Here is a 60948-nt window from a genome sequence, read left to right on the forward strand (position 1 = left end):
CAACCAGAACCATGGGGCATGATGGGGAATGTTGGAATACCAACAATTACAAGTGCTTCTGATGAAGAGAGATACAATTTGGACGCAAGAACATTGATGTTCATAGCTCATGGAGGGTTAGCAGGACAGAGACCATCCTATCCACAAAGGACGAATCAGGTAGGACCAAGACCAGCACTAGGACCCTGTTACAAGTGTGGAGGTGACCATCTGATGAATGTTTGCCCACATACGGAAATCATTAGAATAAACGCTTATTGCACTGAGTGTGGGGTTACTCACTTCATTGAGGATTTTTCAAAGAATCCAAACAAAGTGCAAAAGACGACATTGAATATGTTAGAAACTATTCCTACCAGCAGTGGGTCTGAAAATGAAACTCTGATACCAACGCAAGTTGTTACTAGAGCTCAAGCTAAGAAAACCACTAGAGAACCTGAGAATGGAAAGTTAGCGACTGAAGTGGTTAGTCAAGGACCGCGGAGTCAGAAAAACACATGGAAAGCTAGAAAAGCACGCATGAAGTTGAGAAAAGAACGTGAAGACGCTATTCTAGCTGAGGAACTAAAGCAAACTAAAGCTAGATTAGAAAAACTTGAGAGTCAAAACGGGAAACGAGAGATGAGCCCGGAAAGAACGAAACAAAAGAGTATCAAAGAAACAACGAGCTTAAGCTCAGGGGGATCAGTGCTAGTCGACAAAGTACACGAACCATTGGACGCACTGATGAGAGCTTACGAAGCTAGGTTAAAGAACAACCAACCACAAGAACAGAGGTGGATGACATACCCAAACGCGGAATTGGAAAAGCAGAGACTTGAAATGTGCCAGAGAATGATCGAGACTGCACAAGCCTTATTAGAACCACCAAAAGAAACAATGAATTGTGGGAAGGAAAACCCAATTCAGCAAGAGACTATCGTTTCACGGGTAGCTGAAAAGACTCCCAGTGCACAAAAGCCTGAAAATACACAAAAGGATGACCGCATAGTATTGAACACAACCAATCAGGAGATAGAGAGTTTTCATCCAGTCATACAGAGGATTTACGGAAAAGATGAGGATTACAATGAATTTTGGAAACAAGTGAGAGAGGCAAACTTTGCAAACGAGCTAAGTTGCCAAGCTAATCAGACAAATTGGAAAAAGGACATCAGGAATCCTCCCATAGTGGAATTTGAGGCAGGATCTCAAGTGGACTTGGATCTGCAATCTTACTGGGAAGATGGGGGCTCTGTTAGAACAATGGAGAGCAAACCTCATTCACTGAAAACCTTACCTTCATACTTAGGAGAGTATGAAGCAAAATCCGAGATTAGAGCACTTCCCTCACGAAAAATCTCATCAGAAAAAGTCATGGACTCGCAAGGATTGATAGAGATTTTGTCAACACCATTGACATGCACTATCACTCTAGCTAAGCTTTTGAGGCTAAGACCACATATGTGGACCACTGTAGGAAAATGCTTGGAGAAATTCGGGATAAAAGATCCAACATCGAGATTGCAAGAGAGCATAGAGGAGCTGAGCAAGCCACAAAAGAACGCTAAGCCTGTACCCTTAAACAAGGTCGGAGAGTATTGCAAAGGTGAAGAGGGGAATACAACCTTACCAGTTGAATTCCAAGGAGTGAAGACGATGGCAATACTAGACAGCGGAGCAAGGGTAGCCATTGCTACAAAAGAAATCTGGAAAAAATGGGGGAAACCAGCAATAAGGAAGACTAGGTTGAAACTCCAATTAGCAGATGGACACATGGAGAAACCTATGGGTTTATTAGAGAAAGTCGTAGTGACTTCTTGCGGCATTGAATACGAACATACTTTTGCTATTGTCAATTTTGGCAAGGAGAATAACTATGATATCATATTGGGAAGACCATTCATGAGACAATTGAAAATGGTCCAAGATTGGGGCTACGATCATATATACCTGAGAAATATGGAAACCACTACACGTGTGAACCTGAAAGACCATAGCTATAAAGATGTGAACCGAACACCGGTAGAGGAGTTTGATTCAGCTACTTTGGCGGGATCCGAATTTCCAGCTTGGTTAGGTAAACCCAAGGAGTTATGGATGTGTGGAGCTTCGAAATGTGAAAGTCTGAAACGAGAAGAATGTGTTTTAGAAAGGGCTATCGAAGACGAAACTTATGTAGGAGAACCCTTTCCAGAGGACACGTTTGAACCATTAGAATGGACACACATTCTAGCAACCCTAGATGTTTGTGCAATTCCGGATGGTCCCACAACACAATTTTGCGATAAGGACGGGTACGACGTGGTTCCGTATTTCATGTTGCGAACTGTACTCGAAAAAGAAACTGAAAAGAACGATACACTGGAAAAGGAAGATGAAGAAGAGGTGTTTCACGACATTCCCAATCATCCAGAGTGGGGAAATGAAGCAGATAACGAGTCAACGGACAATTCAAGCGGAAACGAAGAAACTATAACGGATGTCCGATTTTATGATTTTTCGAACCAAACTAAACAACGCCAGAAACACTGTAGAGCAAAGAAAAAAACAAAAGGGGTTAGAACCAATCCGATGACTAGAATAAGAGGAAAAAATCAATACCTAATGCTAGTAAAAGCTGAAGATTGTGTTAAGGATAAGATTTTTGGAAGAATGAGAGGCAGTGATCAAAAGAGCTTACGAAAAGACAAAAGAGGCTCAAGAAATCAAGTTCAAAAGAATAGAACGAAAACTGAAACAGAAAAATCAGAAAAGAACAAGCGCAACAGAGAATACACGGAGTCCAAGTTAGAACGTAGAAACAAGTACAAAGAGCTCAAAAAAACTCTGAAGGAAGTTTGGACGACAGAAATTGAGAGTGGAGAGGACGAAAACGTCAAAATCAAGGAAAACATGGATGTTCCCTCTCACTATAGGAAATTCACAATAGAGGATAGGAAGGTGATATTAACCCCACCTATTTGAGAGAGGAAGGAGAACGAATCTTATGACGGACCGGAGGATGCAAAAAAAGTTAATTTAGCAGCTCTAGGTGAGACGCCTAGACCGGTGTACATAGCCACAGATTTGTCTCCAACCGAGGAAGAGAGACTTTTGAGTCTTCTCAGAGAGTACAGGGATGTGTTTGCATGGTCTTATAAGGACTTAAAGGGAGTTGACCCATCGATATGCCAACACTCAATCCCACTGAAACAAGACGCAAAGCCTAGCAGACAGAGACCATACACATATAATGATACTTTTGCTAAGCGAATCAAGGAAGAGATAGATAAACTAATGGAAGCTGAATTCATATACGAGATTGAACACACTGATTGGGTATCTCCGATTGTGGTAGTACCTAAGAAGAACGAAAAACTCCTAGTGTGTGTCAACTTAAAGAAAGTGAATGCTGCAACAATCAGGGACAATTATCCCCTGCCGATGATTGATCATGTTCTAGAGCGTGTATCAGGGAAAACAGCATACTCCTTTCTTGATGGTTTTCCAGGATATAACCAGCTAGCCATAGCACTGGAAGATCAACATAAAACAACTTTTGCAACGGAGTGGGGAATTTATGCTTATCGGGTTATGCCTTTTGGTCTAACCAATGCTCCCGCAACCTTCCAGAGGCTGATGACGCATGCTTTCAAAGAATACTTAAGGTTGTTTCTCGAAATCTACATGGATGACTGATGTGTACATTCTCTACTGAGAGATGAGCATCTAGAACACCTAAGAAAAGTATTTGAGAAATGTAGGACATATCGCATTTGTCTCAATCCTGAGAAATGTGTGTTTATGGTCCGACAGGGCAGAATTCTGGGACATATTGTCTCACAAAACGGAATATCCACGGATTTAGAGAAGATAAAAGTTATAGTGGATATGCCTAGACCAACCAATGCTAAACAAGTACAGAGCTTTATGGGACATTGCGGATATTATAGACGATTCATTTACATATACGCTATAATAGGCCAACCACTTTACAGGCTAATAGTGAACTTTGAATGGACAGAGGAGTGTGAGGAATCATTCAAGAAATTGAAAGAGGCACTCATTACTGCTCCAGTCTTGAAATCACCAGATTGGGAGAAGATATTCCATGTGCACATAGATGCTTCGGCATATGCAATAGGATGTATTCTGGCTCAGCCAGAAGAAGGAAACATGGATTTTCCTATCTGTTACGCCAGTCGACAGCTCAACCATGCAGAGAAGAATTACACCACAACAGAGCGAGAAGGATTAGGAATGATCTATGCTGTGAAGAAATTTTGGCATTATCTTCTAGCCAACAAGTTTGTGTTTTTTACGGATCACCAAGCCTTGCTCTACCTAGTGAATAAACCATGCAATACTGGGAGAATAGTGAGATGGTTCATTATCTTACTGGAATTCGACTTCACGGTAGTAGTAAAGAAAGGAAAAACACATCTTAGAGCTGATCATCTTTCGCGATTGACGAATGGAGAAGACCCTATAGGAGTAGATGACGACATGCCAGACGCGTACTTGTTCAACATAGAAATGATACCTAAGTGGTCTCAAAATGTCGTTAACCTATTAACCTATGGAGGAGAGTTCGATAGAAGAGAATACAACCTGAAACATATTGCTATTCAGCAATCCAAGAATCTTCAATTGGTTGCAGGAAGGTTGTATCAATTGGGAAATGATCATGTTTTACGACTATGCATCAATCCTGAGGAATATAGTATATATCTGCGCGAAGCACATGTTCAGGAATGTGCATTTCATTGTTCAAGAAGGAACACATATAGGAATTTGTTACAATTGGGAGTCTATTGGCCAGGAATGAAAGAAAGCGTACATGAATATGTCACTGTATGTATTGTATGTTCATCAAAACCGCCAGCCGAGTATTCGACATTATATCAGATAATGATCGCTCCAGAATGGAGTCAGTATATTGTTGAATATCTCACAAATAGAACTTTCCCAGAAGGAACGTCAAAAGCTCGTCAGAAATCTGTAGAGACAGAAGCTAGAGATTACGCTTTAATAGGAGATCAACTCTATAAGAGAGGTAAAGACAACCAGCTTAGGATTTGCGCATCAGAGTCTGAGTATGTGATAATCCTGGAGCAAGCTCATGGAGGAGTAGGTGGAGGCCATTTCTCAGGTGATAAGACAGCAAAACTTGTCTTAGCCGCAGGAATATGGTGGCCAACATTACATATGGACGCTGAGGAATACGTTAAACGGTGTGATGACTGTCAGCGGACCAAAGTACCACTTAAAAGAGATGATATGCCGCTTAGACCAATGATGGGGGCAAGAGCTTTTGCAAAATGGGGGATTGATTATGTCGGACCCATTTCACCTCCTGCATATAAGACTCATGCACAATACATCATTGTGGCTACAGACTATCTAACAAAGTGGGTCGAAGCAAAGGCAACTCAAAAAGCAGATGCCAGGACCACGACACAATTTCTATATGAATACGTCTTTGTACGATATGGATTGCCAATAGAAATTGTGAGTGATCGAGGCACACATTTCATAAATGAAGTGATAGAGATCCTTCTAGATGAATTCATGGTAATCCATAGGAAATCAGCCCCGTATCATCCACAAGCAAACGGACAAGCTGAAGCAACAAACAAAACCATATGCACGGTCCTTACGAAGATTGTATCTGAGTCGAGAACTGACTGGGACCAGAAGTTGCATTCAACATTATGGGCATATAGGGTAGCATATAAAACATCAATAGGAACGACCCCATATAACATGGTTTTTGGGCTAAATGCTATCTTACCAATAGAATTCTTGATTTCAACATTAAGGGTGGCTAAGGATCTAGAGTGGACAGGGCACGAGCTTTCTGATAGAATAGATGACCTGGAAAAGCTAGACGAGCTTCGCCTAAAAGCAGTAGCTTCTATCTACGCTCAAAAAAGACGACAAAAGGAATTTTTTGATAAGCATGTGCGGACTAAAGAGTTTAAAGTTGGGGACTATGTCCTAGTTTACACTCTGAAACAGCATGCTAAGAAGCTTAAAAAGCGAGGGATGGGACCTCTGTGATTAAAGATCTATCACCAAGTGGAGCCGTCAAGCTTGCTACATTAGACGGAGAAGAAATGCCCAATTGGATTAGTGGATGCAGAGTGAAAAAGTATCTGTTGCCGCTAACACAAGACATGCTTCTCAAAATACATCAAGAAAAGCTGCGTGTCCAAAAAAAGAAAAAGATTGTAGAGGAAGTGCAAGCTGAGGCGAAGGAAAGAATGGAGAAAAGAAGACTACTGCGTCAGAAACAGCGCAATGAAGGAGCAATACGAATAAACGCAGTTAGTATAACAGAAATGGGGAATGACAAAGAAGAACCCATCATTGAATGCAAAGTAGGGACCAACCAAATTAAAGCCAGAGCACTATTAAATTCAGGAGCTCAAGCTAACCTACTTTCACTCAGTTTGTATAGACAATTGACAAATGACACGAAATTACAAACTGCCAAGCAAGAGTTAAAAAGTTACTCTAAGAATTCAATCAAAACTGTCGGATGCACAGTTTTACATATACAGATTAACCATTATGTGTATCCTCATATGTTTTACGTGGTTGAAGACCAAGCTACACAACATCCATTATTGCTAGGACAACCATGGCAAAAGCAATACAATGCAATGATTGACTGGAGTTCTAAATCAGTGCTTATCAAATACAAAGGTGAAAGTCAATCAGTTAAGTTCACCAAAGGAGCAGAGCCAACTCCAAAGGAAGAATCCACGGACAAGGGCAAACAACAAACAGAGAAAAAGAAGAAGCAATGGCAACCAAAAGTTTCTACACAACTGCATTGCTCGTCGACGAGGAACTCTCAACATTGGATAAGGAAGACAAGCAATAATATAACAGCTCAACCTTGGGATAAAACGGAGTCAACGTTGGTATGGAGACCAAAAAAGGCTGTGCCAGAAAACACAAACAGAGTCTTCAATACCAGACAACAGAGAGATCCCCGACAATCAAGGACAGTGAAACAGATCTGGATTCCAAAGAAGTTCATGATGGCACAAAGCTACATCAAGCAAATTTGGATCCCAAAGATTTGTAAACAAGAACTCCCTTCAGTACAAGCCACAGAAACTCATAGGTATTTCAAGCCAAGGAAATCAACACACAGAACAAAGCAGGTTTGGGTCGCAAAGAGTTTGTGGTAAGCACAAGCAAAGCGGAAGCAGATTTGGATTGTGAAAAAAGACAACAAGGTAACGAAGAATCCATCTACTGATTCTACTACCAAATTGCCAAAACCAACCCAAAACCCGACCACCAATCCATCAATCAAACAAAGAGCAGCTTTATTAGAAAGAATGTTGTATCGTCGCTCTACAATTACATTGGGAACTTATGACCAAAACAATTACAATGCTTCACCCACAGACACTTCATAGTCGTCCGGGAGGACTCAGACTAGGAGGGGGGGAGGTATACAGGAGCTACAAAGCAGCTACAAGCGGAAAAAACAAAGAAAAACAAAAATTATATTACAAGGGCAGTGTCTTACATGATTTTGTAATTTTTTATGTTTGATTGCGGATATTGATAATATTTATGCCCTTATATACCTTGTTTTGCAACAAGAAGAGATCAAATGATGAATTTGGGTCTCTAGATGTGTAAATATCACTAAATAAGAGTGTTTTTGCAGCTAAAAAGTGGAAAAAAGTGGTAATCCAAGTCCAGAAATCACAAAGAAGTGTATATTCATATACACAGGGTTACCAGCTATTTATCGTGTATGTTTGGATTTTTTTGGCTTCAATTTGCTATTTTCCTTTATTTTTTATGATTTTCTTAATAAAAATAAAAGAAAAATAAAAAAGCAGGTGAAATGAGATTGGAAAAAAGAAAAGATTAGACGGTGATGATCCTAATGACAAGGGCAACCCAGGATAAAAATTGGGTACAATTCTGAAAAAGTTGCGAAAAGCCCGAAATGACAGAATTTTGGCAAAGTGGACAGATTTCTCAGAAGCAGGTCAAATGGAGTCCAAATTGAGAAATTTCAAATCCTAAAGTGCATTTCACGATGAGATAGGAGCACATGTCAAATTTGGTAACAAGTGATCCGGGAAGCCCGAAGTTAAGTATTTTTCACTTCACTATCAAGCTCATTTCCACTATTACCTTCTTGGAGAGAGCAAAGAGCACACAGGAGCATCCGACCTTCTACCGCCTTCTACGACTGCTACGAGAGCTCAGAGGACACCAGACATGAGAGGTAGACTCGTTGCCATAAGCTTTTGATGCTTATCATTAACTTTTGTCGCGAAAACTCACCAAAACCAAGAAACAAGAGCAGACGGGGAATAGGGAGGAACGCTAGGTAGGGGCACAACCGCCTAACCAAACCTTGCAAGAACTTAGAGGTGGGTTACCCTAGTATAGGAGATGAGTTTCTAGCACTCAAAGCTCGAGAAAGAACGACTGGAAAAACCCTAGGTCAACAGAGCCTGCAAGAGGCAAACAGAAAAAAGTTGTCGGAACGACACAAAACTTCTCAGGAAGCTTAACAACATCGAGGGCAATGCAACCATGGAGTATCTCCGGGTTTGGATCACCAAAAGTAGGTCGGAACAACCGATTCGGCGGCGGACACACAAAGCGTCATTTTGGCATAACGGCTAAAATTGACGACCAAATGACATGAAACTTCACAAGCAGCTTCAAATATACATGGATGACTTATGTTTGCAAGCAAAACCCAAAAGAAAGCTGATTCACTTACAGATGGTGAAAAAGACGCTTTCGGACAACCAAATGGAGAAAGATGGAGAACGGGGAGCCAAAGTCAAGTTCAACCAAATAGGTGGCTTCACAACATATCCAATGAGCTGGAAATGCAACTCTCGAAAAGAAAAGTTGAAGAAATTCAACTCCAAGGCAAAAAGACGACTTCGGAGACTGAAATGCCTATAAGGGGGCTTTTTAGCTAAACTGATGACTTTTTAAGTTGAAAACTAGTTAGCAGGGCTTAGGGCACTAGCACAAAGCATTCTTTGCACAAAAAGACCAACATTTCAAGAAAAGACATCATACGCGTATGATGTCTCACAGCATGATTTTCACATCCATTTCAACATTTGAGTGCATAGCCTCATTCCACATGTTAATCACATCCTATGAACCAAGTATCATGAGAATTGGAGTTAGAAAACCCAAGGAAAACCAAAAAGACGCAAAGTAGGCCATAAAATTGATTTTTGGTCCTAATTTTGTCAAAATAACTCCAAACTCATTGAAACTTTGTAGGATTGTTGATTAACACATCTACAAGCTATCTGGAACCAAAAAGCACCATTTTGACACAAAAGACATCATACACGTATGATGTCTATTTGCACTTACAGAGCCAAAAATTCTCATTTGTCATCATACATCCATTATATATATCTAATACATGCTACATATGAAGTTTGGAACCATTTGGTCAAGTGGATCACCCCACTAGCCCAATTAAGAGAAAATCCTTCATACAAAGCCTATTTTTGTCCCAAATCCAACATATTCAAGTCCAAACCAAGATTTGAGTATAAACAATCCTTCACTAGCAGATGGAGAGTCCACAGAACCAATCCCATGAAAAATTCCCAGAGCCATTTTTAGTCCAAATTCTATCCAAACTTGATAAATCCACTGAATAAGCCTATCTAAAGCCAAAACCAAGCTTATAGAGAAAATTGGTCCAAAAATGCACTAAAAGACATCATACGCGTATGATGTCTCACCATGTGATTTTGGCACCTCAGGGCTTCAACCACCAAACAGAAGTGATCTACATGCCATTTGAAGGTGAACCACCAAGTTTTATCCAATTTGGATCATAAAATCCATTTCCCTTTCAAAATTTTGCCAAGAGCCTGAACTGGACTGAACTGGCCAAAACTTGTTGGAATTAGGGTTGCAGAGAAACACACACAGCTTGGAGAAGACGAAGGAAGCTCAAGGCACACAATAGAGAGTGTGTTACTTAGTGTGCAATGGAAAGATAGATAGCCCTAGAGTGATGGGCGTATATACAATGCACGGGGGAAAAAACCTCCTAAAGAGGGAAAAAATGCCCCGGCGGTCCTAGTGTGTTCACACACATCACTACCACATGTATATGGTAACAAATCCCCCCTGGAGTGATGCGGTGAACGAGAGCTGGCACATGAGTAAAGGGAAGTGCCATGCCCTGAGGACAGGATCAGTCCACAAAGGGGAGTAAGCCCAAAGCTTTGCGGAAAGCTTCAAGCTTCTCACGAGACAATGCCTTTGTGAAAAGATCTGCAAGGTTGTCCTGTGTTGGCACATAAGCCAAGCTGATCTCTCCTGCTGAGAGCCTCTCCCTGACATAGTGGTAATGCACCTCAATGTGCTTTGTGCGAGCATGAAAAACTGGGTTCCTCGCAACTGCCAATGCGCTCTGACTGTCAGTGTAGATAGTGTTGGCAGTGTCCTGTCCAACACCCAAGTCAGCCATAAGGCGTCTGAGCCATACACACTCAACTGTAGCTGTGAAGATTGCCCTGTACTCAGCCTCACAACCCGAAGTGGCCACAGTAGGTTGCTTCTTGCTCAACCATGATATACATGAACTGCCAAGCATGAAACAAAAACCACTTGTGGACACTCGCGTGTCAAAACAACCAGCCCAATCTGAGTCCGAAAAAGCATGTAAGTCTGGCGGCAATGATCCCCCCTTGGGATAAAACAAGCCAAGATGTAAAGTGCCACTAAGGTAGCGGAAAATCCTCTTGACAGCCTGCCAATGCTTAGACCCTGGGCTATGCATAAATCTGCTGACCTGCGAGACTGCAAACTGAATATCTGGCCTCGTGTTGCATACATAAATGAGGCAGCCAACAGCAGTTTGGTAAAGAGTGACATCAGCAGGATCGCCAGCATCATGTAGACTCAACTTCAAACCTGTTTCCATGGGAGTGGCAATAGGTTTGCAATCCTCAAGTCCAAACTTACATAGCAATGTCTCTATGTAACTTTTCTGACACAAGGCAATACCACCATCACACTGCTTAAACTGTATACCCAAGTAATGATGCAACAACCCCAAATCTTTCATCTTGAAAGTAGCATTCAAATCAGCCTTAAATTCAGCAATATGTCTCTCATTTGGTCCAGTGATCAGCAAATCATCAACATAAAGAACCACAATGAGAAATACATCATCCTCACGCTTTACATACAATGTGCTTTCTGTTGGACTGTTACGAAAGCCTCGTTTAACCAAATGAGTGTCAGCTTTCTCATACCAAGCACGAGGAGATTGCTTCAACCCATACAAAGCCTTCTTACATTTGCACACTTTGTCCTCTTGTCCTTTTATGACAAAACCGCGAGGCTGCGTTACATAAACTTCCTCAAATATGTCACCATTCAAGAAAGCAGTAACAATGTCTGATTGATGTACATCCCAACCAAAATGAGATGCCAATGCACATAGAAAACGCACAGTAGTCATACGACAAGTGGGAGCAAAAGTCTCTTCATAATCTATGCCTTTTTGTTGTGCATAACCCTTTGCAACAAGTCGAGCCTTATGGCGATCGATCTCACCATCCGGCTTGCGTTTCAACTTGTAAACCCACTTCGTACCAATGGCCTTTTTGCCAGGAGGCAAATCACATAAAGTCCATGTGTCATTCTCTATAAGTGCATCATATTCTGATTTCATGGCAGCAATCCAATTTTCTGAATTCTGTGCTTCATCAAAAGACAGAGGCTCCTCAACATCATGTAAACTAGACACAGCCAAAGCATAACAATCTGATGCATAAGATGCATGGCGAGAGCCTGAACGAGTACGACTAGATAAAGGTGCATCCAATTTACTGTCACGCAAAGTGTGCACCAGCCATTTTGGCATACCTCTAGCCTGCTCATTTTCAGCCCTTTCCTCATCAAGTACATCATGTACATCTGCATCAGTAATAGGCTGTTCTAAAACATTTTCAGAAATCCCCATAGGCTGTACATTTGCCTCATTGGAACTTACATTCGTATTTCCACCACTGAAAAGAGGCAACAAAGTGTCATAGATGTCCTGTGAGCTTACATTACTGTCTCTAGTACATGACAGCAAGGGTTGAACAGAATCTTCCACAAACACTACATCCCGTGAAACCAAAATACGTTTTGTTTGTGGATGATACAACCTGTAACCTTTGCTTTCAGCACTATAACCAACAAAAATACATTTGACAGCCTTATCATCCAATTTTCTGCGCTGCACTTGTGGCACCAAAGCATATGCCAAACAGCCAAAAACACGCATGTGCTCAATAGAAGGTTTTCTATCATGCCATGCTTCATATGGAGTAATAGACTGCAAAGCTTTCGTAGGACACCTGTTAAGTACATAAGTGGCACACATGATGGCCTCAAGCCAAAAAGAATGCGGCAAAGCTTGACTTTTGACCATACATCGTGCCATTTCCGTTAGTGACCTGTTTTTCCTCTCAGCAACACCATTTTGCTGAGGTGTATAAGGCACTGTACATTGGTGTTTTATCCCACGACTAGCCAGAAATGCATTAAATTCATGAGACATATACTCCCCCCCTCGATCGGAACGGAGGGTGCCCATAGTACATTTTGAGACATTTTCAGCCATAGCCAAAAATTGTTTGAAGCACATAAAAACTTCGGACTTCGCTTTAAGCGGAAATACCCACGCATGCCTGGAGTAATCATCAATGAAAGTCACGAAGTACAGGTAATTGCCCAAGGACGGAGTTTGCATGGGCCCACAAACGTCACTATGCACAAGCTGCAGCCTGCATGTGGCCCTAACTGAACCATCCTTTGGAAACTTAGAACGCTGCATTTTACCCAGAATACAGCCTTCACAAACATGTTTGATAGGTGCTTCAAGAGGCGGCAAAGAAGCAACCATATCAGATTTCTGCAAACGCAGCAAACTGGCAAAATTCAGATGACCAAAACGTGCATGCCAAAGTTTTGCATCTGAAATAGCCCTTGAATCTGCAACAGCATTTGCAAAATTTTGTCCACACTTGTCATACAAAGTGAGCTTATACAGCCCACGGCACAAAAGCCCAGATGCAACAATTTCATCACCAAAACTGAGATCATGAACTGTACATCTGTCATCCACAAATTTGACTACAAGTCCAAGTCTAGCAAGTGCGGATACAGACAAGAGATTCTTCTTGATCCCAGGTACATAAAGTGCATCAACAAGTGTGAAGGAACTGCCATTAGCAGCAGTGAGCACAATCTTTCCAACTCCCTGAACTGGATAAGAGGCGTTGTTGGCACAAGTGACTGAATTCCCATGAGGGACAGACTCGAGAGAGGTAAACAATTCACGATGTGAGGTAATGTGCTTTGTAGCACCACTGTCGAAATACCACACATGTGAATCTGCAGCAACTGACAAGCATGCATCATGGACAGCAGGATTGTAAGTGCACTCTGCGCTAAAAGCCCATTCTGCATCAACATCAGCATCACAATCTCCTTTCACAGAAGACTCAACAATGGCTGCATTTGTAGTGGAACCAGCATTTGCAGTGGAACCACCCTCTTTCTTCTTAGCCTCTTTGGCCTTCAACTTAGGACACGACTTGATCAAGTGATCATTGGCTTTACAATAATGGCAACGCATCTTCTTTTTGCCCTTATCACCAGAATTGCCAGACGAAGTGCTGCCAGTAGAAGCATTAGGAACAGAATTTTTGCCACTCGCAGCAGAACCATAAGAAGTGGCTGCATTACTGTTACCACCCTTTCTTTGAGAAGCAATAAAAGCCTGTTCAACTGCACGCTGCCTAGTCCTGTTTTTTCTAGAAAGTGACTCTTGCAACAGCAATGTGCATAATGCATCAAACTTGACAACTTCAGGATTTCCTTGGGTCATCAGTCTCCAAGTACTAGCAAAAGTCTGGTAGGAATCTGGTAAGGCATCAAGAACAGTCTGCACAAGGGAACTGTCAGAAATGACTTCACCTGCAGAAATGAGTTGCTCATTGATATCCTTGACACTAGCAAGGAAAGTGTCCATATCATCTTCCTCATGCATAATCTTTGACTCTAGCTCTTTACGCAGCAAAGCAATTTTAGCCTCATTGCGGCTTGCATAAAGACTTGCTAGAATATCCCAAGCCTGTTTTGCAGATTTTGCTGAACGGATGTGAGGAATAATGGTGCGCTTCACAGACAACGCAATCAATGCATGAGCCTGCGCATCCTTAACATCCCAACGAGCTTGTTCTGCTGTAGGCAAAACAACTCTAACAGCTGCAATCCTTGCAGCAAGACCTGCAACATCCTCAACATCGCCTACATCTTCAGAACCAGGACGTACATCAATGCCCTGCACAATGTTCCAGACACCTTTTGACACAAGAACATGTTGCATCATATAAGCCCACATAGGGTAGTTGTCCCCATCCAACCTGTCCTCAGCAGCAAACATCTTGAACACATCTGTGTTGTTGTTGTCAGCCATGGTAAATGCTGCACCTGATGTGAAAACTGCCCGAAAATAGGAGAAATGGAGCGGGAACAACTTGTGCTATATAGCACAAACCGTAGAAGACTATAAGGCACCTGTTATGCAGAAAACGGCACTGACAGAAAATCTGCACAAAATGACGAAATAGCCAGTGCAGTACTGCCCGTAATGGAAACAGAGGCCGAAATGAGCCCAAATCAAAATTCTGAGCAGACCAAGCTCTTAGATTTCTCCCAAAATATTTGTCGACCTGCGAACGCTCGCCAAAGCTCACTGAAATCGGAGAAAGTGAGCAGGCGTGTGCTGGAGCAGCTGGCGACTAAGCCCGGGAGGACGTGACCTGCTCTGATACCAATTGTTGGAATTAGGGTTGCAGAGAAACACACACAGCTTGGAGAAGACGAAGGAAGCTCAAGGCACACAATAGAGAGTGATTTACTTAGTGTGCAATGGAAAGATAGATAGCCCTAGAGTGATGGGCATATATACAATGCACGGGGGAAAAAACCTCCTAAAGAGGGAAAAAATGCCCCGGCGGTCCTAGTGTGTTCACACACATCACTACCACATGTATATGGTAACAAAACTTGACCAAATGGAATCCAAACTCAAATCCAAGCATATGATACTCATGTATACACTATCAGCTACAAGCATAACCAATATGAAGTCATTCTGACACAAAAGACATCATACGCGTATGATGTCTCAAGCATGTTTTTGAGCCCAGTTTGCATATTTTTTCACCTACATTGCATCCTTAGGCCATGAATAGCTCATGTTTCAATTTTCAAGTCATTTGAATAGTTAAAAGCTTCATTTCGGCTTTCAGTACTAAAAAGACGCTAACTTCTGTAATTGGAGTTACAGGATCCATGGATTCCGCTAAGTCATCGGCAACTAAGAGAAAAAGACCAACCATCAAGGATGCTCTTGCAGAAGCAGAACCTTTTGATATTCCAACAGAAACCCTCAAGCCAACCAAGACTTGGGTGGAAGAAGCAGTACTAGAAAAAGAGGGAATAAAGATCTACCAGGGGACTTTCAGAGATCCTCAAGGGCAACCGGTCGATGTACCTATGATCCCACGAGAATTAGTGGATTATAGCAGATCAGAGAACATCAGCAGATACCTGGAAAAGGCTGACTTACACAGGTTCTTCACCTCGAGACCATCAGGTGTAGACACAAGAAGAGTGTATGAGTTGGCAACATCCATTCAGAAGGATGGGAAAGCCACGTTGACAGCCATGGATGGAGAAACAGTTGAAGTACAGATCACTCCACAGCTCATTGCAGATGCATTGAAGTTGCACAACAAAGGGAGTTCTGTCAGAGAAAGAAGGGAGGCCATAGAGGTCTATGGATCAAAGAAACAAAATACAACCTACGGAGATATGGCAGATCAACGAGCGGCAACCCTTTGCCGATTATACAACCAGTTTTTCCATGTGTGCAGTAAAAGACCGCAGAAGTATACTACACCACCCCATGCCATTGCGACAACCATCACATGGGCACTGAAGAGCAACATGCCAAAAGAGGTGAATTATGCTCAATACATCCACGAGCAAGTAATCGCCATGCACAACCAGAAGCCAAAGTACATAGGAGGAGGAGAAATCCTAACAAGAATAGCTTATGAAGCTATTGGAGCTAGGGATCAAGGGCCACGGGTTCCCTCCCAGAATGAGTGGCTTAGAGAAGCCGATGAAGAGAAAGAACAGCAAGAAGTATCCAAGAGGGCGTCCACAAGAGCACGCCGAAAACTAGAAATAGTTTCAGAACCTGAAGAGGCTATGGACGACGAGCCGCTCAAGAAGAAAGCGAAGAAGAAGGTTGATCCCAAGCAAACCAAAAGTCAAAAAGCCGCAAGAATGGAAAGGCTGGTGGAGCAGTTTAGAGCGAAAAGAGCTCTAAAGGGGGACTTTGAAGAAATGTGGTTGCCAGACCCCACTAAAGTCGGAACCAGCTCTGCCAGGCCACATGTTGATCAATATGATCAATATATTAGAGCTTATGAGGAGTCGGAGGCCATACTGGAGCAGCAGCCTGTCGAGCCTTATACTGAAGAGGAAGTACAGCTTTTAAAAGCTGAGCTGAAAAAGGACGACAATGAGAAGAAGGAAGTAGATGAGTCTACTGAACTTCGAGAGAAAGACGGGCAAGCAAACAAAGGAAAAGCCAAGATGACTGAGGACAATCAGCCCTCCTTTACTGATGTACCAAGCCCGAAGAAGACGAAAATTATTGTAGAGGAGACCACAATAGAAATAGAAACAGAAGTTATGGAAAAGCCGGAGGCCGGGACCAAGGAAAAGGACATAGATCCAGTTCAGCAAAAGAAAGATGATTATGAGGATCTGGTAGCGATCGGATACAGTGAAGAAGAGGCCCTGGAGGCAGTTTATGGGATATCCCTACGAAAACAAGATGATCGGAAAGGGACGAAGGAAAAGACAAAGGGTACAATGGAGAGTGAAGAGAAAATGGACGAACAGAACATACTAGAAGAGCCGAAGCCATTGGAGGTGGTGGCAGAAAGAGCTGTCAAGTTGACAGATGAAGATGAAAAAGACATGCACATGGTGCATGAACCGCTCAGCAAGATTAAAGAAAGATCCAGAGCAAAGGAAGTAGCAATTGAGACAGCAAAACAAAAGGAAGCAGAGTTTCAGAAGAAGTTAGAGAATGCTATGACTGAATCTGAGAGTCATAAAGCATCACTCTACGACGCAGAAAACGAGAGAGATGGCTTGATACTCCAACTAACCGAAGCTTCAAGAGAGGTAACAAGTTCACAGGAGGCAAAGGAGCGAATAGAAGATGAGCTGGAGGCAGCCAAGGATGAGCTCATTGAGCTAAGGGAAAGAGTCAAACTTCAAGAAAGGACAATCACGAGACTCAGGACCACCCCTAGAGCTAGCAGAGCAGGAACAGAACAAGAGGGAGCCCTCGTACAAGCTCTGGAAGATCAGGTCAAAAGTTTGCAAAGAGAGCTAAGGTTAGAGCAAGTGCAAAGATTGCACATGGCGGAGGGATCATTGGCTGCAGAGGAGAGGCTCACATCAGAAAACCAAACACTAAGGACAGAAAATGAGGCCCTCCGCAAACAGCTCCAAGACCTACAAGAGCACCAAAGAAGAGAAACAGAGCCACCACAAGAAGAAGCAGGGGGAGCAGCCATAGAGCTACCAGAAACTGGAGTGGCAACCACAATTGAAGATCCAGCCCCAGTTCAAGAAGTGGCCTCGACTTCGGGAATCTCTGAAGAAGAAGAACAAAGGCTCCAGGACCAAATAGAAAAGTCAACAGAGGAAAGTGCCAAGGCGGAAATGGAATGGGAAAGGAGACTCCTCATCTCCATTAGACTTCAAGGGTTAGACACAAAAGTGCTCCATGAAGAGTGGATGCAACCCAGCCTGCCTTTCCCTCTGATGAAATTTGAAGTGATAAAGACGAAAAAGAGAATAGAGGAGGAGCAGTATGTCGCTCTTTACGAAGGCGACATCACAAAGGATGAACAATCAAAGAAGATTGTAGATTCTCAACCTAGATGGAGGAAAGGTTGGCTGAACAAATACCCAGCCTACCTCATCTACTTGGTAGAGGCTCCAAAGGAGATTCGGGAAGATGCAACCTTCTGCCCGGCGCCAAGAGTCAGAAGCTGGAAAGAGCATGGCAGGATTGCAGAAAAGAAGCCAAATTGGCTTAATTACCCAAGGATGCCAGGACCAAAGGCAGGTGAGAGAATAGGTAAAGCCTACATGGTGAAAACCCTAACGGGCACCATCAAACTCTTTACTGGCTCTCCTGACCTTTCGTGTCAGATGCTAAAGAAAATCTGCAGGACTCTCTTAGCATGTATTGAAGTGTTCGCGCCAGATAAAGCCACTACCTCCAGTCTATTATCGACGGCCGACACAGTGACGGATATGATGTATGATCTTTCATTGCAGCCATCACCAAAGGTGTTACATCTCTTATACCAAAGAATTATGTTTTTGCCTAGCTTCCACATGCAAACATTCGAAGAAGCTTTCTACACCGGCTTTTTCACTCACGAAAGCAAAATATTCGGCCCAACCTTGACCATCGGCAACCTACGCTATGAATCACATTTGCAGATGCTCAAGACGACAGGACTCTATTGACCAAGCCTAAAAGTCATGTCAGGGACGACATGAACGCGGAGGGGGGGAGTGTTGAGCCAGCAGAGGATCACACCCACATTTTTGCTCACACCCATCATTTTGTAACCATTTATTGTAATAAATGTCTTTCCGACATTAATTTTGATTTGAGCCATTCATTAAGTAACGGGACTCAATTGAGTTTCCAGCTTGTAATCCCGAAGTAATTTCACCTGTTGATGTAAATAATTAGAGATGTTCTCACCTCCAAGGCTGAGGTATATAAGCCAAAGTTTTGTAACCCAGGGGGAGATTCAATTATTAATCAAAGTGAGTTTTTGAGCGCCGTGACTGTGTCTAAGAGAGAGAGAGAGAGAGAGAGTCTTATCTTCTTGCTACGCGAGCTACGGGGCCGCCATTGGAGAAGCGACACCACCATTGTATTAGCAACGGTGAGAGCTACGCACAGATACCAAGAGTGCGCGCGATCGGCTTCTATGTGTGGTAAGTTCCTACGAGCTTCGGTGTGAGTTTTCTTCCAACTCGTGTGTCGGAATAGAGTGTGCAGCATATCTATAGAATCACAACGAGTAGAGCTACACATTAGTACCATCGGGGTCAAGTTTCGGTCACCTGTATTTTTCGGCCTGTCTTCATACGCGTTTGCCGCACGGAGTGGTTATAGGTTGATTTTGCAGTTCAAGTCTTTAGGGTGTTGTTCTTACCTAGTGTATAGACTTCCCCTTGAGTTTGAGATCGATTCAATGATTCTAGATCTTGTTTCATATAGCATTCGTTCGTAGTACGGATTTCAATCACTTGCGTGTTTTAGAACTTAGATTTGATTTCCTTAGTAGTGATTGTCATTAGAAGGTCGAGTAGGTGATTTGACACCCACCTAGTTGTTTCCATGCGCCTGCGGGTCAAGCTCCGTCCTCGTCTGACAAATTCTGTTGTTGGTTGAGTTCTCGCTATTTAGCTTCCGCTAGCGGCGTAACCGCCTTAACACTTCAAACTTGTATAGTTATACATACTAACCTTTACACTTATAGCCACTTGAGCCACGTTGGCCTTCAAGTGGGAGATTGTTGGGGTTCAGGCCAGCTGGCCAGCCACCCATCACTAACCAATAACCCTATTCTTTGGATATAATAAAGAATAAAGATTGGTGAGATTTTCTTCTCACCGAAAGCTCCATCAAAAACCATGTCTCCTCTCCTCTCCTGCTCTCTCCCTTGGTCGCACTCACCCACGCACTTGTGCACGCACGAGCTTCCGTAGTGCCATCACCAAGGCCGAATCCCTCCCAAGGGATATTCATGCAAGATGCTTATATGTACTTCCAAAGCTTGAGACATGCTATAAGCATACATGCTTGAGGATATGTTGTTGACATAAGTGCTTGAGGATACGCTAGGTGCACACAAGGTGTCATAAAGGTTTCAAGGCTACAAGGGTAGATCCAGATAAAGGTTTCAAGATTAAAAAAGCGTTGAGCTCCAACAAGACACAATGTGTCTCTCAAACGTAAGCCAAAAAAATTTAACCTTTGAAGTTCCACACAAGAAGAAGACTGAATCAAGCAAGATTACAAACAACCACTTCTCTATCTATTGAAGGTGCATACAAGTGCGGTGGACCTATCTCCACACAAGAAGGATTTTTTGTGCTTCAGCCAAGGCCAATTGTCTTAGAATCGACAAGATCAATTCTAATTAAGACGTACAAGGCCTGCAAGTTTTCAGTTATAACTTTTTGTGCAATAGTGCTTGTGGAGTTATACATAAAGCTACACAAACAAATTTACAAGTGGCATTTAGTTTTCCCTATATGCAATTTCTATTATCTTTGGGATGTGAATATTTTCTCCCAGGCATTTATTTAGCCTTTATGGACGATTAGTGACTCATTTATGGTTGAGTATGATTATTCTATATGCGCACAAAAATTGATGTCTTCTATTTTCAACAAGCATAATTACAAACAATACCTAGCCAACTCAAGTGACATTTATTTTGCTTGATTTTATAGCAATTTATGGACTGAGGAAGTCACAATATGCCCAACATAAAGAGCGGCAATCAAGAAATTTTCTTGCCTCTCCATTGGATATTCTCTTGCGAATAGCAGACAGTATCCACATGCTTGAATAACTCTTATGTCATCAAGAAAAAATAGAAAACCAATTGTAACTAGGTGACTATTCACTAATTCGGGTGATCTTATGCTTTCTATAGAATCTGTACTATATAATTTATACTTAGCATGAACCATGTGTGTATGTATGCATCATCATCATTATCAAGAGGCAAATTTATGTTGTGTTGCTTCCTTTCTTTCCTTGTGTGCAAGTCAAGAAAGTAATTTATACGAGCATAGCAACGAATTAAGGAGCATCCATATGTGGGAGGTCAATCTTTGCTACAAAAAGAGTAGAAAAGAGGATCATTACATTACCCATTCCAGCTCAACAAACCCTTCTAAGCTTCTTGCCCGCTCAACACCACTTTAACAAAAGGCAACTCCCAAAAGAGTCCACTATTAAGAGAGCAATTTCCAAGAGAGCCCGCTATTAAGATGGAAATTCTTATGGTAGAGAGCATATAAAATCAACTACACTTTACTTTATTTGTGACAAAAAGTCCACTTTTCCTAATTTCTTAGGGCCAACCCCTCGTTTCTTGGACTTAAAATCATTTCCCATAGTTTAATGGATATTTTATGAACTTTCACACCTCCTTTCCAATTCCTCCTAGGAGCTTATCGAGAAATTTTGACTCTCAATATTAATCAAGTAAGGCCCTAGGTTTAGCACAAGAGAACATAAATCAATGCACAACTAGGAGGAGGGACTAGCGGGGTAATGTGAGCGGGAGTTTACAAAAAAAAAGATTAGACTTGCCAATTACGGATAATGTTACATGTTAACAATTTTTTACTTAGAGACCTCTTGTGTTTAGGGTGGTAGAAACCTTGCATTTTATTGGGTTAAGTCCTCTCTTGGCCTCAAAGGAGTAGTTGTAAAGAGTGGTATTCTAGATTTGGAAACAAAGAAGATCATTGCCCGTGCTCAAGTGTGTGTGTGTGTGTGTGTGTGTGAGAGAGAGAGAGAGAGAGAGAGAGAGAGAGAGAGGAATAAGAGTGTTACTTGGTGGCGGAGTAAAGTTATGAAAGTGTGGCATGTTAAGCTACCTCTCAAGGAGTGATTGTTTATGTGGAGATGTATTGTTGGGGTTCTCCCCACTGGAAAATTACTGCGCTCGAGGAGATTGGCCTCTTCAAGATGCGTTTGTTGTGGTGTAGGCATTGAGAATATATCGCATCTTCTGTGGTCCTATTCTCATACGAGACAGTTTGTGGATTGCATCCCTTCAGCTCTTCGCTCGCGTTTTCTTGGGTCACAATTTGGTAAGGTTTTTTTGGATCTTTGGAGTGCTTTCGCCTTTGCTTCGGCCGTATGCATACTTTTTCGACTTGGTTAGATTCTGGGTACTATGGACAGTGTGGAAAGCACGGAATTCCCTCATGTTTCAACTGATTCTATAGGAATATGTTTCTTTCTTCAAGATATCTCTTAGAGAGTCTATTCAAGTTGCCTATGACTTGGATGAGCGCCCTATTAGCCATTACCAACTCTACTTTTACTGTTTTTGAGTTACAACTTGTAATACTTTCTATGGGTTTTTCTCGCTTTGAGGTTTCTCAACTGTAATTCAATCTGACATTACAAAAAATAAGCGCGTGTGTGTGTGTGTGTGTGTGTGAGAGAGAGAGAGAGAGAGAGAGAGAGAGAGAGAGAGAGAGAGAGAGAGAGAGAGAGGTCCTAGGAGGAGCAACCTCCATGTGATGGACACTGGATCCAATGGATTGATTTTCCACTATGACGAACAACTCTTCACCTTCAGCAATCATCATACTTCTGACTATAGTGGTCGCTTAAGGTTTATAGAGTTGCATGTGCTCCACTTGACTGCCTTAACCAAATGTCTTCTGTCTTGGTTTACCAACTGACTTTGGGGCGAGTGATTTTGTCAGTGGGTGTATGTGTGTTTGGGTGGGTGTGTAGGTGTGAGTGAAGTATGTTTCTGTCATTTGATTTCTTTAGTTTGTTATTTGCTATTATCTTCCCATGTGTTCTTTCCTTCTTTAATTCCTTCTTGGCTAGTCATTTTGAGTTTTGATAGTTTCCAGATTATTGCCTTTGGGTTTGCTTTGTTATCAATGATGTACTTGCCCTCACAAAATCGGTACCATTTGGGTGTTTGGATGGACTTTTCAAGTAATAGAAATCAACCTCCTTTGTTGTTGTTGTTGTATGTGTGTGTGTGTGTGTGTGTGTGAGAGAGAGAGAGAGAGAGAGAGAGAGAGAGAGAGAGAGAGATGAATTTATCATCCTTGATAGGTCACATATGACCCATGGGGCAAAAAAACATGCATACAAAGGGTGGCTCCTCTCATAAACGAGAGGGTAATGGTTGTTACGTTGGCATTGAGCGACTCGAGGGTTGATAGGGCTATGGGGTCAAATTGTTTGAAAAGGACAACCTTAGGATGCAATACAAAATTAAACATAAAATTTCAGAAAAGATAGGGGAAACTAAGAGGCTAGAGGATGGTGTTTGGCAGCGTGATGGGGGGCTTAGGAGAGCGAAACTCGTGTATGATGGTCTTCCCTCCACTGTATACTGACCACTTGCCTTGGGCTTGTGCTGCTCACACTTTCTTGAGCTCCTCACCTTTGCGTTTGATTTGAGTTGGAGTAAGCTCTTCGGCAATCCAAAACCCGATATCTTTTAAGAGGCGTGATTGTTTGAGTAGCCGAATTTGTCCCTCCTTGTTCTCAAACTCGAGGATAGCATGTCCACTCAGTGTGTGCTTAGTGTTGAGCTTGTTGGTGATGGCTTCTACTGAGTTGTAGTCGATGTGAACCGGCTTAAGGGTTTCGTTGAAGAAGTTGATGCGTTCGGAGAAGTCTTCTGGGCACTTGTCCTAGGCTTGGGGTAACCCTCCAATGTGGACCTTAAGGGCATTCTCTTCTTGGAGGTGTCGTTCTCGGAGCTCCGTTTCACACAGGTCTCCACTTTGGTAAGTGTGACCGTGCAAACTTTGGTAACTTCAGCCTCAACTTCTTTTACCTTGTCGGTGGCGAGCCCAATCATGGAGTCGAATCGTGGCCTCGAGCTTGCTAATGCGAGCTTTGAGGTCGTGATTCTCTTCCATGACCCAATCGAGGTGAGGGTGTGTGTGTGTGTGTGAGAGAGAGAGAGAGAGAGAGAGAGAGAGAGAGAGAGAGAGAGAGAAGTTTTGCATGAAGTAATCCCCCCCCCCCCCCCCCCCCCCCCCAAACCACCACCACAAAAGAAAAAAACAACCAAAAATTGACTTGCCAATCCCTTTGCTAAGAAGAATCAAAGTGCATTGCAAAACAATCACAAAAAAAAGAGATAAGCAAAGAGTCAGAAAGCTTAATAACAGAGAGGCGAGATAAGCCCATCGAGCTCGTTCGTCTCGATGAAGAGACGACGATCGACTCTAGTCAATTTGGCGTAAGACATGTGATAATCAGAACCTAAAGCTTGATCTGATCAGCCATGTTGTTCAAGTTTCGGGCACGGTGACCAACACTGTTAGTTTCCTTAAACGAAAGAAAAAGAAAAAATGTTTTCTTCTTTCTTGACGTGATGTCCCCTTAGCACTCGGTTGGCGGTCAAGGGGGGTGCTGTGGGAGAGCTAACTCCTTGGTGGCAACCTAAGTTCCTTTTTGTTACTAAAGGTCTCAAACTTAGTTAGCCGATGTAACTTATGTATAGGGTGGTTGTTGGGAGATGTCATGGCTGGGATGAAACATGGCTTTCTTTGTATTTTTTTTGGTTTAAAAGAACATTTCCCAAAAATAAATAAGAAAAATTTCCTAGTATGCTACTTCAAAATTTCCCTCCTCTGCATGTAGGTATATCATAGCGTCTAAACACTCTTCATTTGTCCCGCCAAGACAGCGAAAATGTCAGTAGGACTGGATCGCATGCGTTCTGCCATAAGCACTCTCGACGATGCCAACCAGACCCTCCGCATGGTAACCCTACTTCTTCAATTTGCTCGCAACCTACTAAAGAGAAAAGCTCAATTTGCTTGCTTTCAGGAGCTTGGTTCGAGTCTGGTGATGCTCAAGATGGTAGCGGAAGATTTGGAGGTAGACAGTCAAACAGAACTGGTGCGCTCTCTCTCTCTCTCTCTCTCTCTCTCTCTCTCTCAAAAAGAGCCAAACCAAACCCCACACACACTTTTTTTCTTGATTTAATTTAGAAGTGGGAAACCTTAAAGCGAAGAAAACCCATAATAAAGAAGTTCGGGACACGAGCATTGTGATGCTCAGAAATCTAGAAATAATCAAAGAAAATCCTAGGGATTTAAAGAGAGATGTCTCCCACATCATAAGCATAGTGTAGTGCTTGTCCAAGCGAAAACTTGAAGTAATGGAAAGGATCAATTTCTAGTGCATGAAACATCTGAGAGTTACGTTGATGCCATATGGTCCACATAATCCAAATCCGATCCAACTGAAGAGGACCTCAAATGGAGACTGTAGTTGTTGGAGGACGCTAAAAATTTAGAACTGTCTGTGAAAGATTCTAGATGGGAAACGAAGGCGTAGAGTAGAGAAAACTTGCCTGATGAAAGTCCGGGAGCAGTGACAATCTCAAACCAAATTCATAACAGACTCGTCAGCTCCTTGACATCGGACACAATGAGAGGAGGCAATGCGTCTTACATGCAATAAAGTATCAAATGGTTGTCTTGTGTTTTGGAGTAAAAACGCTAGGGTTGAATGTAGGTATCTGATGCACAAAATGATAAGGCTGATCTGTTGCTGCCAAGCGCTAGCTAGAGATGATCCAATCCCTGGGCTCCCTTGCTCCCTTCATAGGTAAGAATTGGGCTTAAGAACTTCCGAAGGCATAGGTAGGGCAAAACTGGAAGACAAAGTTAAAAAAATAAATATGATTTATTAATAAACTCAATTTCCGCTAGGTTTTTGGGTAAAATTGTCACATTTGTCCACATGGAGAATCCGATTGATGCAGGGATTGGCTCGTTGGATTCCTCTAACCTAAAACTACATGCATATCATGCTAGATGTCCACTGTAGTGGAACATCACTTTTCAAAATGCGAGTACAAACCATTATTGCAAGTGTAACAAACTATTGATGTGTCAAAGCCCTGAAGAATGGAGTTAACTTGCAGATGCCGGCCGAAGGGCCTAAACCCTAAGAGAACAAGTAACAGAAGAAGAAGTCTTACCAACTTATGGGGACCCCGTCCGATGGGGCCTTGAGTGACATAAAGGATTTAAATAAAGTTGGACTCTTAAGGCTTGCGCAAACTGATGACGTGGCAGATTTTCGTAAATTGTGCTTGCAGCTTTTTGGTTTTGCTTTTGGACCATGTGCTTTTGAGTTTGAAGGCTTTTTACTTTAAACTGCTTTTGGGGCCTAGGGCCTTTAAATATGAGGTTAGCGCTCATTCTTTGGCATGCTTCGTGGAGAAGGTGCAGAGTCTGGAGTATTGGCTTGTATTGTGTTGATGCAATATAAAGAAACACCAAAAGGGGCGCCAAGGTTTGGGGCCAATACTTTCTGGGGTGGAATTTCGCCACTCCATGTCGCGTGTCGTCTCTCTCTCTCTCTCTCTCTCTCTCTCTTTTAGTTCGGTTGTTATTGAAGTGCTAAAAGTCTGTTCAGCCTGTTCTTTTCTATTGGCACGTGGTGTCCGTCTTGTGACAGTGGTATCGGAGCATCAGACGTGTGCTTTTCTGAAAGCATACCGGTCCATCAAAAGAGCAGACAGAGCAATCCAAAGACTTTTGGAATTTGTTCGAGGTATCTTCGCTCTCCAACCCGGACTCCAGAGACTTCTGGAATTTATTCGAGGTATCTTCATCCTCCAACCCGGACTTATTAGCCATTCCCACCCTGACTTCATTGCGCATCAGATGCGCTCCCGTCTTCACCGCTCATGTCTTACAGGGCATAAGCCATTAAGAGCACTTGCCAGAGAAGGATCCAAGATTTGTTTTGAGCTGCTGTTTTTCTCAGAAACAGTACCATGCAGATGTCTATAGCTACCAAGCCGCACACTTCCAAGGACTTGGCAAGCTTTTAAGAATTTTTTCTGTCGAAGTTATATGGTTTCTGACATCTTCTTTCTGAGTGCAACTTCTGGCAGAGTGGGGTATCCTGAAATGCTTGCCATGGAAACCTTAGCTTATTATAACTCGAAGTTTCTCAACATCTCTCAGTAGATGTCTCTTCACGAGCAGATGACCTTGGAGGTCCAGTGCGATTGCTATCTTGGGACTACCATCGCCGCCAACGAAACACTGTTTGTCCAAGAGCCGATGGACCATGTTGTGCTCGGCTACGACCTTATGGAATGAACCTAACCCTAATTTTGGTGCAGGTTTAAGGATGGAAAGTCAGTTGACTTTTCGAGCTCGACCGATGTCGAGATTGCTTTTTAAGTTTGACTTCTGTTTGATCTTGTTTGGAATCTGTTTGAAATGGATGGTATTTGTTTTGAACCTATCTTAGTGTCTATTTGAACTATTTGACTCTGGTTTTAATACTGGTTTCATTGATTGGTGATTTTACTCCTGGGTGGAGAAGTGAGAAATACTGTTTTGGTATCGTTTGAACCTCGGAACGACGCAGTCCGATGCTTGGGGAGCGTTTCGTTGTATGTTTGAAAACCTCCAAACGACGCAGGCCGATGCCTTGGGAGCGGTTGGTTGTATGCTTGAACCTCCAAGCGACGTAGACTGCGGTCTGGGGAGCGTTTGGTTGTACAGTCTTCTGAGCTCATGGCCCGGACCTTTTTAGGCTATTTGCGGGGGGAGTGATGAGGTAGTCATTGAGTAGCTTCATACCGCAGACCGTTTGTCTCGGGGGAGTGCTCAACAGCGCTGTTTGTTGTGTCTTGTAACATGCATATGTAAGCATTTGTGTTGCATTGTGATGTGCCAACTACTGAATGAGATTGCCTGGGTATGTAATTTTAGTGCATCAAGACACCCGTGGAAGATCAGTTCTGTCTGGATGTGATGGCTAATTTTACTACGCCGGAATATCAAGAGTTTCGATCTGGACGAAAGGAGAAGTCAATTCCTTGATCAAAAAGAGCCGAAAGGAGAAGCTAACTCCTTGATCAAAAGAGCCGAAAGGAGATGCTAACTCCTTAACAAAAAGAGCAAACTGATTGTACCTCGGAATGACCCTCGGAAATTTTTGAGCTAACTTGAGTTGTTTTGCAAATATGCTGCAATCGCGGACGATTACTCTCTTTCAAGAAGGGGAGATGTAACAAACCGCTAACGTGTCAAAGCCCTGAAGAATGGAGTCAACTTGTAGATGCCGGCCGAGGAGCCTAAACCCTAAGAGAACAAGTAACAGAAGAAGAAGTCCTACCAACTTATGGGAACCTGGTCCGATGGGGCCCCGAGTGACATAAAGGATTTAAATAAAGCTGGACTCTTTAGACTTGCGCAAATTGATGATGTGGCAGATTTTCGTAAATTGCGTTGGCATCTTTTTGGCTTTGCTTTTGGACTAGATGCTTTTGAGTTTGAAGGCTTTTTACTTTAAACTGCTTTTGGGGCCTAGGTGCTTTAAATGTGAGGTTAGGGCTCATTCTCTGGCATGCTTCCTGGAGAAGGTGCAGAGTTTGGAGTACTTGCTTGTACTGTGTTGATGCAATATAAAGAAATACCAAAAGGGGCGTCAAGGTTTGGGGCCAATACTCTCTTGGGTGGAATTTTGCCACTTCGTGTCGCGTGTCATCTCTCTCTCTTTCAGTTCGGTTGTTATTGAAGTGCTAAAAGCCTATTCGTGGTGCTCGTCTTGTGACAACAAGAGGGTTCCAAAACTGGAAAACCTAATCTAATGGACTCATTCAGACATGTAGATCGTGCAAACAGGCTCACAAAATTGCCGGTACTAATCCTCCTAGGATTCTAGACACTCCTATCTAGGGATATATAGAAACTGGCTTTGGAAGTTTAGAGCGTCTGTCTTTGCCTTTGGATCTGCAATCTTTAGACAAATGACCACGCTTTACGCTTTCCACAGTTGTAACAACGGCTCTTGGTCTTCTTTCTGGAATCTGAAGCAGCAAGTGCTTCCATTCCTTTGTCAGAAATCTGAATTTTGGTGTGAATTTTTAACACGGCTTCAACGTCAATGAGAAAAGAGCCGAGATCAACAAATTCCAGCTTTTCCTTTGTGATTTGTACTCGAAGTGTCCTAGAGACCGTTCATACGCCTCAGGTAACTTCATGAGTACCAAAGTAACCAATTGAGTACTGGCTAGTGAACTTTTCATAGCCGATAGTAGATCATGAATAACCTTAGTCTCTATAAAAAATGATTGCATGGAACTTTTGGGTGGAAACTTGATGACAAATAATTGTTCAAGAAGGGTGATTGCTTGCATAGTAGAATCTCGATCGAACATTCCAAGGAGCTTGAACCACATATCGTCGGAAGTCTTCAAAGTTTGAATAGCTACAAAAATTTCCTTTGTAAGAGATTTCGCAATGGCTGACATTGCCTTCGCATTATTGGCACCTCAATTGACAGACGATTTTTGATACTCATAATCTTGAAGGTGGGTGTACTTGTTGTTGGGATCCTCGTAGGATGGAGCTCCAAGCTGTTGACTATGTCTTATAAGCCTTTCTACGTGAACGTGAGTCGCATAATCAGTTCCAATGGGCGTATTTATCGCCGTTTAATTTGTTGTCGACGCTCGAGCAAGGGGGTGCCATGTTGAAGTTACAAGATTTGAAAAATGTTCTTCCTTTCGCACTCCAAGGAATGGCTGCACCAACTCCCAAGCCGCTCCACACACTCTACACAGGGCTCCAAAAGAAATGGGCTCCAACTTTCCCAAGTGCCTTGAAAACTTCCTTCCAAGCCACCACCTTCTTGCTTCCCCAAGCTACATAGTGGAATCTCCTCCAATGCTCAAAAGGCGCTCAAAACCCTCAGCCAGGTAGCGTTTAAAAACGCTATGGATTACAGGGGCCTCAAGGTCATCGACAAGTGGAACAAGCTATCGTGGTCAAGGGGTTTTGATTTGGTACAACGTTTTAAAACGCACAGGGGTACTTCTCCTTGCTGACGTCGTCGAAGGGATGCCCTGGTGCCGTCATTGGTGCTACAGGGGGAGGGTTATGAAATGCAGGCTGCAACGGGACCGCACCCTCACGGGGAGGCAACAACAGGGGGCGTAACCCAAAAAACGCTGCATTCAGAATTACCCATGTGCTTCAAGAGCTCTTGCACTTCTTCTTCTACTTTTCTAGTGTCTTTGAAACCTGTAACACGCACATGAAGGGCTCTAGTCTTTCTCTTTTGCTCTTCTTCAATTGTCATATTGATGATAGTGGATGTCACTGTGGCTTCAAGCATCTTATCTTTTCCTTTCTTTGCGTCCTCGATCCACTTTTTAGCTTTATTAACCTTCTCTTGTGTTTTGAATAGGTGCTTTGCCCATGAAGAGGTTGTTCGTGCCTTCTACTCTCTCTTCTCGTGGAGTTTTCACTTGCTCCTTAATGCTTGCGAGTTGCTTTATCATTGAGGGTTGATTTTCTCCCTCCTTTGTGGGGTTATTTTTGCAAGCTACGAGGTCTCCCTTAAGTGCTTCGATCAACGTATCCTTTTTATTCATGCATTTTTCCATTTTTGATTTCCAGGATTTCAGTCCCTAGCGTTTTCAGTTTTCAGCCCGTCTCATCGTCGTCATCATTGTCGTCGAGATTGTCGGCAAGTCCATTGCATCTAGAACATTGTACCAGATTTGTGCAATCAATAGCATAGACCTCTCTCACCATAGAGAGTAGGGCCTTGGAGGAGGGTTTGACAACAGTTTGGTGTCGTATTCTTCTCCATCTCTCTCAGTCTCAGCACCTTCATTCACTGTGTCATTCACTTTGTTTGTGATCATTTGCACTCTCTCATTAAAGGAATGAAAGGCTCTCCATTCCGTTAGTAAAAGGAACCCTTGAGCACAGTTCGAAGCACTCATCTTGAGCAAAGTTCAACATCTACTTCCGCTGCATCTTACATTGGTTTCAGAGCTTTGGCAATGTTTCTATATCACTCAAGGAAAGAACCACATAAATTTTTTTGCTTGTTGCGGTCGCATGTAACCCAAGTCCACTTGGTTGTGTCGATTCCTAATCGTGTTTTTGAAGAGTGACAGGTAACCCAAGAAAGAAGGGCTTGTCAAACCTCCCCTTGTTCCTATTTTCACTCATTGAGAGCGGACCGTGCACTTAGTGGCCGGCCAATCGACGTGAGGTGGGAAACAACAACCTTGGTGTGAGCGCAAGGCCTCCAAGGGGTGCGCCCGCAAGAAAGAGTAGAGCTCGGGTAAGATAAAAGCCTTCTCTAACACAGATTGCAAGCTAAAGAAAGAACCAAAGAACCACAAGAACCCAAGTTCCTCGTGAACTTAAGTACCCAAAATCGCAGTGTATGGTCATCACTTGAAGTAGAATGGATACTCCGTGTGGAGGTGATGAGCATGGAGGTTGCGAAGAAGAATTTTCCCCACCAGTAGGTTTTCTGACCCTCCCCCTTCCTCATCTACGCCAAGGATTGCACCAAATCCTATGGAGGCTTTGGTCAAGATGATGATGGACATGATGTTACAACAAGAAGCGCGATGCGCCGCCCTGGAGCGCGAGCGCGAAGAAAGAAAGGCAGCCTTGGATCGCGAGCGTGATCAAGCGTGCTTGGCGGCCGAGGGAAGAAAGGCAATCTTGGATCGCGAGCGAGAAGAAAGAAAGGCAGAATTGGATAGCGAGTGCGAAGACAGACGGTTAGCCTTGGAGCATAAGCGCGATCAAGCGCGCTTGGCGGCCGAAGAAAGACGAGCGGCCTTGGAGTTAGAGAGTGAGGCGCAGAGAGACCAACGCATGGTCCTACAGGTACTCACCTCGAAGCCCGAGCCAGTCAAAGATGTTGGTAGTTCATCAAGTAGCTCAAGCAGAGATTCGAACTCCAGCAACCCCGTCACTGAGAACTTAGAAGTTGACATTCAGTAAGTATGACGGTAAGACGGATGCATCATGCTACTATTATTCATTCTTGGTTGCATCAATTTAATGCTTACTTTGCGACAACCAAGAAGACAGGAAATAGCGAGGTTTGACGGCAGCCATATACCTTGCCGATGATGCCATTAATTGGTACCACGCATGGCAAGAGGCATAGTTGACCGCGCACCTAGAGGAAGCCGAAGAAGGTGCGTCCCTTTCTTTCAATTGGTCCGACTACCAAGACAAGCTCAAGGCGCGGTTTATGCCACCCAAGTACCTAGCACGGTTGAAGGACGATTGGCGCAGTCTCAAGCAAAATGGTATGTCAGTTATGTCTTTATGATTTATCTAATCGTATTTTGTAGCTCAACACCCAATCACGCAAATCGGATGATGAGCGCAAAGAGGCATTCCTTTATGAATTGGACGAGTATATCAAGTATGATGTCGAGGTACTCGATCCCATAGATCTCAACTGTCACGTGCACATCTAACCCTATGTGTACGTGGACAAGCTACTTCATGACATGGGTTCAGTTCAATTCAGTTAGCCTAGCTTAGGAAGTGTCTTGGCACGTTTGTGAGTCTATTCGCAGACCGTGCATGTCCAGGCACTTAGATTAGATACATATCCTCTGGTTGCACACAGCATGATCATTAGATTACAGTCAGAACCCATCAGGAGCATTTTTACAAATAGACCTATTTTCCTATTTAGCCAATTTTCACGTGCAAATCATGTGTGTCATGTTTTGGAGAAGAAGAGACTGAGAGAGTCTCCTTCTCCGAAATCTTTTCAATCTTCGCCTGCATATTTGCAATGAGAGAGGGAGAATGAACAAGTTCCTCTCCACGAATGACAATGGGAGAGTCACTTTTGGCATTCAAAGTGAACGTATTTTTCGCCCAATCAACGAGAGGGTTATACTCACGAAACCATTGAATGCCCAAAATCATATCACATCGTGAGAGAGGAGAGACAAAAAATTTTCTACGGAAAACAGCTTGTTGAACTATAAACAACACACCAAGACACTCTTTCGTGATGAGAGAGTCCATTCCGGGAGCGAAGCCAGAGACCTTGAGAGGAGATTTCTGACTAACCTCTAGGCGGGCTCTCTCAACAAGAGAGGGACTGATCACATCATGCATACTACTTGGGTCAAACAATATGACAAAACGCTGTCCCGTCATATGACCATAACATTTAATGAGAGACTCATCAATGGGAGGGTCAGGAGAAACTTGGGACACACTCGTGTTGTCATTAATTGCATTGACAGAGGAAGTGGGTTTTGTGGATTCTTTATATTCATTTGTTTCAAGCTTAGGACATGCTCTTTTTATGTGACCCTTAAAGTGAGAATAAAAACAACGACCTTCCTTAGAATAAGTGCTTTGCTCATCCGACGTGATGTATCGTCCTAAAATTCCTTGTGCTACCTTTTCATATGGAGTAAGCTTAGGTTTAGCAATTGTGTTAGCCTTACCCTTAGGTTCATTGTTAGAGTTCTTTTCCGAGGAATTAGAGGAAGAAGGGCTAGAAGAGTTACCATTCTTACCATTCTTACCGTTCTTACCATTCTGCGTGTTTTGAGAATTCTGAGATGTTTCTTGAGAAGTTTTGTTCTCCTTAGGCTTTCCCTTGTTGTGCTTCATCTCTTGGGAGAGAGCAATTGCTACCGCCTTGTTGAGATCGATTGGGTCGAAGACTTCTATATCAAACTTGATGTAGTCGTCCAACCCAAAAAGGAATGCCTCTTTGCACTCATCATCCGACTTGCGTAATTGGGTACCTAGCTGCAAAACACGATTATAAAAAGACATAACCGGCATATCATTTTGCTTGAGAGCGTGCCAATCGTCCTTCAATCGTGCGAGGTACTGTGGTGGCATAAACCGCGCCTTGAGCTTGTCTTGGAAATCAACCCAATTGAAGGAAAGGAGCGTGAATTCGTCGGCTTCCTCTAGGTGCGCGGCTAACTATTCCTCTTGCCATGCGTGGTACCAATTGATGGCATCACCGGCAAGGTACATAGCTGCCGTCAAAACCTTTCTATTCCTGTCTTCTTAGTTGTCGCAAAATAAACATTAAATTGATGCAACCAAGAATGAATAACCGTAGCATCCATCTTACCATCATACTTACTAAAAGTCAACTTCTCTGTGACTGGGTTGTTGGAGTCCGCATCCCGGCTTGCGCCACTTCAGGAACTACCAACATCTTTGGTTGGTTCAGACTTCGAGGCAAGAACTTGGCGAAGCAATTCTTGAGTGCGGAGTTCTCTTTGAGCCTCACGCTCGGCCTCCAAGGCCGCTCTTTGAGTCTCCCGATCTGCCTCCACGGCCGCTTGTCTTGCTTCAGGTTCCTCCTATCTTTGTGCTTTTCTTTCTTTTCGTTCATCCCGCTCGCGTTCCAAGGCAATGCGAGTCGCTTCTTGTTGTATGGCAATTCTTTCGTTGCGTTCTTCGCGCTCGCGTACCAAGGCAATGCGAGTCGCTTCTTGTTGTATTGCATTTCTTTCGTTTCGTTCTTCACGTGCGCGATTCGCTTCTTGTTGTGCCAGAGCAACACGAGTCGCTTTGCGATTCGCTTCTTGTTGTTGGGCCATCATGTCCAACATCGACTTGACCATCGCCTCCATGGAAGTTGGTACAACCTCGTGGCGTAGATGGAGAAAGGGGAGGGTCGGAAAAATCTCTGGGTGGGGAAAATTCTTCGTCGCCTCTCTCATGCTCATCACCTGTATGCGAAGTATCCATTCCGCTTTGGGTGATGACCATGCACTATGATCTTTGGTTCTTAAGTTCACGAGGAACTTGGGTTCTTGAGTTCTTGAGTTCTTGTGGGTCTTGGGTTCTTGGGCTCTTGAGGGTCTTGAGGTCTTGAGGTTCTTGAGGTTCTTCTTTTGCTTGCAATCTGTGTTTGAGAAGGATCTTCTCTTCACCCGAGTTTGGCTCTTTTCTGCGGGCGCACCCCTTAGCGGCCTTGCGCTCACACCAAGGTTGCTTTTTCCCACCTCACGTCGATTGGCCGGCCGCTAAGTGCATGGTCCGCTGTCAATGAGCGAAAAGAGGCACAAGGGGAGGCTGGACAAGCCCTTCTGTCCTGGAATTCTTGTCACTCTTCAAAAACACGATTAGGAATCGACACCAAAGTTACTTGGAATGGGAATGGGGAACCGGAACGGGGGGCTCCGGAACGGTACCAGAACGTATAGGCGGGGACCGGAACGGGAACGCCGGAACGGTCCACCAAAAAACGTTGAAATTAGCCTCAAAACAACCTATAAGTTAGGAAACAACTATAAGCCAAGCTTCTAACACCTACTTGGATAATTAGAATCATGTTCAAGCATGTTTTAAGTTTCAACATGTCGCTTGTGCGCGATGCGCGTTAGTGGTTGCGGATGTAAATTCAATTTACCGGGGTTGTAGACACCTCATAACATACTAAGTGCATCACAAATAACATTATCTAGGAAGTGCAAAGATTGAAGAGCTCAATAAAGTTGAATAGACAGAAAGACGGATTAAAAACTTAAAAGACTATGACTATATAGTATAAATTCAAGTGTGGCTTATAAGGCCAGCCAAGGCACTACAAAAAGGTAAGCACTGAGAAAAGATAAGAGTCGAGGCTCAAGAGTAAAGACTAGCCACTATGGACTCAAGAGCTCAATACATAGATGCCAAAATGCCATAATGGAAACATGTCAAGGGCCAAGGCTCAAGGACCAGTGGCAGAAGAGCCAGCCTGCCAATCTGTAGTGGTGTCATTGAGATCATGGATGTCATCCCAATCCTCATCCCCAACAGGCTCGTCTGCATCATCCACTTCATGTAAAACCTCTGTAGATCCACCCTCCCCAAGTATCTCCGCCTCTGCCTCCATCTCCCACTGTAGAAAGGGATCTGATACTTTGGATGCTGACTTGCAAAGCATACGCAAGTTTGCACTCACAAATACAAGATCATTTGCTTTCTCCACTGCAAGTCGGTTTCTCTTCCTGGATGCAACGTGGCTATAAACACTCCACAATTGCTCCAAGCAAGAGGAGCTAACCGCTTGGCTGAGGATGCGGATAGCTAGTCTCTGAAGCTCTGGCCCATCTGAGCCATAGTCTTGCCACCACAAAACTGAGGAGATCTTGGTGCGATCAACTTGGGCATCGGCAAGCCCAAATGATCCTCGCATATCCCTGTACATAGCAAGTTGATCCTTGATTTTGCGGCGCTCTTCTCGATCAGGGTGAAACATGGTCAAGATCTCGTTCCATTGCTTGGTCACCTCCCCATCATGCTCCTGTCCTGCACCTTGAAACTCTGGATCCAGCACAAAAGCCGCACCATGGAAAGGGGAAGCATAGGCGTCCCATCTGCTCTGACAAAGCAAGCTAATCTCCTCAAACCTATCTGCATTTGGCTCAAGTGTTTGGAGGGCCTCCACCATGTGATCCATGGCCTCATAAACCTTGCCAATGCAAGGTTGCATGCCATCAACTACTCGAAGCAAGTGGAGTACCGGCTGTACCATTTGGTCTATAGTCTTCAGTGACTCCCAAAACTGGGGATCCTCTGACTTGCTTGCACATAAGATCCCTGCGACTGAACCTGCGTAGGATGAGGAAGTATACTCCGTACTGATGAGGGTCTGCCGCACTGCACTCTGACATTCGCATAGGCGATGAACCATTAGGTAGTTGTAGGCAAAGCGGGTCTCGCAATACTTCAAGAGAACCTTACCCCCTGACCGCTTCAAGAATGCAGCACGAAGGAGATTGTGATTGTTGATGAAGGACACTATCTTGGACGCACTTGTAATGAGAGGCTCAATCCAAGGTAGGCGCCCTATATCCTTTAAAAGGTTATTGAGACAATGTGCCATACAAAATGACACTTTGATGCGGGGATACATGCCCTCCAAAATGGCGCCGGCTGCCTTGTTTGATGCCTCCCCATCCGTGACAAGCTGCAACACCATCTCTGGGCCAATGATCTCTATGGCAGACGCCCACTCTCCAGCAAGCACATCGGCGGATTTCCCTGTTTCTGTGGCGTCATGTGAGTGGGCAAAGTACATCTCTCCCTTGCAATAAGCCACAAGCCCATGAATGGATCTCCTCCTTGTGTCGCTCCATCCATCTGCAATGAGTGTCACTCCATACTTGGCCCATTGTCGCTTCATGTTTACGGCTGCCATCTCCACAACGGCCTTCTCTCTATCAAGAAGAGTAGTACGGAGGGCCTCTGAAGTGGGTGGCACGTAGCGTGGCCCGTAATCCCCAATCCTTGTGCACATTGCCTTGAAGTAGTCCGACCTATACAATGTACATGTCACAAAGGTCAAAAGAGAAGACAATGTAGATTGAAAAACAAACATACTAGTTATGGTCATGATATGAAAGAGCATTGAGAACTTGGAACTTACCGAGCCTTTATGAAAGGGATATGATCGTGATAAAAAAAGCGGGCAACGGCGGCATCCACATCCTCCTCCTTCTTGGGATCCCATGACGAATCTAGAGTTTGTTGACGATGGGTGGGATGAGAGGGAGTGCTCGTTTGAAATGATGATTGAGCCGCCGCACTACTACCTCCAATGGAAGCGTGCGAATGAGTAGTAGAAGAAGGAAAAACCAAGTGATTGGGGTCAATGGCTCTCCGCTTGGGTCGATCATTTGCTTTGGCTCTTATGATGGCATCCTTGATCTCAAGCTCCTTCTTCTTCTCGGCCGTCACATTAATGCAAAGTTTCACTTGCTCCCCCACTATGTGAAGGAGATGTGCTCGAACCTTGCTTGTCCCGGATTTGCGTTGAAATCCACATAGTTTGCACGTCCATGATCTTGCACCGCCTTCTTTGCCCAAGACTTCGGAGTGCACCTCATCCCACCATGAAGGCTCATCCTTCTTTCCTCTCTTACCAACCGAGGGACCTTCATTTGATGCGGAAGCTTGTGCCATGTTGATGGCGCTTGAGACTTGAGGCTTGAAACTCAAGAGAGAGATGGAGGGATGGAGCTTGAAAGTTGAGAGAGGGATGGAGCTTGAGAGAGGGATGCAATGAAGGAAATTGGAATGGAGCTTGCAAGTTGCGAGAGGGATGAAGCTTCAACCTTGAGAGCTTGTGGCTTCGAGCTTGAGAGAGAGGGTGAGAGAGGCTTGAAGCTTCAAGCTTGAGAGAGGGTGTGAGAGAGTGGCTTCAAGCTTCAAGCTTGAGAGGGAGGGTGAGAGGGAGAGAGTGGCGCTTCAAGACTCAAGTAGCAATGCGGGAGAGTGAGGGCTATGAAATTGTGAGGGGTGTGCATTAGCTTTTATAGGAGAAAATAGTGAAGACCCCCCCCCCCCCCCCCCCAAACACACACACACCTCTAGTGTGAACCATCCCATGAGTGGGCGCTCCAAAAACTGCCACTTGTTTTTGAAATTTAAAAACTGCCACCCAAATTTGAATTTTAAAAACTGCCGCCAGACGTTCCGTCCGGCCGTTCCGGACCGTTCCGTCCCCGTTCCGCCCGGCTGTTCCGCTGTTCCGCTGTTACGTTCCGGAACCGGAACATCCGCCCGTTCCCGTAGCCGTTTCTCCGGCCGGCCTTGCTCGGAACGCCGTTATGGAACGAAATGCCCCCGTTCCGCCCGTTCCGTGTTACTGTGATCGACACGCCCAAGTGAACTTGGGTTCGTGCGACCGCAATAAGCAAAAAAAATTCTTGTGATTCTTTCCTTGAGTGATACAGAATACTACCAAAGCTCTGATACCAATGTAAGGTGCATCGGAATGAATGTTTGAACTTTGCTCAAGATGAGTGCTCCGATCTATGCTCAAGGTTCCTTTTTCTTATGGAAGGGAGAGCCTTCCGTTCCTTTAGTGAGAGAGTGCAATGGACACAAACAAAGTGAATGGACACTGTGCGTGAAGGTGCATGAGACTGAGAGATAGAGAAGAGAATACGACACTAGAGACGTTGTAAAACCCTCCTCCGAAGGCCCCACTCTTGTCGGCGAGAGTTGTCTACTATTGATTGCACAAACTGGTACAAACTGAATGCATGTGACTGATGCAAGCCTAAGCTAGGTCGATGTCGACGACGGGGATGGCGAGACGGACGCTATGGCTGAAATCTACTACTCTTTATCTGCTGTCCATAAACGTTGCTGTGGGCTGACTTCTACCTGCTGAAAATCTTATGGTTCTTTAGGGCTGAAAACTGCAGATCTTTAGGGCTGAAAACTGCAGGTCTTTGTTTGCTGAAAACGCTAGGAAAAACGCTGAATTTGCTTGTCTTTGTCGCTGAAAATCTGCTGCTATGAGGGCTGAAATCTGCTGGTCTTCATCTGCTGGTCTTCATCTGCTGAAAAACGCCATGCCAATGGATGGCGATTTGGGGACTCAGGAAACGCTAGGGTTGTGGGTGATCTTGCGACGAAGCTTGATGAAAACCGCTATCTGCTGATGTCTTCAAGCAGTGGTGCCTTGATGAAAAACGCTAAGGGCTGATGAAAACGCTAGGCTAGGGCTTCTTTGCTTGGAGGAAAAACGCCACCAAGGGGGGTTCTTGCTGAGAAGTTGCCTGTTGAGCGATGGTGCTCCTGCTGCCTCTCCTGCCAAAAAGTGCTAGTTTAGGTTTGCTTATATACAAACTTACTCAATTTGCCCTACCTACTTTCCAACAAAAGTCACTTAAAAATAATAAGTGAAAAATGTCAAAAATAGGGAAAATAGGCTAAATGCACTGGAAAATTCCCCTGAAGGATTCTGATGAAATTTGATGGGAATGCTTATGATCATGCTATGTGCAACCAGAGGATATGCATCTACACTTAGTGTCTGGACATGCACGATCTGCGAACAGACTCACAAAAAGTGTGAGACACTTCTAATCTAGACTGACTGGATTGAACTGAACCCTGATCATGCTGTAGCTTGTCCACGGACACATAGGGTTGGATGTGTCACGTGACAGAGCCATACACACCCGTTAGTCTAAGTAGAATCCTATTTAGGCATGCTCTGCAATGATTCTTCAGTCTTAAGGCTTACACGCAATTGCGCAATACACAATGCATGAATTGGGATCATCCTTCACAAAAGAATCTTGATTCTTCATAGAAAGAACATTAACTCAAAGTTGAAGAATAGAGTCCAGACTCCACACAAAAGCTTGGAGCAAAAAGATGATAGATTATAGATTATAAAGATGGCTTACAAGGCCAGCCAAGGCGCTACAAAAAGGCATGTAGAGGCTAAGAGTGCTAAATAACAATTGTAAGAGTCAATAGGTGACATGTCAAGACTCAATTACTCATATGGTAGTGCAATACAAAAAGGGCGCAAAGCCGACGGCCACAAAGGAAACAAATATCAAAAACCAATGAGCAATGAGTCATGACTCATGCCTGATGTTCACCTCTAGGTAGGGGAAGAAGAGCATCCCATCTTCCAATCTGTAGTGGAGTCCTGGACGTCGTCAATATCATCCCAATCCTCCTGCATAGGCTCATCCTCATGCGTAGATCCTCCTGCCTCTCCAAGCACCTCTGCCTCTGCCTCCATCTCCCACTGTAGAAAGGGATCTGTCACTTTGGATGCTGACTTGCAAAGCATTCTTAAGTTTGCACTGACAAAAATAAGATCATTTGCTTTCTCCACTCCAAGTCGGTTCCTCTTTCTAGATGCAATGTGGCTATATACACTCCACAATTGCTCCAAGCAAGAGGAGCTAACTGCTTGGCTGAGAATGCAGACGGTAAGTCGCTGAAGATCGAGACCATCTGAACCATTTTCTTGCCACCACAAGACGGAGGAAATCTTGGTGCGATCAATTTGGGCATCGGCTGTCCCAAATGATCCTCGCATATCCCTGTAAAATGCAAGCTGATCCTTTATCTTGCGTTGCATGACACCATCAGGGTGAAGCTTCTTCAAGATGGTGTTCCAATGTGTGTTTACCTCCGAATCATGCTCTTGCCCTGCACCCTGGAACTCTGGGTCCAACACAAAAGATGCACCATAAGGAGGTGAACTATAGGCATCCCATCTGCTACTGCAAAGCTCTTTGATTTCTTCGAGCCTATTTGGGTTCTTCTCATACTCTTCAAGGGCCTCGACCATGCGATCCTTGCCAATGCAAGGTTGCATACCATCCATCACTCTAAGCAAGTGGATCACTAGTTTTACCATTTTGTAAATACTCTTTAGGGACTCCCAGAACTCAGGATCCTCCACCTTCTCTGTACAAATGATCCCTGCGACTGTACTTGCATGGGTAGTCTGAGCAAACGTTGCACTGATGAAGAGCTGCCGCATTGCACTTTGACACTCTACAAAGCGGCTCACCATTAGATAGTTGTAGACGAAGCGGGTCTCACAATATTGTAGAAGCACTTTGCCCACTGACCGCTTCAAGAACTTGGCTCGAAGTATGTTGTGGTTGTTGATGAAAGCAACCACCTTGGATGTGGATGCAATGAGAGTCTCTATCCAAGGTAGTTTGCCGAAATCCTTCAAGAGGTTGTTAAAGCAATGTGCCATGCAAAAAGACACAATGATGTGAGGATAAGTGCCTTCCAAAATAGCTCCGGCTGCCCCTGTTTGATACCTGCCCATCGATGACCAGACCTATCACAACGTCCGACCCAATGGTCTCTATGGCGGAGGCCCACTCACCCGCAAGGACATCTGTTTTCTTGTCTCCGTGGCATCATAAGAGTGTTGGGCAAAATACATCTTCCCTTTGGAATAGGCAACAATGCCATGGATGGATGTTAGGTGCAGCGGATTGAATGTTTGCGCTTTGCTCAAGATGAGTGCTCCGAATTGTGCTCAAGGTTCATTTTTGTTCTTATGGAAGGAAGAGCCTTCCGTTCTTAATGAGAGAGTGCTATGATCACAAACAAGTGAATGGACACTGTGCGTGCAAGTGAATGAGGCTGAGAGATAGAGAGAGAAGAGAGATACGACACCAGAGACGTTGTAAAACCCTCCTCCGAAGGCCTCACTCTCGTCGGCGAGAGTCGTCTACTTATGATTGCACAATCTGGTACAATGGTGATGCATGAGACTACAAGTCTAGGCTATGTCGAGGATGACGACGGTGACGACGAGACCGACCTAAGGGCTGCTGAATCTGCTACTCTCTAGGGCTGAATTTGCAGGTTCTTCTTGGCTGAAAAACGCTAGGCCAAAACTGATGTCGATAATGGCTTTTACTAACGCTAGGGATGAGTTATTCCGGCCGGAAAGATCTGATGCAAAACCGCCAGGATGGGACTTGCTTGGCGATGGTTGTTGATGCAAACACTAAGTGCTGGGTCTTGCTTGGAGAAAATCCACCAAGTTCTTGCTTGAGAAGTTGCCTGCAGAGCTTGGCTCCTGTTGCCTCTTCTACCATTTAGTGCTAGTCTAGGTTTGCTTATATACAAACTTACTCAATTTGCCCTACCTACTTTCCAACAAAAGTCACTTAAAAATAATAAGTGAAAAATATCAAAAATAGGGAAAATAGGCTAAATGCATTGGAAAATTCCCCCGATGGAATCTGATGGGAATGCTTATGATCATGCTGTGTGCAACCAGAGGATATGCATCTATACTAAGTGACTGGGCATGCACGGTCTACGAATAGACTCACAAAAGTGCCAGATCACTTCTAATCTAGATTGATCGGACTGACTGAACCCTGATCATGCTGTAGCTTGTCCACGGACACATAGGGTTGGATGTGTCACGTGACATCCTCTCCTTTTCAAAGTGAGGTACTAGTACCGAACTGTATGGCGTCGAGGGAGATCGCCAACAGCATCTGGAATCTTGGAAGGGACTCTTCGCCGGCCCACTCTGATGTGTGGGTCGTGCGGTACTTGAACTTCATAAATGTCTGCAATGCTTGCTTCTTTGGGCCGCGCCGAAAGCGACACAAAGTCTTTTGTGGCTCCTTCAATGCTTCAACTTCGTCAAGAGTCATGATTCTTTCTTCTTCAAGAATCTCCATGGCTGAAACTTCTTGAAACCATTTCCAACACAAAACCATGAACATACCTATTCCACGTAAAGTGAGTGGAAAAAATCTTGTCTTCCTCAAAGATTGTGCATGCAATGTAGATGAACAAAGAGATGGAGTGCTAACCCGTTCACCACACACCTGCAAACAATGAGATCGAATCTTTCTCTTCTGATCTAAAGCAATCAACTCTGGCAATTCACAACGGAAATGCCCATGCTTGGTGCTCATACTTTCATGTGCTCTTTCTGCAAACGTGTCATGCCAAGGAAGAGACATGGAATGTGACTTCCTTGAATGCATACTTTTCATGAAAAATCCACATACATTCGTGTTCATTCATGAGTGAAACGTGCTCAACGTACAATATGTCATGCCTTGGAAAAGGGATCACATAAAGACGCTGACTAAAATACAGAAACGATCACGAATGAAACACTCGAACAATGCGTGCGTATCAATCATGCGAACACATAATACTTCCTGTAAGGGTTCTTTGGACCTAGGCTCGAGAGCCAAGATCGCTTCTTCCTGAATGATCGAATCGTCCTGTGGGGGTTCTTTGGACCTCGACTCGAAAGCCAAGATCGATTCTTCGTGATTGATCGAATCTGTAATGATGTTAGCTTCGCTAGCAAAAGCATCAACTAACACATCTTCCTTGTGAACAATCACATCATCTTCATGCAACTCATCATGCTTGTGAGAAATCACATCTTGATCATGCAAACCATCATGCTCATCATTATCATCCAAATCATCATGCTTATCATTGTCAATCAAATCATCATGCAAATCATTGTCATTTAAATCATCATGCTTCTCATAATCATGCAAATCTTGGGTGTCATGCTTGGGAGAAGAATATACTGAGAGAGTCTCTTTTTCTTGAATCTCTTGCATCTGTGCCTGCACTTGAGAAAAGAGTCGCAACATCTCTTGCATTCTTGCTTTGTTCTCGCGATCAAATCTTGCTTGACTTTCTTTTTCTTCCAAGTCGTACTGACGCTCTATGGCTGCCATTTCTTCTTCGTATTCACAATCTATGGCTGCCCTTCTTTCTTCGTAGTCACGATCTATGGCTGCCCTTCTTTCTTCATGGTCTAACTTCCTGTCCATAAACAACTGCGGCAACTCCTTCATAGAAGTTAGTGCAATCCTTGTCGTAGATGGGGAAGGGTCAGAAAAATCTCCTAGTGGGGAAAATTCTTCTTCGCCTCTCTCATGCTCATCACCTTGAAGCAAAGTATCCATTCCGCTTCGAGTGATGACCATTCTGAAGTCGTGGGTTCTTGTGGTCTTGGGTTCTTAAGTTCACGAGGAACTTGGGTTCTTGCGGGTCTTGGGTTCTTAAGTTCACGAGGAACTTGGGTTCTTGGGTTCTTGAGGTTCTTGAGGGTTTTCTTTCGCTGGCAAACCATGTTTGAGAAGGATCTTCTCTTTAATCGAGTTCTACTCTTTTCCGCGGGCGCACCCCTTGGTGGCCTTGCGCTCACACCAAGGTTGCTTTTTCCCACCTCACGTTGATTGGCCGGCCGCTAAGTGCACGGTCCGCTCTCAATGAGTGAAAAGAGACACAAGGGGAGGCTGGACAAGCCATTCTTTCTTGGGTTTCCTGTCACTCTTCAAAAACACGATCAGTAATCGACACTCCCAAGCGAACTTGGGTTCGTGCGACCTCAACAAGCAAAAAAAATTCTTGTGATTCTTGTGGTTCTTTCCTTGAGTGATATAGAACACTACCAAAGCTCTGATACCAATGTTAGGTGCAACGGATTGAATGTTTGCGCTTTGCTCAAGATGAGTGCTTTGAACTGTGCTCAAGGTTCCTTTTTGTTCTTATGGAAGGGAGAGCCTTCCGTTCTTAATGAGAGAGTGCTATGATCACAAACAAGTGAATGGACACTGTGCGTGCAAGTGAATGAGACTGAGAGATAGAGAGAGAAGAGAGATACGACACCAGAGACGTTGTAAAACCCTCCTCCGAAGGCCCCACTCTCGTCGGCGAGAGTGGTCTACTTATGATTGCACAATCTGGTACAATGGTGATGCATGAGACTGATGCAAGTCTAGGCTATGTGGAGGATGACGACGGTGATGACGAGACCGACCTAAGGGTTGAAATCTGCAATCTTGTATGTGCTGTCCAAAACCGCTATGGGCTGAAATTTGCTACAATCCAAAAACGCTGATTTGGGGGGCTGTTTCAGTGGGTCTTTATCGCTGAAAATCTGCAGGTTTAGGGCTGAAAACTGAGGTTTCTTTAGGCTGAAAACTGATGGTCTTTCCGGGCTGAATCTGCTACTTTTTAGGGCTGAATTTGTGGGCTCTTCATGGCTGAAAAACGTTGCTCATACTTGCTGAAAACCTTCGCAAAAATTGATGTCGATAATGGCTTTTACTAACGCTAGGGATGAGTTATTCCGGCGGGGAAGATTTGATGCAAAAACTCCAGGATGGGACTTGCTTGGCGATGGTTGTTGATGCAAACGCTAAGTTCCGGGTCTTGCTTGGAGGAAATCCACCAAGTTCTTGCTTGAGAAGTTGCCTGCTAAGCTTGGTTCCTGTTGCTAAATTGGCTTTATCTGACAGAAAAATAATTCTAAATGAATTATTGGAATTATAAGTGAGAGGGTTTTCCCGCTTGGAACAACAGGAAAAATAATTCTAAATGAATTATTGGAATTTTAAGTGAGAGGGTTTTTCTCACTGGAGACATCCGAGTACAGAGTATTCCTAGTGCGTCATTTAAAGTGATGGCGGGAGCACTGTGAACGGGAATATCTGTAAGGCCTCCAAGAACGGGTACTTTTGATGCGTCACATCGGATGGGTGACAGGGAGCATCAGAAAGGAGTATCCGACCATCCGGGAACGGACATCTCTGATGCGTCATAGGATGGGTGACATAGAGCATCATGAAGGGGATTGTCCGTAAGTTCGGTAGAAAAGGACTAGGTAATGGGTATTCCTGATGCGTCACAAGGTGGGTGACGGGTGCATCGGAAAGGGGATATCCATAGTCGAGAGGAAATCCGAATTGGAAAGAGGAATACGCGTAAAGACGCAAGCACAAGAATAAAGATGGGTTCTGAGAAGCTTTTCTTAAAAAGCGGAATATTTTAACGAGTTTTCCGGGAAGAGCAGACGCTTTCCCGCGAGGAATCTATGTTTGCATTGCATTCGTGCATGTGGTTGCATCCAGGGGACGCCTGGGAAGTGTTGTGAAAAGCATTGTTTTAAACCTATAAGGTTTTATTGAGTTTTTGGGCAGGTTCAGATCAATTTTAAAATATGCCGGCCGCCCACTTAATAAGTGGGCAGCCACTTAGAAAATAAAGCAACAAAACCAGCCAGCGAATTCTCTCTCCCTATTTCGGGTAAAGCAGATTAAAAAAAAAAAAAAAACGGCCGCGACCTCTATGCAAGCAGCTATTCATGCCGTGGCGAAGGAGCTATAAAAGCACCACATGCCCTCACTGAAAGGGAGTTACCAACGTCAGCAAGAGAAGACTCTTCCGTTAGATAATGCAAGAGATCGCGAGACTACGAAGGACGGAAGTCGCTTTTCCCGCGAAAGAGCGATAGGTATCTATTGTGGATTTGCCATACGAATTGTTGTCGCGTGTTTGCGTGTGTGTTTGCAGGTACTTCATCGCGAAGGAGAAGTGAGAAGGCTTCGGCCTACGCTTGGGAATTCCGGAAACGGAATTCGGAAATTGTCTGCGGAGTCTCAACTCCGAGTACCGACGGAAAAAGGATTGAGAGCTCGTCTCTCGGATTTCCCTTACAGGAAGGAACGACCATCTAGTCAGAGATTTAGAATGGAGGGGTTTTCTCCTGTTCTCGTGCTTGTAAAAAGATTCTCCCTAATAAAGGATTCTCTTTAAGGGGGGGGGACCAGACCATCTTCTGGTCCCCAGTACTGTGTCGATCTTCTCACTCTCTCTCTCTCTCTCTCTCTCTCTCTATCTATTTCTCTCTATATCCTTTGGCTTCAGTATTAAGTGATAAATTCTATTTATCCGAGTATATTTTATATTGTTATGCGCTCTCGTTTGTGACAGCTCCTGTTGCCTCTTCTGCCATTTAGTGCTAGTCTAGGTTTGCTTACATACAAACTTACTCAATTTGCCCTACCTACTTTCCAACAAGTCACTTAAAAATAATAAGTGAAAAATGTCAAAAATAGGGAAAATAGACTAAATGCACTGGAAAATTCCACTGATGGAATCTGATGGATTCTGATGGAAATGCTTATGATCATGCTGTGTGCAACTAGAGGATATGCATCTATACTAAGTGACTGGGCATGCACGGTCTACGAATAGAATCACAAAAGTGCTAGATCACTTCTAATCTAGACTGACTGGACTGATTGAACCCTGATCATGCTGTAGCTTGTCCACGGATACATAGGGTTGGATGTGTCACGTGACAATGGACCTCTTCTTAGTATCGCTCTATCCATCCGCAATGAGGGTCATGCCATACTTCGTCCATTGCCTCTTCATGTTGAGGGTTGCCATCTCCACAATGGCCTTCTCTCTATCGAGTAGAGTAGTACGGAGGGCCTCGGAAGAGGGTGGCACATAGCGTGCCCCATACTCTCCAATCCTCGTGCACATGGTCTTGAAGTACTCCGACCTAGACATTGTACACAAGAGGTATCAGTATTTACTATTTAGATGAGAACGAGAATCGAGATGATTGATTGTATGAAAAATTGAAATTGATAGTAAGTCTTACCAAGCCTTTATGAAGGGGATGTGATCGTGATAGAAAAAGCGAGCAAAACTTGCATCCACATTCTCCTTCCTTTTTTCAGGTGCACAAGATTAGCGTTTTGTGAAAAACACCGCAAATCACCAAAAACGCAAGCAAAGCACGGAAAAATGCAGCAAGATTTCCAAAACGCAGACACCATGCAATCTACATGATGTGTGATGGGTGGCCAACCTGGGACAATCACTAGCCGTACAAAATGGCGAAGCAACGGTGGTGTAACTCTAACAGCTGCATACCCTCTGGTGAGTTAGAGATCAACACAACATCATCAGCATATAACAACAATGGGATCCACGTCCTTGCCAGCTGGGTACCTCTATCACCCTCTCTGTCAATGTAATCAAACACCTCATCAACATACATACCAAATAGAGTAGGAGACAATGGGCAATCCTGTTTCACCCCAATGGTGGAGTCAACTAAATCAGATGTCTCCTCTGGGGTGCGTACATGTCCCATCATTGATCAGTATAGAGCCATAATTCCCCAAATCAACACTATGGGCACCCCCATCTCCTACAGTTTGCACATCAATCGAGCTCTCAGTACCATGTCAAATACTTTGCGGAAATCCACAAATCTACAATGAATCCGTCTCCCATGTGACCTGCCCTCCTCAATGATGGCTCTAAGTGTCAAAATATGATCAAGAGTGGAGAAATCTCTCCTGAAACAGGCCTGGCCCTTTGCTTGTACACCCTCACCCTCTGCCCAATTACTCAACTGTTGCTCAAGAATGGATGCATACAATCGTGCCAATGTGTGGCCAATCATAAAAGTGCGGTAATTGCCAGGCTCTGTAGGATCACCTGCCTTGAAGATAGGCACAATAGTAGACAACCTCCAAGTCTCAGGTAACCCCTCACACATGGCACAATTGAACAACACTGCAAGAACCCCTACCAGCATATCTCTAGCATGTATAAAGTGCTCTGCTACTAGACCATCATGATCATATGCCCTGCTGGTCCTCATCCTGTCAATGGCTCTCTTTACCATCTCAGTGGTAAAGAAGGTGTTGGTAGTTGGCCATGGCTCTGTAGGATCTGGAAAGGGGTCCTGTCCAGGAACCGTATATAACGATGTCGCATATTGGCCCCATACATCAGGAGAAGTAATCACTGGGGGAGGGGAATGCTCATGAAAGAATCGCCATGCCTCTCTTGAGTCTCTACTCGAGAACTATTAATACAAGTCTCGCTCCATCTGGGCCAAGTAAGATCGTTTCTTCCGTTGCACAAGGTGGTGGGAAGCAATGCGAGACTGTCTGTAATTGATGACTCCTAAAAGAAGATCCCTCTAAAGCTGGGATCTCATCTCTCTGCACTCCTCATCATACCAACTATTTTGGGGCATGCTCCCAAAATGTCGCCTCCGACCCAGCTGAGTGTGTGGGTATGCCTCTGATGCTGCACCATGCAGTGTCTTAGTCATTAAAGTGGTACACTCCTCCATTGAGAGGCCAGGACCAGCTATGCGTAGATGGCTATAGATCTCCTTTGTATAAACCGAGTCCGTCTTTGGTGTAAATGTATAACGGGTATGTGACTTGCCTCCTGATGTCTGGGCTTTACTATACTGAAATGAAACGGACAATGACAAAAGAGCATGATCCACTGCTACGCCCACTGATCTGGCTCCCACAATGAAATCTTGAATACAAGAAATAAAGCTCGGCTGTGACATAACATAGTCCCCTGTATTGGCCCGTGTTTGTGTGGAAAGCATGTGAAACCGGCTGCTCTAGGAAATTGTTGTAAGCCATTAAGTATGGCTAACCCATGTGTAGTCGTCATCTCCGTGAGGTATCTCCCATACTACGTCTGCTCTTTGCCATGTGAGCATTTGTCAAGCCCCAACTCGCCCACATCCAACTCTCTAAGCATCTCATCTGAAGTGTCGTAGAAGACTATCGGAGAGTTGCGCGTTCGCCCTAGGAGGATGGTATCACCATCCCTAGAAAAATCCCATATATCATCATCTAGTATAGAGAAAGGTGATTGTTCTCCATGCCTTTGTGTGTGAAGGCTTGTCCACCCCCATCATGGATGTGAAGCTTGTGACCTCTTTTTCCACATTGTTTATGTCCTTGAGGCCGGTTACCCTCACATATAGAGCTTGCATCCTCCTTCTTTGTTCCTCTTCGAGGGTCATGTTAATAAGAGTGGGTGTACTTGGAGCTTCCTTACCTTTCCCTTTCTTGGCGACCTCAATCCATTTTTCGGCCTCCTCTACTTTCTTTTGTGTTGTGGAGATGATCGCGGCCCATGACTTCTTTTCCTCATCTTCCTTGATAACCCGTATTTCTTCTCTCATAGTATTTAATTCTTCCATCATGGATGACTGAATTTTGCCTTCTTCGAGCCGCCCACTTTTTGCTGCAAGAAGTTCACCTTGGAGAGTTCGGATTGTGGCTTCTTGTGAAGCCGCTTGCTCTTCGACACGAGAAATCCTTTGGCATAGGTTCCTCTTCTCCTCTTTCCATTCCTCCACCTTTCAAAGAAAGGTTGCATCCATCTCTTTCTTCCACTCCTTCACTTCAACCTCAAGTGTTGATATCCGCTTGTTGGTGATCGAGAACTTCATGTTGAGAGGGAGGCGGGCTGCAGCAACTGGGGAGACCATGTGAAAGGTGTCAATGGGTAGCCCAATGGAGGGAGACCATGGCGTGGAAGCCGAGGTAACTCGAGAAGGGGGGGGGGGGGGGGGATTCAGCCAGTTAATGGTGGGGGAAGGGGGGGGAGAAGCGCGAGGGGCTGGCAGGTGGCGCAAAGGGGGGGCTTGTTAGCAGAGAGAGAGAGAGAGAGAGCGCTTTTGATTGTTTTACTGAGTTTACTCTTGCAGAAAGTCATCTGATGTCTCCTATTCAAGGGTCATCTATCCCTCCTGGAGTTGGCCAAGGCTCGTGGCTGCACACGCGTGCGTGTGCGCGCGCGCGCGCACACACACACACACACACACACACACACACACACACACACACACACAGAGAGAGAGAGAGAGAGAGAGAGAGAGAGAGAGAGAGAGAGAGAGAGAGAGAATGAAATGAAATGTATTATTCACGTCTTCAAAAGGCCAAAATGACCTATGAGACCAAAAGGTTACATGTGGTGAATCTAATACCAGGTCTGGGTACAAAAAGTACAAAGAATTGAAAAGAAAAAGGGGGGTAGGGGTGGTGTGAAAGCTAATACAAAGGGGACACAAAGGGGGGGGTGAACTGATACAATGGAGATCTCTGACAGTAGGGGCATCATATACATATACATTAGTATACAAAAGGACGGCTCCTATGTCACGCCACACAGAGAGAGAGAGAGAGAGAGAGAGAGAGAGAGAGAGAGAGAGAGAGAGAGAGAGAGTCCAAAACAATGTCAGGCAAGACATCAATGTTGAATATCATGGATAGTATGTCAGCAAGGTTGGTATCAAGGCCTTGACACGTTTGCTCATAAAATCTAACTTTTGTGGCTAAAGCTCCTGATTAATGTTGGCAATGATTGTCCCATTCTAAAAGAAATATCAACCTGGACCAGTGTCCGGAAAAGTCTTTTCTTCTAAACGACCAGGTCTCCTCCCTCTAAAGATGCAAACCGGAGATACTATTGGAATTTTCCAAATTTTCACAATATTTAAATTATTTTCCTGTATGTTTTTTCTTCCCTTATCATGGTTTGCAACTCGCTAATCTTGATTTTATCAAGCTCAAGGCTAAGTTTTCCCCAACAGTGACCCGCAGTAGTTCATTTCACTTCTACCACACATTTATTTGTTTCTTTTGAAATTTGTATCAACAGGTTGAAGAGTTGGGAGAGGCTACGAAGGAGATGATTGAGTTGATGGAAGAGTTTGATTGCCACAATAAAGCTTTGCACTCTTTACGAGATGAGTACACTATTGGAGAAGATGTATTTCCTCTTCCATACAATCTTTGCCATCTTTCCACCATTTGAATTTCTCAAACTTTTACTATGGATTGCCCTTTGAAGACCACAGATTTTGAGACTCTCTTATCAGAACGAGCCGAGAATATCAAGGCGCAGTCGTACGTGCAGCCTGAGCAGCATGTTTTGTATAAGCAGTTTCAAGAGGCGGTTTGGGTATGTAATTTTGTGTCAGCACATTATTGACTTATGAATAGGAGCACATTGAGCAACCTTCTGTGCTACTTGTAACAGAAAGTACATCATGCGGGCGAGCCAATGCCCGGTCAAGAAAAAGAAGACTTGATTATGTACAACACTCAGTTTAATGTTGTTAACACAAAATGTCCCATATCTGGAAAGGAAGTCATTCACCTTGACAATCCCGTGCGCAGGTTTAATCAAAGATGCACTCTTCTTTTAATATTATTATGCATTCTGCTTGGCAACTCTTTAACCTTGTGCTATTCTTCGTTATGCAGTTCGGATTGCATGCATATATACGATAAAGAGGCAGTGATGAACTACTTGAAGCAATACAAAAACAAAGCGCGCCCATGTCCATGTGCTGCAGCTGGTAAAAGTCCCTTAAATTTCATGGATTCTTTGTGCTGTTTTGACAGGCTTTACAAGTGCTTGCAAGCTTTGCAAGTGCTTTGAATCGAAGATCTCTCTTGCCTGTATGTATGCCAGGTTGTCCAAAGCCATTAGTCATGGAGCGGCTCGTGTGTGATCCCATGCTTAAAGTTGAGATTCAAGAGCTACGAATGCGAGGGCGTGTTAACACTCAAGTTCATGAAGTAGCTGAGTGCACAGAGCTTGATGATTAGACTTGCCTTTTGGTACCACAGCTGTGCATAAGTAGAGGTGATATGCAAATTGGGTTTCGCTGCCTGATAAGAAAGCAAATATTTTGGCATCCTCTCACCCAAGTAATTTACTGATTGGTTATCCTGGTTCCCTGTGGAGTATCAGGTCTTGAGTTCAAGACTTGTCGGATAGATATTTGGAGGTCTCGTGGGATTGTTCCTACAATGTTTTAAGTTTCTCTTACGCCTTAAGGCCTACGTGTGAGAATGTAAGATTTTGTATAATCAGCTTGTACTAGTGTTTCAGATATATGGTCAGTCCTCTTATCCCTTTGTCATAACAGTTTGGAATTATGTCTGTTGTGAGTGCCTCTTAAGTTGAGTGCTTGCTTGTAGTTTCTCCCTAAGTTGCCCATCTCTTCTGTATAACTTGTAAGAGCTGCCGTTTGGTATTTATCTTTATGTCACTTTTCAAAGAAATAAGATGAATATAGAAATTAGCCCAGCTCCATTATTCTGTGCCTTTGTGTGCCTTGGTTATATGGCTTATGCAAGTGTGTTAGTCCTTTTAGTTCATTGTTAAATCATTAATGCTGTGAGTTTTTGTGAAGAGTTTTCGCCATGAAACATAGTCGGGCAAGGGTTGCGTACCATCGGGCAAGAGCCACGCTTAGGCATCACCATGGCCACCTAATTGATGCACCACGTGCTGCGAACGGCAGCTAGGAACCTCCTCATCGGGGGACCCACCCCAAGAGAAGGATGCACTTGAGTTCACAACGGCAAGAGCCCTAGCAATGTAAACACCAAGTGAGCACAAGGTGTCCCTCTAGAGAGGACCCAACGGGGGATTTGAACTCACAACCCGCAAGGTGAGAAGCCAAAGCCTTATCAATAGACCAACTCTTTTAAGACTAGTTGCTGAGCTTGAAGTTGATCACATTTGTTATTCGAACTTCTTTGTACTTTGTCTTTGCCACCTTGTTTGTAGAGTTTGTTTGTAAAGTATCAAGGTTATAACCTTTCTTGCCATTTTTAAGGAAAGGGCAATTGTCGAATGCACTACAGCCTACAGAGATGAGTGCACTACATTATGATGGATAAGAAAATTACAAAAAAGATGTATTTTTCTAATGCACTATGTACTATGTGGAGCTTGACAAGGTCTTGAGGTTCAATATTTCCTTGGGTCATAAGTCTCCAAGTACTAGCAAAAGTCTGGTAAGAATCTGGCAAAGCATCATGAACAGTTTGCAAAAGTAAACTGTCAGAAATGACTTCTCCTACATAAATTAGTTGCTCATTAACATCCTTGACACTAGCAAGGAAAGTGTCCATTTCATCTTCCTCATGCATAACCTTCGATTTTAGCTCTTTACGTAGCAAAGTAATTTTAGCATCATTACGGCTTGCATAAAGACCTATTAGAACATCCTAATCTTGTTTTGTAGATTTTGCTGAACGGATGTGAGGAGTGATACTGCGCTTCACAGACAATGCAATTAATGCATGAGCCTGCATATCTCTTACATCCCAACAAGCCTGCTCAACCGTAGGCAAAATAGATCTAACAACAGCAACCTTGGCAGCAAAACTTGGAGCATCTTCAACATTGCCTGTATCCACAATACCAGGACGTACATCAATGTCCTACACAATGTTCCAAACTCTCTTTGATACAAGTACATGTTGCATCATGTAATCCCACATAGGGTAATTGTCTCCATCCAATTTGTCTACAACAGTAAACATCTTGAACACATTTGTGTTGTTAGCCATGGAAAATGCCTGCATCTAATGTGAACTATCCGAAATGAGGAGAATCTGAGTGAGACCAACATATGTAATATAGCACAACCCGCAGTAGACTTTATGAGACCTGTTATGCAGTAACTGGCATTGACAAAAATTCTACACAAAATGATGAAATTGCTTGTGCAGACCTGGCTGTAGATGAAACGAAGGTCGAAATGAGCCCGAAATGAAATTCTGAGTAGACATGAGCTTACCCAAATTTTATGTCGACTTGATGACGTTTGCCAAAGATCGTTGAAATCTGAGAAAACGACCAGGGGTGTTCTGGTGACATTGACGACTAAGCCCGGGAGGGCGTGACTTGCTTTGATACCAATTATTGGAATTAGGGTTGCAGGGAAACGCACACAGCTTGGAGAAGACGAAGGAAGCTCAAGGCACACAAAAAAGAGTGTATTACTTAGTGTGTAATAGAAAGATAGATAGCCCTAGAGTGATGGGCGTATATACAATGCACGGGGAAAAAACCTCTTAAAGAGGGAAAAAAATGTCCCAACGATCCTAGTGTGTTCACACACATCGCTACCACATGTATATGGTAACAATAATACCCACATTCCAATCATTGTAAATCCCTTTTACAAAAGTCAAATGGTATAGGATCTAAGGGTTGTATCCCAAACTAGCAACCACCACATGATATTGCTGGCATACTTTTTGAGCTCTATGCGAAAAATCTAATGCAATTTGTTTGTGCTTCTAAATTTCTTAAATTTTTTATCTTTACTCAATTTTGTGCACTCTACGAACATCATATGTCTAGAATTTGTCTTCGAAGGGGTGTGTCAAACAATAAATTTGGAGACTTCCCATAACAAAGTTAATACTTTGATAGTGTGTTAGAACTAGGATTATGTCTTATACCTAGGAATGGGGTGGTAAGTAAAAATTGCAAAGATAGAAATCCTTGCAGACTAGCAAAAATGCAAACTTTAGAGAATAAAAAGTAGTGATCCGCAAGAATTTAGAATAGATAGCAACAAGCCATGTGCTATGAAAGGAAGCTTAAATACTGAACAATATATGACATTCACCAATGACTCTACATGAGACACATGTAAACACTATAGAAGGCGCATTATTAATAGAACAAACTGCATGCTATTTTTGGAGTAACGTTGATAACTTTAAAGATACTCTACAACTTGACTGAAGCGTGAGGTGTCGTTAAAGGAATTATGATTGATTTATTTGCCAAGGTTTGCAACACACATGCAAACTCTAATCTCTATGTAAGTGTTTGGTGGATGGCTATTGTGTCGTTTGTATGTGATGACCTTATCTTTAGTGGCTCTTGGATGGAAAAAATTAATGCCCTATAGAGTACATTAGTCTTTATGAATGTTCAGTTAAAGTGGATCATAGAACATCACTTTTGTGTTGGGCGCTTTGTATTGAATACTAGTGCTCGAAGAGTTGATGTTTGGAGCGAGCTTTTTTTCCTCTTGGATAAAACTTTTTACCTCTTTTTGCTTAAGATTCATATGTAACAAATAAAGCTCGCTCCAAATCTTTTTGGAGCAAGCTTCTAGTGTGAGCTTTTTTTTTTCTCCCTCTCTCTCTCTCTCTCTCTCTCTCTCCCCCCACATATACATATATATATATATATATATATATGTGTGTGTGTATATATATATATATATATGTGTGTGTGTGTATATATATATATGTATATGTATATATATATATGTGTGTATATGTATATATATAGATATATATATTATATACACATATGCGCGCGCACGCACACACACACACACACACACACACACACACACACACACACACACATATTGTGTTAGGTGTCAAACCCTGCCCGTGGGAATTGCCTATAAGGCATGCACTTAGGAGACATAGTTTGCATGGAAAGTTGTTTTTTAGCTTTATATTTATCAAGGATTTGTTTAATCAAATATAGTGTTATTGTGTATACTCCAGCTCTCTCGTTCTCTTGCCTTGCTGCACGCTTGCCATGGTTTCTCCCCGGCATCATCCCCCACAAGCTCTCAAGCTTATCACTAGTATCATAGCTTTGCCGAGGGCCTAAAGCTCGAAGCACTTCGCGGGAACTGCTGCTTGCAGAGTGGAAAGCCAACATGTTGACGTGCAGCACTCCAAGCATAACCGGCATCAAACGGGTCGCCTCGGCATGCAAGTGAAAAGTCGACTCGCTGTTGCCTGCTACTACGCGCTCCTTAGCCCGCGGTGAGCAAATCTTTTTCAGCGCCGTCGGCCTGTTTCGTTTGTGCTGTTGCTCCATTACAGAAGCTCATTTTCTATTTAATTTTCACACTATCTTGCAATTGGCCGCCTTTGTTGAGCCATTGGGCTTTAAGCAAGAGGTTATTCACATCCTCATCTAAATGCTCGCGTTCGAATGCTAGACGCTCGCTATTCAACAACAAATTGGTTGATGCTCTTGAGACGATTTACTTTCAAGCTCAACAAACTGTGAATTCCAGATTTGCAGAATCTCGGCAAGCATTGACTCGGAATTTAAAAGCCACAATTCTTATGGCATCTCAAAATGCCTTCGATAGTGGGTTTCCACTAAAACATTGGAGATTTGCTAGCGATTTAAAAGGCTCAACGTGTCTTCCTAATGAAGATGTTTTGGATCCAATGAGGGGTAATCTTATTGAGAACGCTTCATATGTGTTCCATATGCAAGAGGACAAATTCTCCAATATGGTTTGCAAGCTAGATGTTGCCACAACAAAGGCTTTGAGAGAAAAGATACGTAATGATTATCGACAAATAAACAGCAAGGCAGAGAAATGATAAAGAATTATCAACGTGATTATCCTATTGGTGTTAAGCTGCCAATTTTCGAGGAAGAAAGACCGCACAAATCAACAGGTTTGCCACAACGAGTTGGTCACTCAACACATGCAAAACAAAAAGATTTACTTTAAGATTGTGGTATCAAACTTCACAAATTATTATTTTTACTTGCTCAGTGTCCTAGATTCATTATAGTTATGTCTGTTGTCAACGCAATCCCATATTTACAGTCAAAGCGTTCTTTTAGCTTGTCTCTTATCTTTTAGCTTGTCTATTATCAATTACTGTCATGCCAAAAACTTTGTACGGGTTACACTGCCACACATAAGTGGTAAGACCTCCCAAAAATATTTGTTCTTAGCCCATTTTTTGTCCTGCTTATCGTGAGGTTATTGGGTACACCCGAAACCCAAGGTTTGGCAATGAAACTCCATTTATTGGTAGCTAATTTTTGATCTACACCCTATCTGCTCAAGGGGGGTTATACTATCATAGCACTAGGTTATGGATACATGAGAAATCCTTGGTTGTGAGAGAACCTAAAACTCACGGTTGACGAGTACACCAAAAACTCGAGGTATGATGAGTGGTCTGTCTAGTTCGAACGTGAGGGGGGGATTGTTAGGTGTCAAGCCCTCCCCGTGGGAATCGCCTCATAAGGCATGCAATTAGGAGACATAGTTTGCATGGAAAGTTGTTTTTTAGCTTTATATGTATCAAGGATTTTTTAAATCAAATATATTGTTATTTTGACGACTCCAGCTCTCTTTGTTCTCTTGCCTTGCACGCTTGCCATGGTTTCTCCCGACATCATCCCCCATAAGCTCTCAAGCTTATCACATCTTGTTGGGTTCAAGCCTAATATTACCCGTGGGAACATCCTTTTGTGATAAAGAGTACCGGTGCTTTTTTAGGTGCATGCAACAACTCTAGTTAGTTGCTTTATATAATGTAAAAGAGGTTCCAAATAATCAACATAGCATGAGTTTTTGAGTGTCGAATCTCTCTCTCTCTTTCTCTGCACTCGTTCTTCTGATTTCGTTCATTCCATGGCTGCACGCCATCATCCTTCATAGCTCTCAAGCTTATCACTATGGTATCAGAGCATTGTTGGGTTCAAGCCCAATATTACACGTGGGAACATCCTTTTGTGATAAAGAGTTATGCACCAGTGCTTCTTTAGGTACATGCAACAACTCTAGTTAGTTGCTTAATATCATGTGAAAGGGGTTTTAAATAATCAACATAGCGTGAGTTTTTGATTGTCGAATCTCTCTCTCCTTCTCTGCACTTCTTCTTTTGCTTTCTCTCATGCCATGGCTGCATGCCATCATCCTCCATAGCTCTCAAGCTTATCGATTTTTGTTTCTATTTTCTCAATTGCCAAAAACTTGTTGCAGATCAAGAAAGCATCAAATTCGGACTCAACACTACCAGTTGTGTGTAGGTCCTCCAAATGTGATAAGCTTAAACATCTATCGAGGCTGTGGTAGAAGCACAATCCCAATGCCTATGTAGTCACTAATTGGGCATATCAAAACTCTCCCAACACTCTCAAGCGGTTCCTAAGCCGGGCAATAGCTGGCGAAGTTGGCTCTGCTAGGTGTTGCATTTCAAAATGCCATTGCAGAAGACAACCATACATCACTTTTGCTAGCATATCAACATATTGCTACCTCTCACAATGCCTACACTACCAAGGCCACATCAAGGGGAAGTTTTGAAACATTTCAAAATTATTCAAGTGGTGGGCGATAAGGTGATAACCAAAGGAAAACGCTGCCAAGGCATAGAGCTTGTGGGCGACAATTACTACAAGTGGGCGGCAATTGCTTCTCAAAACGCAGGCCCTGCAGTGCTTGTAGGAATTAGGTGTCAATCTTGATCGGCAACCCTGCGTGGGCATATCAAAACGCTCCCAACACTCTCAAGCTTATCACTGGTATCAGAGCTTTGCCGAGGGCCTAAAACTCGAAGCGCTTTCACGGGAACTGCCGCTTGCAAAGGGGATAGCCAACATGTTGACGTGCAACACTCCAAGCATAACCGGCATCAAATGGGTTGCTGGGACATGCAAGTGAAAAGTCGACTCGCTGCTGCCTGCTACTACGCGCTCCTCAGCCCGCGGTGAGCAAATCTCTTTCAGCACCGTCGGCCTGCTTCGTTTGTGTTGTTGCTCCATTACAGAAGCTCTTTTTCTATTCAATTTTCACACTATCTTCCAATTGGATGCCTTTGTTGAGCCTTTGGGCTTTAAGCAAGAGGTTATTCACAAGCTGATTCACATTCTCATCTAAATGCTCAACGCTCGAATGCTCGATGCTCGCTATTCAATAATAAATTGGTTAATGCTCTGATATGAGATGTCGGGTTGAAGGCCTATGGTGGGCGCCAACGAGGGTAGGCCATGGCAACCTGAAGGGCGTGCAGATGCAAGAGAGTACAACTCCATCTTTAGACTCATCATTGAATACTTAGCTTTAGCACCAAAACCTTCTCTAGCTGCATCCATGTAGTGATTGCATGTCATCCAGATAATGAATAAAATCATCTTCAAGAGATGTCAAAATAATACCTAATGCTTGCTCGCCCTTGCATTGTTCATTAGGAGAAAGTTGGACTCAATTTTGGGCCCTTTAAGAAACGCCAATTCAGCATAGAGAGAGGTAATCTTGAAAAATATGAAAGTAGTTTTTTAGAATTCTATTTTGCATAGTATATACGTAAAAGTTTGCTCGATCACTTGAATGTATGCTCGTACATAATGCTTTTTGAGAGCCCAACTTAAGTGTGCACAAAAATCTATGTTCCTGAATCTTAATGAGTGATGTGATGTACAATGAGATAAAACACATCAAAGAAGTTTTCAAAATACAAAAAGAATATCACGAATGCATTCGAAACGTAAAAAAAACTTAGGATAGCACTTTAAAATGCTGAAATCCGACGTCTCTAGCTCAACATATGGCATTTTTAAGCCTCAGGGCCTCATGAGGTCAGAACCAAGCGAGTAGATGCCCCAGAGACCCCTCAAGGGCCTCTATTCGCTTGGTTCTGACTTCTTCTTAGTCTTTAATAGTACCTATCAATTGTTATCCAGTACGATCCATTCAAATTCAAATTGCAAGTAGCTCATGAAAAGGTGATTGATGCGTGTGCGAGTTGCACACGTACAAGTACCAAACTTTATAGGATAGCAACAGCGCGTCATAAAAAGGCGTTCGGCGCTTGTGCACGATGTCACTATCAAGCGCCTTCTTTTTCTAGTGATAGGGATAATTTCACCCAAAAGGTTTTCATGGACATTTTAAAAATAAGAACAAAGGCTTTTTCAACGTAACGTTAGCCTTCTTCCTATTGGCTAAGGAGCATTCTCTCACTAGAGCTAAAAGGCCCCAAAATGAGTCCAACTTTCTCCTAATGGCTCGGTAGATAATGCCCTGGTAACTGCAACAGCCGATGTACCTGCTTCCCCATAAGTTTTCTTACATAAGATAACCTTTTACTTTAATTTTCCAGGTGTGGAAGCCGGATCCATTGAATTTATCTAGTTTTGATGCCATATTTGAAGCTTTTAATTTGACATCTAGATAAATTCAACGGATCTCGCTTCCACACCTGACAAATTAAAGTAAAAGGTTATCTTATGTGGAAAAAAAGTAAAAAAATAAAAGCATAAATAAATAAATATATACATATACGCGTATATATATATATACACACACACACACATATATATATGTGTGTGTGTGTGTACATCCCCACCCACCCACCCACCCACACACACACACACACACACACACACACACCCAGGTACTTTAAATATTTTGGTTCCCCCCCCCCCCCCCCCCCTCCCTTTTTTCTTATCACTCATTAAACAACAATGGGATACTGACTAACAAAATATCTCTAATGGGCTATGGGACTATGCCCTTGCATAAATAACTCTCCTAGAATAAGGAGCGTGAGTGAAACACCGGGCTCTCATTACATCTGGTAGGCGGTCTGCGCATCCTGACTTTGGATCTCCCCTTGCAAGGATTTCTGTGCATCGCTTGATGACACTACAGGGCGACTCGCCCCTCTCATAGATCACGCTCGG

At 43.5% G+C, this 60948-nt stretch overlaps 3 protein-coding genes across 4 annotated transcripts; 2 read left to right on the plus strand and 1 right to left on the minus strand.

Moving 5' to 3' along the window:
- Positions 1 to 24540: 24540 nt before the first annotated feature.
- HPY2 (RING/U-box superfamily protein) lies at positions 24541 to 52761 on the plus strand. Of its 2 annotated transcripts, XM_086491665.1 has the most exons (8): positions 24541 to 24697; positions 24764 to 24835; positions 51313 to 51423; positions 51505 to 51615; positions 51694 to 51833; positions 51921 to 52015; positions 52132 to 52305; positions 52414 to 52761. In XM_086491665.1, the coding sequence occupies exons 1-7, from the start codon at positions 24626 to 24628 to the stop codon at positions 52266 to 52268; spliced, it is 738 nt and encodes a 245-aa protein (XP_086347791.1). In that variant the 5' UTR covers positions 24541 to 24625; the 3' UTR covers positions 52269 to 52305; positions 52414 to 52761. The 2 variants fall into 2 exon arrangements, with proteins under 2 accessions (XP_086347791.1, XP_086347790.1); XM_086491664.1 differs by having other exon boundaries at positions 52132 to 52761.
- LOC147432855 (uncharacterized) lies at positions 35456 to 37200 on the minus strand. The gene has a single exon (XM_086491492.1). It carries the CDS (start codon positions 37136 to 37138, stop codon positions 35456 to 35458), a length of 1683 nt encoding a protein of 560 aa, XP_086347618.1. The 5' UTR covers positions 37139 to 37200.
- A 3378-nt stretch (positions 52762 to 56139) lies between the features above and the next one.
- On the plus strand, positions 56140 to 57102 carry LOC147432856 (uncharacterized). Its single transcript, XM_086491666.1, has 2 exons — positions 56140 to 56267; positions 56447 to 57102. Exons 1-2 carry the CDS (start codon positions 56212 to 56214, stop codon positions 56841 to 56843), a joined length of 453 nt encoding a protein of 150 aa, XP_086347792.1. The 5' UTR covers positions 56140 to 56211; the 3' UTR covers positions 56844 to 57102.
- Positions 57103 to 60948: the final 3846 nt, after the last annotated feature.

The sequence above is a fragment of the Adiantum capillus-veneris genome, chromosome 20 (genome assembly GCF_014529385.1).
Source record: "Adiantum capillus-veneris isolate H3 chromosome 20, ASM1452938v2, whole genome shotgun sequence".
NCBI classification, from domain to species: domain Eukaryota; kingdom Viridiplantae; phylum Streptophyta; class Polypodiopsida; order Polypodiales; family Pteridaceae; genus Adiantum; species Adiantum capillus-veneris.

Coding starts and splice junctions, on each gene's coding strand:
- HPY2 (XM_086491664.1), top strand. CDS start 24,626: ATGTCAGTAGGACTGGATCGCATGCGTTCTGCCATAAGCACTCTCGAC. Junction 24,836..51,312: donor TAGACAGTCAAACAGAACTG/GTGCGCTCTCTC, acceptor TTGTATCAACAG/GTTGAAGAGTTGGGAGAGGC. Junction 51,834..51,920: donor CTTGACAATCCCGTGCGCAG/GTTTAATCAAAG, acceptor TTCGTTATGCAG/TTCGGATTGCATGCATATAT.
- LOC147432856 (XM_086491666.1), top strand. CDS start 56,212: ATGCAAGTGAAAAGTCGACTCGCTGTTGCCTGCTACTACGCGCTCCTT. Junction 56,268..56,446: donor TACGCGCTCCTTAGCCCGCG/GTGAGCAAATCT, acceptor TTCGAATGCTAG/ACGCTCGCTATTCAACAACA.
- LOC147432855 (XM_086491492.1), bottom strand. CDS start 37,138: ATGCTCTTTCATATCATGACCATAACTAGTATGTTTGTTTTTCAATCT.